This window comes from Xyrauchen texanus, chromosome 37 (assembly GCF_025860055.1).
Source record: "Xyrauchen texanus isolate HMW12.3.18 chromosome 37, RBS_HiC_50CHRs, whole genome shotgun sequence".
NCBI classification, from domain to species: domain Eukaryota; kingdom Metazoa; phylum Chordata; class Actinopteri; order Cypriniformes; family Catostomidae; genus Xyrauchen; species Xyrauchen texanus.
Window position 1 is genome coordinate 22,419,594 of NC_068312.1, and position 72,089 is coordinate 22,491,682.

The 72,089-nt window shown below is 38.4% G+C and overlaps 1 protein-coding gene across 1 annotated transcript; it reads left to right on the forward strand.

Moving 5' to 3' along the window:
• Window positions 1-2,900: 2,900 nt before the first annotated feature.
• LOC127631256 (monocarboxylate transporter 1-like) lies at window positions 2,901-49,099 on the forward strand. Its single transcript, XM_052109328.1, has 5 exons — window positions 2,901-3,067; window positions 26,566-26,855; window positions 32,771-32,914; window positions 37,719-38,513; window positions 46,707-49,099. Exons 2-5 carry the CDS (start codon window positions 26,639-26,641, stop codon window positions 46,943-46,945), a joined length of 1,395 nt encoding a protein of 464 aa, XP_051965288.1. The 5' UTR covers window positions 2,901-3,067; window positions 26,566-26,638; the 3' UTR covers window positions 46,946-49,099.
• Window positions 49,100-72,089: the final 22,990 nt, after the last annotated feature.

Genomic DNA, 72,089 nt, shown 5'->3' on the forward strand with positions numbered 1-72,089 from the left:
CTCCCCTCCACCTTTCAGAATTCACGAGTTCACACATCAAATTAAATAGAGTAAAGATTATGCGAATTTGGCATGCTGTCCTGGGGAGGACTCCAGGCTCTGAATTTTGGCCAGATTTACACAGTATTACATTGGATTGCATTGTATTTTGGGTTGTGTTGTTTACATCCAATAAGAGATTATTAAAAATCAAAGTGAGGAGATGGGGGCGGTGGAGGGATGCTGATACTGTCAATGAACAGAGGTAAGTCGGCAGTATACCTCTTATCTCGTTGATTATCTGAATGTGCTCCTCCCAAACTTTGTTAATAAAACATCATTTAATAAAAAAGACTTGAAAACAAATATGATTCCTAACCATTTTATTTATACAAAACCTGTTATCAGTATTTTTATATTTTTACTTAAATGTGCATATTAATGTAACTTTAATTAAGGTAAACAAAACAAAAAATCATTTGAAAAGTCATCTTTTTTTTTTTTTAGCAGTCAGGAAGTTTTTTGCAGTAATTTGTTCAGTAATTTATTTATGGTAACACACTAACCCACTATTTGGGATAATGAACAGTTTTGTTTTTGATAGACTAAATATAGTCATATTAGGTATGTATTGTAGAGAAATACCTTATGATACACAAATCAGCTGCTAGTGGAAGTGAAAAGACAAGTTAATTTCGTCAACTGACGGTTCATTTAGAACGTATTTCTTTTTTCTAACAAAAGTCTGCATTGTAGCTACATACGCTCGGATTCAAAGTGTCAGAAGCGAATTCAGTCCATCAACGGTGCTCGCGCTCTTTTGAACTGGAAATAACCGTCAAATGATCTATCTCAAAATGACGCTGATCGTTAGAATCAGTTTATTTTTTACAATACATTACAATCACTCAAAAATAGATGATACCTGAATCACGAGCTGCACTTTCTTTGCGTGCCTGCTTAGCCTTACGCTTAGCAGCCCCTGAAGGATGAGTTCGTTTCGGCGCTATCAGATAAATTTGCAGAAATGTTGGATTTTATTCATCTACAATGTCTTCATTCATAAATTCAGAGGTTGGGAGTGACTTGCATGTAAATGGTGATATTAATTGGTTTAACTACAGGTGAATGACAATTGTTATATCCAATGGACAAACAGCATAGTATTTTGCTGCTCTTGATTGGTGGATAAGCATGTGTATGTTTTGGAGGCCCCGCCTCCAAGGCCGAGGCCCTAGGCAACTGCCTAGTTCGACTATAGGTAGCGCCGGCCCTGGTTGTATACAATTAGTAGTATAGAAGCTAGCACAGAATAAAGAGACAAGAAAAGTCTTTTTTAATTAAAAAAGAAATGCTTACCTGGTCTGCAGGTCACACAGACAGCTTTATTGAACTGCTTCATTGATTATAATATAAGCAAGCCTATATTACAGATCTTTCTCCTGAGGAAATAATTGTGAGCATCTAAACTACGATACAAGTTCATCGCCTCTCTCGTGTAGATGCTCCACGCCTGGATAAGACATTCAATGTAAACTTTTGATGTCCTTTGAAAAAATATGTTAACTCCAAGCCTTATTTAAGGGGATAGCTCACCCAAAAATGTTAATTCTCTCATCATTTATTCACCAACATGCCATCCCAGATGTGTATGACTTTCTTTCTTCAGCAGAACACAACCAAAGAATTTTTAGAAGAATATCTCAGTTCTGTATGTCCATATAATGCAATTGAATGGTGATCAGACATTTGTGGCTCCAGAAATCAAATAAGTGAAACATAAAAGTAATCCATTTGACTCCAGGGTTTAATCCATATCTTCAGAAGCAATATAACAGATGTCCTTTTTTACTCTGAATCTCCACTTTCACATCTGAAATAAACATTTTGGAGATTTTATCTGAATCCTGGTGTTTCCATCCCACAGTTATTATGCATTATCCCACAATGCATTTAAAAATATGTTGATAGAAACCTTAACTCAACTGAGATGCTGTGGCATGACCTGAAGAGGGCTGTAAAATCAAGACAACACAGAAATATTGATGAACTGAGACTGATTGGTAGGGAAGAATTGTCCAAAATTCATCCTCAATGTCGTGCAAGTCTTTAAGCAGCTACCAAAAACGTTTGTGGGTTGTTGCTGCTAAAGCAGAATATTAAAGTTATTAAATTCAAGGGTTCACTTACATTTTCCAGCCTGCACTATGAGTGTGTTGTCACTTTAGTGTGATTGTGTTCATCTATAATTGTGCCTTGAATTAATATCTGATCACATTTTATGAGTAGCCTACTCAATGCTGAAATCCAGGTAGGCCTAATTCCAAAGGGTTTACAAACTTTTTCTTGCAACCGAATGCTTGCATACTCTTGATTTATTGCTGTTGAATCCAACAGTGTGTTCTTTCAGATCAATCACTGAGATTGAAGGGACTTGTTCCCTTTTCTGTGACGAGCTGATGCTTATTAACAGAAACGTCTCTGCTGCTACAGCACAGCAATATCACATGCTGTGTCATGTCAACTGAAAAAATGGAGACCAAATATGGGAGAAAACACTGATTATTTAGTGGAGAAAAAGGTGCTCAGCTGTCTCTTTAAAATAATAGGCTACTTTTAGTCTTGGAAAAGTTCCCAGCAGTTTGTGAAACTTAACTTGAAAGGTTTTTAAACAGCGTCCGTTTTATATATATATATATATATTTATTATTATTATTATTATTATTATTATACTATGACTCATTATCAACTCAATAACAATGCAACAGTCATTTGTATTGCTTTAGCTTCAAAATCTCCCCTTTGAGGTCAGAACATTACGGTCAAATGAATGGAGAAACTTTTCGTGTATCCGGATTCTGTTGCACCACATACACAGCGCATGTTGGGCTGTTTAGTGGTACTGCGCATGCGCGATTTTCAAAGTCTTCCCTCTTACATTGAGCGGATGGAAACTTAAACACAACTTATACTATTCACGAGCCTACGGATCCATTTAGACCTCTCCATGCTGCTTACAGGACCGGGATCGCAAGTCACAGTAGGACAGCACACAAGAATAACCGGAGAAGGTGAATGAATCGCGCAGGTATGTGTTTAAAGGACGCATATAGTCATAATGTGTGGACAACATGGTCCTGTTGGAGAGAGGGGGTCCATTTAACTCTGCACCTTGGGCAGAGTTAAATGGAACAACACGCCGGCTACAATGAATTAACCCGATATCTTTTTTATTGTTTATCTCGCTGTTCAATGGTGCGGGTCAGTTATATCATTCGCAGTTGTCCTTGAACATATAGACCTGCTGTTCGAGAGATTGTGCCCATTTAACTCAAGCTGGTGGATGTTTGATTATGGTTTGTTTCCCACCACCATCGTAACAGAGCCCATTTCTTCATTGTAGCACGTTGTTCCATATTCTCTCTTTCGGCTGCATCGCTATGGCGCGCGTGTGTCACGCGCTCTTGAAACCTTCGTCTCACCACACAAAACGTTCCTTCTTTGTGATCGTTTTAATTGAAATCTTACTATAATTTAGTTTTAATTTGTGTTTGTGGCTGATTCTCAAAATCAAGTGAGCTGCCTACCTAGACAGCATTTTGCGGGTAGAAAAGTGTAGCATTGTCCTAAATATCTGTCTAGGTAGGCAATTTACAAGGTTTTAAACTCGCTTTATCTCATCCAGATCGAGCAGAAAAAATTGTTTAATATATCCCAATGTCAAAATGGAAGCTTGCAAAGAGACAATGAGTTTTACTACAAGTTTTATGTTGTCTGAATGTTGCACAATGAACTTATTCTATCCTCAGTGGTTAAAACCACAGTAATTTCCAATCTTTGTATTGAGATTAAATGCAGGTCACAAAGACACTTCAAACTGAATCAAACCATGCCTTACTAGTTTACATCTAGCAAGGAGAAGAACAATAGTTTGTTTGAGCGAGGTCAGTGACTTGTTTTATTAAGCGGCAATTTGGTGCCACTGAATATAAAAGATGCCAGAAACCTGACATGACTTTATTGTGTGGAAGGTGAATGCACAACATCTTGCTATATCATCTCTTCAGAGCCTAAAAGTCTGCAAGTCATGTCAGTAGAATTTCAAAAGCCATCTGTTGCAATTTTAGTGCACAAGTTCAACTTTAGCAATCATTTTAAGAGTGTGAAGATCTGAAATTGAGGCCATATTAAAGAAACCGTAGTCATTAACCATTTTCTGTCTTTTTCTACACTTCGATTAGCAGTTTGTTTAGTTCTTGTTGGCATGTTGTGATACCAAATTATATTAACTTTAAGTTTTGAATGTCTTTGCACAGTTTGAGGTCCAATTGAACGTACATGTGCTTTTTGTGGCAAGGTTCAGCGATCAGGACTGATTTGTAAAACTGATCAATGGTTCGGACAAAGGTTGTTGAAGAGAGGGGTAATACAAACATTCACTGATGAAGGGTCACACAAGGCCAATCAGGCTACACAGTTGTATACTTCCCATTCATACTCTTCTATGACAGAAATAGTAAGTAGTATGGTTGTATGACTTTCTGAACATGGCCAATTGAATTGATATGTGTAGGCAGGGAATGTACCCATTTAACGGGAAATTAAATTCTTAAAAATGTAAATTCTGTGACCATTCACATATAGTCATACTGTTCCAAACTTGTATGAATTAATTTCTTCTGTGGAGCACAAAAAGAGATGTTAGACCTCATTCACTTTCATTGAATGAGAAAAAAAAGTGATGCACAAAAAAGTAAAATGTAGACATTCTGCCTTAGATCTCTTTTTGTGTACTACATAAGCAAGTAAGTCACATGGGTTTGTAGCAACATGAGGAAGAGTAAATATTGAAAGAATAATTTTTTTTGTGGAAACTTATCACTTTGTCTGCCAAACTGGCTCCATCCTGTTTGTACACCATCATGGATATTAAGATTTATTTTATACACTACAGGGAGTGTATGGTGATCTGGTGCTAAAGCACTGTTGCTAAGACCAGCCACAAAGCAGTTAATTATAGTGTTATTCTGTAATAGTCGTCTGGCAGGTCTATGTCTATAGTTGTATGGGCACTGCTCAGTAGTCATGGCAAGACTGATTAGTATGTGAGGTGGCAACTGAATAAGTGAGAAAGGTCATTCTATTGTTGGCTCATAAATGCCAAAAGCTCACTGTTGCATGTCAGAGATTACGATTGCATCCATTCTTTGGGTATTTTTGTCAGTTCAAATGGTTGTGACGATCAATCTTGGCAGTTAGTCTATTGTATTGGGTAATTTAAAGACTATGTGTTTGTAATCTCTTTTTGAGCATTTCATCTTTACAGGCCAATCAAACCAAAGCTCTTTGAACTTCAAGACATGGCACCACTCATTAGGTAGAGAGTGAGGAGCATTGTGGAAGTAAAGGTTAAGAATGAAGGTAATGAGAATGGAGGACAAGGGGAGTTTTGTAGGTTTGGGGGCAGTGTGTCTGGCTATTGTGCTGTTCACTTGGCAGTAAAAGTTAGGTCTCTTCTCACTTTTAAGGAATATTCTGGGTTCAAGTTAAGCTCAATCAACCGCATCTGTGGCATAATATTGATTACCAAAAAAAAAAAAGTTTTCAACTCGCAGCTCAAAAGAAAGGAAAAAAGCAATAATTGAGGTTGCAGTGAGGCACTTACAACTATTTTTAGAGAGTTTAAAGGCAGAAATGTGAATCATATTTTATGAAAGCACATATTTATTCTTCTGTTTTAACTCTTGTATTATTATGTCATTTTGGGGTTTTCAACGTTACATAGCAACAATGTTGTTGTTTTTTTGTTTTGTTTATAACGACTTTGATTGCCAAGTCGTAATAAATTTTTGTGGTAATAAACATTATGCCACAAACATTGTCAATTGAGCTTAAGTTGTATTGAAACTGTAATACTCCTTAAACTTTTAGTGTGCTTTAGTGAAATTTTGCCCCATCAGAGATCTGAGGATACAGATAGGAATGAATTACAGGTATTAGGAAGAAACCAATGAACGGTGTGTTTAAACCCGCCTCTCACACCTCAAGGTTTTGTGTTGAGTAAGTATACCTGTGAGCATTTTCCTATTACTTTGTACATGCTCGTTTCATTATTTAATAATTTATTAGGTTCATAAGTACTTTCCTATGAATGAGTGTTTTGGGGCAATCTTTTTTTCGGTATGCTGTCCCAGTGAAGTATTGAGCTGAACTGTTTGCAGAAGCGAATAACTGCTGTGTGTTTACTTTATTCATTTGCATGAATAGGCCTACAGCATGCATTGGTACCAGTGGTTGAGTTAGACTTTCTCATTGTCCGTCATTTTGACAGACAGGTTCGTAAAAATTCCGTCATTTTATGAATAGCTTATATTTTCGTTCACGTTTTCATTTTTAATCGTGAATGTACAGGACGAACATATAGCAGATTATGCATTTATTTATGAAGAGAACAGATGAATAACAGAGACACCACATGAAGCGGATTAATGGTTTTTTTTTTAACCGTAGTGACAGCGGAGGCCACTAAAACACGACATGTGAACAACGCAATATTACAAATGTATGTATGATTAAAATATGAACAAAACGCATAAAAACTTATTCGACAACTCAGACCTTCTGCCTGTTCCGCATCGATATAAACTGGGTGCTCGCCTGTGCGTAATCAAACGCATCAAGGGCGACTGATGCTGAGGCAATTGTCATTAGATTTTGTGTCTTTGCCTCGGATAGACAACTACTTGTGCTAGTTTTAATTTTGTTCTGGAGGATGAACCCACAATCTGCTGCCACACTGGAGACTGGAATTACCAGTGCTACTTTAGCCAAAGTTTTGAAGTTGGGAAACATTTCTCCCAGGGAAGCGATCAAAAGTTTGCAGGACTCTCAGAATGTGGGATTTCCCGATCCCGCATGCACTCGCTAAACCGGGAGGAATTCCCGCAGCATGCGCTCCTTCTGCACAAGTGGCGTAGTGGTCACAGACATGCTCCAAAGCATTCAGCCCATAGCTCTTAAATGCGTCAGCACCCGGATAATGAGATGCATTGAGTATGGTGTTGAGGTTGGCGATGAGGCCCACATGCTCCAAAGGGAATCTTTTTCTTATAGATTTGGTGACCTCCGCAATGTATTCTGTGCGCAAAATTGAAAAGCTCTGCGCATCTGCCTGCGTGAGCATAATACCACAGAAATTGCCGTCTAGTAATCCTCATTGAATTTCGTCTCAGTCTCACTCACCCATTCATCAAGTCCTCTGGGCTAGCAAGGGTCATGTTCACGATAGGTTGGACGGAGGAGATGTTAACATCTTTTTAGAATGTGAGATTCATGCGGATCACCACGGACAAGACGTCAGTCAGCAGGTGAGTTAAGGCAGGGAATGTGTATTTTTTTGAAGGTGCTTTCTAATACCCTTAGCTACCTGGCAGTCTCTCACAGCTTCCTCCTCCAACACCATAGAAACTCAGTTGGCATGAATTTGGTACGAACCTTGCTTCTGTGTTAAAAGTGAGTGCAGAGGAATTGGGAAAAATGGGATTGCTGCAACAACTTTACCAGGATTTAATGCTTCATTGAATAATGGAACTTGTTGTTCACACAATTGAAAATGCCAGTAAAAACTTTTACACACTGAACATGCTGTGATTTCTGGTGACACATTATGCTGCAAGAAATTGATTCATGAGTTCAGTTGTTATCTGTCACAGATGTTGGCCGTTTTCTCAGATTTTGTAAGAACAGGAAATTAGTAAGGGTTTCTTATGAGTTGTTGCAAAATCTATAAAACAATTAAGCAGTGACATCACTAGGTCAAAGATGTTCTCTACCTTTTTTTATGAATTTTGAAAAGAAAAACCTCAAAGGAATTTAAAAAAGTATCACTCTTCAAAGCTTATAAATGCATATTGTGTTCTCACTTTCTCCATCTTTCTGACCATTAACACCTGAACGTTAACGCTTGTAAATGTTCTAGGCTGATCCATGTGATTTAAAAACTTTAGTTGCAGCTGAGATGCAGCCAATTGCCATGTGTCTATTGACTTTAGTGAAAGATATTTGACTGAGCACAAAGATCTAAATAATTCGATTTGGTCAGCAGATGTCTACAGTACGCAGAGCTCTAAAGCTGTAATTGGGCCCCATTTAAACACACAGTCATAGTAGCTAAGTGGATGACATATGGCTTATTGCGTCAATCATTTTCCCTTCTTGTTTTATTTGTCATTTCTAATTTTATACTGTCACTGCCTTTTCTGCTTAGGAGTTTAAATATTCCAGACCTTGAATATGTGTTGCGTTTACAGATGTTTTGATAGAGATTGGATTGAAGGTTTATTTAGAGTCATTAAAACAATTTATTAGACATTCTTGGAATTTTGGTGCTCTTTAAAGTATCTCAGAAATGCAAACTGATCATGGCCAGCACATATAAGCCTTCAGGTTTAATGGATTTATTCTGGGTTATATGTCCAGCCAGTGCCAAAATGGTTTGATGTTGACTTGAAGATCCAATTCTACAAACTTATGTGAACAAGATGATCAATTCGAGATGGAAGTTAGCCTGAATGTCATAGTAGATGAAGGTTATCGATCAGAGACTGTGTTGATGTTATTTATTTCAGACTGATTTAGCCTTATTAGCTTACATTCATGTTTTGTGTTAGATGCCAATTTAAAGGAGACTACATGGTGTTTGTGATAGTTACTTAAGTAAATGCCCTTTTAAAAATTAGTGAAATGCATCAAATGCTGTAACAAATAGAGTATCATAAGGATCAGGCACCACATTGTTGTTCAATTTAGATGTTTAGCATGCCTGTCTATATCATATTTGTATTCAGATGTTTAATAATTTTCTGGCATTTCTATATGCTGCTTTAGTAACAATGAAGGCATCAGCATGATGCAAAGTGACCTTTAAAGTGGTTTGTCCTCTACTGATGTGCTAAATTCAAGCTAAGTTGGATACAGCAGACGTAACGGAGGAGGATATCTGGGACTTGGCCATGTGGATTTTGGTGGAAAAGATGTGAGTGACGTCACATGTAGTTCTCATTACTTCTGATGGCAGCAGTGGCCTTGCCAGATGGTTTTTATGACTGTACTCTCAACAATATTTCCTACACACCACAGGTATTTCATATCAAAAACCTCTTGTGTCCTGAATAATAAAAAACACTTGAATTCTGATCAGACTTTGTTCAGACTACTGTTCAGTACTGAATGATTTGGACAATTATTTTTATTGCTATTATTTTGAAACAGTATGTAATTTGAACTGCAATATGATTATTAACAACAATAAATAGTGTTTAATTCTGACAAATTAAGGTAATGGGTAAACATGCTCTACTGCCAATAGAAATACTTTTCAAGAAAGGTTGTTCACTAGGAATGTCTTAAAATAGCCTATTAATACACCGATTATTGATCTGCACATTATTTTCTCTATATGCCTTTGAGGCTTCGATATATTAACATTAGCCGATATTTAAATTAGAAGGCTAATTTGTGTGCTTTCCAATTCACTATCAGTTTACCTTTTATTTTAATGTACCTTTAATAATAGTAGCATAATAGCTTTAGGAAACCACAAGGGGGTAATATATAATTGTAGATAAAGCCAGTTGCACACCCTATGAGAAGTGTCTTGGGTAGGACAGGGTAGGACAAGGTAGCACAGGTATTACACAAGAAACTTCAATGCGTTGCAGGTGGCAGTCCAAAGTTGTGAATCTAGTCACCATACACACCATTTACGAATGTTTTTATGCTTCAAGAATGAACAAGGGGACGTTGATGAGTTTGCAGTTTAGTTTGTGAAACTGTGGAAACTGTACTATTAGAAATGGTGATGTTTATTCTGCAATTTCTCTGTATGAAGCCTTGAATGGTTAATTAAAACTATGAAACCTCTAAAAGACATGCATGTAACTGGGAAAAAAAAGAAATGTAAACAATGTAGCTGAAAGATTCATACACAATATATCATCCAGTGATGGCTAGAGGATGTATATGTCCTTTTGAAAGTGATTTGGTGTGAATTTAATGGAAAACTATGCAATTTGCTTTGCACAAATTGCATAGTTTTGCAGAATTTTGAGCCCCCTGAGTCATAGCTGGCCATAGTCTGATGTGTTTCATTCACCCTCTCTCTCCTCAACAGTTCCCTGTAACTCTTAACTGTCTTTTCTAATGATAAAAAGGCAAATGTCAATAAAACTATATTAATATATCTTGTTTACATGGATGTAATAAACCAACCTCACACAACTTAAGCAGATCCAGCATCCTGTAGAATGCTCCTAAATCTTCCTCTTAAGCATGTATTCTAACAGACTCTCCTCAACCATTCCCTGTAACCTTTTTAGTGATAAAAGGCAAATATCAATAAAACGTATTTTATGTGCCATCTGCAAATATGCCGATATCTCGTTTAAAAAGATGTCATTCACAAACTTCACAAATCCACTATTTTCTTCCCGTCGAGCGCTCATCTGATATCTTACTCTGAAGCGCATATTGTACCAGCCAGAATCAAAACATCAGGATCAAATGTTCCTCTGATTCACAAATCTGTTTGTGAAAATCCAAGCAGGTGATCCAAGCTGTTTAAACTATCAGGAGATTGGTGCTCATGCTGGATCCTCACGAGCACGTGAATGCAACTTAAAAAGTAAAAGAGCTTCACGTGTGCCAGCAGTAAATGTCTTATTCGCTATGCACTCTGTGCAATTGGTTTGATTTCCTTCCTAATATATTAGGAATTTCTTTGTGCAATTAAATTACAAAATGTTTATGTCTAAACAGAAATCTGAAGAAACTGCTATCTACCATTTAAAATGCAATTGTCATTTTTTTTAATTCTTTTTTCAAAGTTAAAGTTTAGTGTGAATTGATTAAATATAGTGCTAAATAAGAGTTTATTAATTTAGCTATTTTATATTTATTTGCTATATTAAATTGTGTGAGATAGTGTTGTCACGGTACCAAAATTTCGGTAGTCAGTACTGATACCAGTGAAATATCACAGTTCTCTATACCAATTTCGGTACCACCAGCATAAATATGCTAATATGACAATGTGCTATTGAACACACCCACGTATCCTATTTAAAAAGATACATTAAAATGTAAATATTTTGAAATATGCTTTTATTATGTTTTGTTTTAGTTTTTTTTGCCAGTAACTTCACTGTCCAGATGAACAGTTTGTGACATATTTAGCTGAGTTGAGATTAAATCTCAAATGCTGTGATGTAATTATATAAATATATAGTTTACATGTGCAGCGTGGTTCACAGTACATTAGTACTCTGCTCTGTCATCTGATACAACATGTCGTGAATTATTCTCAATGTCTGTGGAGTTTCCAGTGTGTGAGGATTTATACAACCATTCAAAGTATGCATCTCTTCCAGTGTTGTCAAATGTATCGGTACTTCGGTACCAAGTTGGTACTAAAATAAAAATATGTTATGATACCACTGTTTCTGTAGTACCGGTAGTAGAGTACCAACCCTATCCAGTACACATGCACAGTATGACTGACACATGACAGCTTTAAAATGCTCACAAGCTTATTTGAGCATGTGCTCCATTACTGCTTTTGCGAAATGGAAAATTGATCACATTAATGTTCTGACATGTCCTATTGTGATTTATTAAACTGCTAAAGGCTGCAATCTTATTGTGGATGAGCTGCATACTTTGAATAAATCTGACCGCTCATCCACTAAAAACTCCACAAACATTAAGAATCATTCACGTTTGTGACTAGGAGGAAGGCATGGCCAGGTCATGCTGTGCACGGTGCTGAATCAGCTGATCAGTGGGAGAGCGAGATAAGGGGCTGCCGGAGATGCCAGTTCGGGAGAGAGAGATTCACGTGCCGGCGTTGCATGTGTGTACGTTTATGATTAAGTTCATTTATGCATTAATCTTGATTGTTTAGCTGGTTCCCACCTCCTTGACAATCCTTTATCTGTTACAACGTATCAGATAACAGAGCAGAGCACTAAGCTACTGTAAAGCACATGTTACATGTAGACTATATATTTAAATAATTAAATCATAGCATTTGCACTTTAATCTCAACTTTATTTAAATAACATTTAAAACGACGGAGTAGACCAAAGTGTTTCACATTAATAGCATTTAAAACATACCATTTAAAAAATACTATATACACAAAAACCAGTAATCTAAAATATAAACACTTCAAAACTGTCCTACATTTCAGTTGTCAGCCTCAAAGGTCAGTGTAAAGAGATGAGAATTCAGACATGACTTAAAAGTCTTCAATGATCACATTGGGCCCACAAACTGTTTATCCGGTAAAGTGAAGCTTCCGGCAAAAAAAAAAAAACACGTAAAAATAAAAGCACTATTCATAATAAAAGCTAGATGGCTTAAATTGAAGAAACGGTAACAAAAATATATTACAACTGTATAATAAAATTTTATATTCACTGTAGTAATAATAATAATAATAATAGTTTCACAAGCAAGACTGTTGTTAAAAGTTTGGCAAAAAAATGCAGTATCATACTGGAAGTTCTCTTTTTAATTGTTAAAAGTTAAGAATACCAGAAATCATCGGTGATCGGTACTACTGGTACTGCAGTAACACTGGTATGTTACATCTTTTTTTAATTTTAGTATGACTTTGTACCGAAGTACCGGTACTTTTGACAATACTAGTGTGACATCGGCATTGTATTGGCTTATCGGCCACCCTGCTCTCTGGATATCGGCATTGGCCATTAAAAAAATGTATAGGGACTGTGGGATTGGGAGGTTCTGTAGCCTGTGATTAGACAAAAATGTGATGTGTTGGAAACTCGGAAGCAAAGACCAGGAGACTTGGTTGTATATTCAGCAGGATTCTTTATTGAGAACACAAGCTGTCGGTAGCTGCAGTCATCAAGTCTAACTAAGGGAACTTTACATTGTAGTTTATATACATTTAGAGGGCAGTGCTTAGAAATGGAGACAAAGCACCTAGGTGTCGACCTTAAACCAGGCATGCAAATGAAGTATACAGGTTTAGGAACCCGCCCTAGACCCTAGAGTGTTACCAATCCTAATCCAATCAGCATAACTATTCAGATGCATAGATGCTTATCCAATCAGCCTAACTATTCAACGACTGGGGCTGAGATTCCAAGAACCATTAAAGACAAAGTGTGAGATTCTCAGTAATCTGACTCATTTAATTTACAATAGAGAGAACAGGAAAACTCTGTTTAACAGCTGATATAATCATCATCTATACCTCAAATGCTAAATGCAATCTACTTTCTCAGTTTATATACGATTGTATTGAACCTAGATTTAACATTTTATAAATTTGTAATACAACAGATGCACAAAGCAATTGAGAACGAAGCGGATTCCACAGCCACCATTAGTAAACAAACTAGCAGCTAGTCTGCTATTCAGAGGATTGTGCTAATTTTACAATTCCCTTAACAGACTTAACATGTAACAAAGTATTCAAAGAGAATCACCCATTTCGCGTGTGTGTTTGTACAGTTTGACAATACAGAAAATAAAGTGATTTCTGCATTACTACATAAAATTTGTCTTGGGATGATGGAATAAATAATCAGATGTTTATCGAGAGTGGGCAATTTAACTTTATTATTTATTTTCAACATGTTGTCCACTGCGTTCAGCGTATGCTCTGTGCCTGCACGCGTGGCTCTCAAGCCCAGTTTAAATTAACCTGAAGACACCGGCTGTATCTGAACTGGAAAATTTTGGAGGTTGTATAAGAATGGATGAAGGTAGGATGAAATAAGGTGTTATTTTTTAATGTTCAGAGAGTTCCGCTCATCCAAAACTGCTTCTGTTTATACAATTATCTGATTAGGCAGCTGCCTACGTTTACCGACGCAGCCAAAGTTTGTATAAAACAAACAAAAGTGTAACTCTGATGCCGGTATCCTCCGGTGTTGTTGATTTTGTTGTTGTTGCTAAGGAATCGTGCGTGCAAACAACTTCACAAGAAAAATTGTCGATGCTACATGACATACATATGGTGGTTACTTTGAGTGTGAATGCCAGAGATGAAAAGTCTCCACAGCTGTCCCATTCCCCTTAAGAGTCCTCATCTAGAAAGTTAATAAGGGAAAAGTACCAGGACAGTATGTGGGAAAGGGCCTAATGTATCTATTCACTGGGTACTTGTCTACTTCGTGATAGGGTCTCAGCCTGCTTTTTTAATAATTATTTGGAACCCAATAATAAGTTATGAAGTCAAGAAATTATGGAAATGCATTTTTGTATGATACAACAACATTATTATTATAAAACTACCATATTTATGTAATATTTTCTTAACATGCATGCGGCATAGCTATGTGGGCCTTTAATTGGAAGAAGCTTTTACAATGGCAGTACACTTAAGACATTTCTGTTTGTAGTAGAGTTGACAATAATTTTGTTATCATCATTTTTATTTCATACTACTTAAAACATGCCCTACATGCCCTACTTAAAAAAAAAAACACACACACACTTAAGGAATGTATACTTAATTGAGAAACACTTTGAAGGAAACATGCATTTCTTTTAATTTCTTATTTACATAATTGTTTTTACTTTAAACAAGCTAAAGGAGAATGTTCAATAGCATATTACCATATTGGCAAATTTTTGCTGTGGTATCAAATTAGGTATCGAAAACCATGACATTTTTCTGGTATCGAGTCAGCTTTACTGCTTACTGTTAGTGGTGATCTGAGGCTTGATTCAATACTTCATAAGGACAATCAGTTTCATCTTCTGATCGAGGGCTAGTCAGCATCCTGCAGCCCTCAGTTGGAAAATATTTGCCCATACCCTCTAAATGCTGAGAATCCGACTGATGCACTCTCATCTACATTGGAAAGCAGTTCAGGACATTCGCAGATTCTCATGAGACGGCCGAACCAGTAGCCAGCCCAACACTGCAGTCTCAGTAGAAAAGAGCACTTCAGGGTTTAATTGGGCCATACGAAAGCATGCCATTTAATTAGGCCATTCATTGGGGTTCAATTGACCCAATTGAAGGGCAGATATGGTGCTGTTTTTTAGCTGAAGGTGGAGGTCTGGCTATTCAGGGAAAGACAGTCATACTTTAAGTCAGGGGATAAGGCAGGGAAACCTCTGGCTGGATATATGGGGCGGAGAGTTTTTTTCTACCATTCCCTCAGTGAAATCTGCTGGTGATGAAAAGATAAGTTACACCGTTATCTCGCATTTGCTCTTTGTATGGACAAAAGTGTCCAGAGTGTTTAATTCGGACATTTGTTTGGATGTTGCCTCGAGCATATGGTTGTACCCAAAATTATGTATTAATAAGTCACCTTTTTGCTGGACGAAGTGGATTGTGAGGGAGGTTAATATGCTCTGTAATTGTTTGAGGGGATGGGTTATAATTTTATATCATTTGATTCCACATTTTCTGTTATATATATTTCAGTTGAAATCAATAAAAAGTTACAAATAAAAAAAACAATGTGTTAACGTTAACTCAATACAATGTGTTAACATAGTTTTAGTTGGTTAAAATGTAACAACCTTATCTGTGTAATATTCAATTTTACAATCTCGTTGTTATGATGTTATGCTTGTTAATCCCATAAATTTGATAAATGCCATTTCATCTCTAATATTACATTACAATAATGTTAACACATGTAATGTTTTTTTAATGAGCAAAGGATGTTGATGTGTTTTTCTTTGTTTGTTTTTTTGTGGTAATAAACATTGTCAAAAAAACTGTCAATGGAGCTTAAATTGTATCGAACCTGGAACATTGACTGATTTGCACATCCCTAGTTTCTAAACAACAAGGATGTGCTTAGAAATAATCTTAGTAACCAGATGCATTCATATTTGGTCATTTTGTTTTTGCAAGGTAGTCATACACTTTATCAATGATTTATAAATTAATGTACACCAGTTAAGCTACACTGCCTTTTGGGTACATATGCAAAGTCAGCGGAAAACAAAAATGCTTATTTAGGACATCTTGAGGTCATAACACACACATACCTCAGATTTTTCCCGTCTCAGATTTAAGTTTGATTAAATGCATGTGTATTAAAAGAGCAGCAGGGCATAATGCATGGGTCTAATGTCTTATGTAGGAGGTGATCTGGCTCTTGCTGATTTGGTATTCTGCTGGGGTTTTTGTCCCTACCCTCAGTGGCCTCATTGAGGGTGTTGAGAAACCAATCATTGCTTTGAAGTGCTCAGGAAAAACAGTGTATATTGCTTAACCCAGACTTTCTGTCAAAATGTGATGGTCTTCATTAGCACAGTGCATGTGAGCGACCATTCAGACATCCAAATGAAATAGCCTTATTTTCTTCATTATGAAGGCCATGGCAAAATGGCACAGATTTTTTTTTTTTTTTTGCTAGCCGGTTAGGCCAGTTGATCAGATTTGTACTTGCCCTGACAATATTTTTACAGTTCTGTGAACTTCTACAGTTCTGGCCCAAAACTCAACTGTTGAGCTCTGCAAAGTAACAACTTTTTGAAGCATGCTTCTGCTTTAATCGTGGTTCTGTTACACCTGCTGTGAGCTCTGCGGTATTTCTCACAGGAAACCGGTCAGTGTGTTGTGTAGTCAGAAAACCCCAAATCAGCAACCTCCTGTTTAGGTGATTGATATACTTGTGGACCAATTAGGCCTTAGGAGAGGAGTTAAGGCATCACCTCATTGACCAACCAAAAAGAGGTTAGACTTCAGTCATCAAGCAAGTTGGAGAGCCTTGTACAATGATAGCCATGATTCTCTGTCTGTTTTTAGAACAATCCAGCTAGTGTGTGTATGAGATTTATTGTGTGTATGCATTTGACTGTGAGCAGATGCTTGAACATTTAGGGGTATTAGTACAAGAGACTGACATCACATACTGGATTGAAATATTCCACACACACATCCATGTTTTGGCTTTTTTTGGACTAAGGATTTGGGAAGGTGGTTTGAGTAGTTCTGTTTATTTTGTGTTGTGTAAATATTAGCCCTATTCATACAGAGAGATATGCTATCTGCCTTTTAAAGGAATGTGAATATGTGACTCTTTCTGACGTCAAACTGTCTGTGGGTATTTGACTTGAACTGGGAGTGAGAGGTAGTCAGCATTTTATCCTATCCTGAAAGGTGCTTCTTTGAAAATTACATTTGTCTATATATTTGCTGATATACTCCATTTGTCTGTTGTACCAACTTAACACTTCATGTTGGATTGTAAGTTCCATTAGCTCAATACAATAAGTTAAGCAAACTCAAAAATGTTGACTTGCATTTTTAAGCACAGCTGTCCAGAATTTTCAATGTTCTTAAAAAAATAATATAAAAGATATACTTTATTAAGCAGATCTACATTTCTACACAAGATCATGTGTCAGCCCCACCAAGGTAATAAATAATTGGTCCAACTTGAAAAGATGTGAAAGTAACAAGTACTTCAAACTTTTAGATGTAATGTCAACTTTATAACTTAAGAAACTTAAAGTGAATAGTAATCATCCTGATGATGACTTTAAACTAAACACAACTTTTACAGCAAAACATAATTTAAAACATCTATTAATTCCAAAACGGATTAGTTTTAAAATATTTACATGTCCTCATAATTCAAGCTTTGAGTAAACACACTTTAAGCGCAATTGTTATAATTCTGCCCCAAATTGCCTACTCAGGACTGAGCATGCTAAAAAGCCTTTAAGTTCTACTTTCACAAGCAAACTTGACTTTTGTATGTGCTCACTTAAAAAAATACAATAAACTTAAGTGGCAAAAAAGTTTACATTTATTGAATTTGAGTTTTCTCAACAACAGTCTATGTTAGTTTTATCAACTTGTAAAAATTAAGATTATCTGACAAAACTGAAGTTGGATTTTTATTACACTGTATTTTTTCAAAAAGATTAATACATGACAAATGCATGTGGGGAACTTCTGATTCATTTGGAAGGGACATCTTGAACTGATTTGCTAAAATGAGTCCAACTTACCAGGACTCATACCATTATTGCTATAGAAGTATAAATGAGAAACACTACTACAACATCTATCTTAATACTCTAAAAGAAAACTTAAAGGCCAAATGAAAACCAACCTTCGCATTTGCTGGATTTCCATCCACTTATTTTTTTTCACATATTAGGATGCTGCATAAAGACTGCTGGATGGAAACCCCAAAATGAAATCTACAAAATGCACAAACTTTTTATGATTTAGAAGAAATGCGCATAAACCATGATGGTAACTTACCAAATAAACTCCTATTGAATCTATTAGGAACACAAAATGTGCAGGGGGCCTGGGTAGCTCAGCGAGTAAAGACGCTGATTACCACCCCTGGTGTCGTGAGTTCAAATCCAGGGTGTGCTGAGTGACTCCAGCCAGGTCTCCTAAGCTACCAAATTGCCCCGGTTGCTAGGGAGGGTAGAGTCACATGGGGTAGCCTCTTTGTGGTCACTATAATGTGGTTCTTGCTCTCGGTTGGGCGCGTGGTGAGTTGTGTGTGATTTGCCGCAGAGAAACACGCACTGTCTCCGTAGTAATGCGCTCAACAAGCCATGTGGTAAGATGTGCGGATTGACTGTCTCAGATGCGGAGGCTAGTATGTCTTGCACACTGTGCATGTGAACTAAATTTTGTCATCAACACAGTAGCCTAGGTTTTCAAGACATGCGGCCAGTCCTCGTCTTTCCGCATTGTATGTGCATGCCGTTGACTTTGCTAAAAGAGCAAAGTCAACAAAGCAGTTGTAGTGTGCATGCATTGAACGCATCTGTCTGGACTTGTGGTCAAAAGTATATATACTTTGAAAGCCTGGGTACTGAACTGTATGGTATATGGGACATTTTTAATTGAATGGCAGGAGAGTTTAGTCCACCATATTTTCATTTGGTTCTGACATGCGTCAGCAGAAATTTGATACTGTAAATGGCTGTAATCCTGCTAATACCAATGACATTATCCAAAACTGGTTTTATAGCATAGAATAAAAAAACACCACAAACAACCCTCACCCTCCATTTAACCTACAGCTAAAACAGCTAAGCAGTCTCATTCTATAGTACACACATTCTCCCACATATGACTTCGAATAGATGCTTCATAACAGTTATTTGAGTGCTCATGTAAGCAGCTCTCTGACTGAGCAAACAGAGAGAGACTTAACAGGAACTGATTAATTCCCCCCCCCTCTATCCTTTCTGATATATGATTCTTGTATCTCTGAAGACCATGGGACGGTGATTTTGCCTCGACCACCCCAACCACACGTAACCAGTCTGGGACTATGACTTTCACGCTCAAATTAATGTATTCTGTGCTCCGCTGCCTGAGGGACTCTGCCCACTTTAGTTTTTGTGTGTGTAGGCGTCTGAGCCCACATCTCTGTTCTCCAAGTTGATTGCAGTTTAACTTATGTCAGATTGTGGCTGTGTTTGAGTGGAGTATTATCAGTCTGAAAGTATTGTATGTTTGTCTGTTTTGACATAAGCTTGGTTAAAGTGTAACAGACTGCGTAACTGATATGCTCAAACTACACACTGTTTGTGTGCAAGTGTGTGTGTGTTCGTTCACACTTGGCAGAAATTTGATACTGTAAATGGCTGTGATCCTGCTCATACCAATGACATTGTCCAAAACTGGTTTTATTTAGCATAGAATAAAAAAACATTCTAAACAACCCTCACCCTCCAATTACCCTACAGCTAAAACAGCTAAGCAGTCTCATTCTAGAGTACACATGTTCTCCCACATATGACTTAGAATAGATGCTTCATAACAGTTATTTGAGTGCTCATGTAAGCAGCTCTCTGCCTGAGCCAACAGAGAGAGACTTAATTAAAATGGAACTGATTACCCCCCTCTCTCTTTATCCTTTCTGATATATGACCCCTGTATCTCTGAAGACCCTGGGAGAGTGATTTAGCCTTGACCACCCCAAACACACATAACCAGTCTGGGACTATGACTTTCACGCTCAAATGAACGTATTCTGTGCTCTGCTGCCTGAGGGACTCTGCCCACAGAGTGTGTGTGTGTGTGTGTGTGTGTGTATCTGAGTCCACATCTCTTCTCCAAGTTGACTGCAGTTTGATCATATGTTAGATTGTGGCTTTGTTTGAGTGGAGTATTATCAACCTTAAAGTCTTGTATGTTTGTCTGTTTTGACATAAGCTCAATCAAATGTTGATTTTGTGTCAGTAAAGTGATCTAATGTATTCATCTTTCTCACATGAGTCTATGGCTCTGTTCCATAGCTTAGTGAGCTCCTTAGGAAGGCAGCATTTTAAGGCATCAGGCATTTAAGATGCCCACAACGTGGGCACTGTTCCAAAAGTAGGCAGCATTATTTTGCTGTTTGTTTTATTATTCTAGATGTATGTTAGTAAAGCTGGCTCTACACTCACAGACTCCGAACAACTCGAATTGGGTGGGGGGTGTCACTCATTGACTGTTCACTAATCTTGCCCTCCTAGTCATTGAGCCTGTTACATTTACCATTTAAAAACTGAGGGAAGGTGTCACCCTTAATGACTGCCTTTGACTTTTCTCAATGCTTCACTGTCAAGCCCCATTTTCACAGCCAATCATCCTGAAGCTTACAGAAATAAAGAGCAAGAGCACAGCCTCCACACGAAACGTGAACATACATGAATAGCAAGCAGTGTTTCATGGCAGTGGCAACAGTTTCTGTTTTATTATTTCTGGTTACATGCAGAAAGAATAGAAACCGGCGAAAACGTTGGGCAAGACCACACTTACGCGGCTGCGGACAATTTGGCTTGAGTTCTTCTGTGGGAATTGGAGGTAAGAATGCGACCATACCAGTCTCGATTTCTAAATGTGAACATTTATAAATCAATATTAATAGACAATAGGCAATGTATTGTCACCTTGTATGGTTTTATTTTGCACAAATATATAGAAACAAAGATTAAATCAATTGGTCATTATAAAAACTTGGTGACAAACATGTTCCTTTAATTTTCAGTCACCAAAATGATTTTCAAATAGCCAAAAAAAAAAAAAACATTTAAAATGCATCACTCTATAACCTAACCTTTTGTTGATTAAAACAAAATAGTTTGGCTATATATATATATATATATATATATATATATATATATATATATATATATATATATATATATATATAAAAAAAGTGAAACTCATTTACTATTTTTTTTTTCTCAGATCAAGCATTAGTGCAAGGCCTAACAAGTGTGTGAAAAAGCAAAACAAAAATAAAGTGCTTTTTCTGCAGAAAAAAAACTGCTTCAGTCTTGCTACATGAACTGGTGATTGGTCACTGCCTTGGTGGTGTGTTCCTGCCCCACCCATAGCCAGTGATAATTTCAAGCAAGCCAGATGTGTATTTTCAGTGTTTCAAGGCATTAACTCAGCTGAGAGTTCAGAGAGCCAAGTGATTAACACCTTTTGCTGAGAGGTGCTAATGGGTGCGCTGTCTCCCTCTGCCTGGCCAGTGATTATGTTGACTTGTTGATACGCACCCCCTTTTTGAGCACAAACCATGAAAATGACATAAATGAACTAGGGCAGCACAATTTGGCTAAAATGTCATATTGCGATTATTGAGGCTAATATTGCGATTTCGATATAATAAACAAATGGTAACATGAGTCAACTTGCTTGGTTATCAAGGAAAATGCACATAGATAACTGATAATGCTGAAATGTGTATTTCTCAACTCAAACATACAAACTAGCAACCACAGCAACTATAAATGCAGTGTTTTCAAATTAATATAATATTTTTACAAAATTTAATAACATCTTTGCATTACTGCAAACTTGTTATTTTCTCAATATTACACCTAAATAAAATGGAACAATAAATAAGAACATGCACATTTTCAAGAAAATAAGATTGTTCAAACAAACCAGGGACATTTAATCAGGATGTAACATGTATATTGTTCACTCAAACCACTAAAACTGTTGTTTTTTTTTGTTTTTTTTTAATGACCAACTGGTATTTCCAAATCCTCTTTCTAAAAAGTTCTACTTATCGCTGGTACCTCTTGTTCAGTGTGTGGATCATTATTTTTCTGAAATCCCACTTTGCTAACGTTGCATCGTGTCTCTTTATATCTCTGTGAAGACTTGTCATATGGCGTGACACTCGCAAACACATCTGTAATTGTGCTTTGTTTTGTTTACTGGGCTTTTTAATGTAGTTTTAGTCAATGAAAACTGTTGACATGTTAGTCATATTTTAGTAACATTTAGTCATATTGATATTTTAGCCACTGAACACAGTAAACATTTTAGCCAAAAGTGTATTATTGATAAGCACTTGAAAATCTTGTCTATCTAAAACCTAATAAATATATATATATATACATACACACACACACACACTTTATTGTTGTTGTCATTTTAGTGTTATTTTTCACATAAGATTGATCTTATAATGATGATCTCATCAATGATGCTACACGTTGCAAGCTGCAGACAGCGGGGGTGAGAGACGAGCGTCTCCGTGTTAGAATGCAAATCACCCGGCAGAACTTTATCTCTCCCGGTCTCGACTCCTGCTCAGATTGTGTCTTCCGCGACTGGTTGAAGCGGCTCTGACCGCACCGAGAATGACAGTTTTGGAGTTTGTGTTTATTTACATGGTACAATCCCATATTATAGGAACTTTAAGGATGAAATAAAGATACAGTCAGGTCCATAAATATTGGGACATCGACACAATTCTAATCTTTTTGACTCTATACACCACCACAATGGATTTGAAGTTAAACGAACAAGATGTGCTTTAACTGCAGACTATCAGCTTTAATTTGAGGGTATTTACATCCAAATCAGGTGAACAGTGTAGGAATTACAACAGTTTGTATATGTGCCTCCCACTTTTTAAGGGACCAAAAGTAATGGGACAGATTAACAATCATAAATCAAACTTTCACTTTTTAATACTTGGTTGCAAATCCTTTGCAGTCAATTACAGCCTGAAGTCTGGAATGCATAGACATCACCAGACGCTGGGTTTCATCCCTGGTGATGCTCTGCCAGGCCTCTACTGCAACTGTCTTCTGTTCCTGCTTGTTCTTGGGGTATTTTCCCTTCAGTTTTGTCTTCAGCAAGTGAAATGCATGCTCAATCGGATTCAGGTCAGGTGATTGACTTGGCCATTGCATAACATTCCACTTCTTTCCCTTAAACTCTTTGGTTGCTTTCACAGTATGCTTCGGGTCATTGTCCATCTGTACTGTGAAGCGCCGTCCAATGAGTTCTGAAGCATTTGGCTGAATATGAGCAGATAATATTGCCCGAAACACTTCAGAATTCATCCTGCTGCTTTTGTCAGCAGTCACATCATCAATAAATACAAGAGAACCAGTTCCATTGGCAACCATACATGTCCACGCCATGACACTACCACCACCATGCTTCACTGATGAGGTGGTATGCTTTGGATCATGAACATTTCCTTTCCTTCTCCATACTCTTCTCACTCTGGTACAAGTTGATCTTTGTCTCATCTGTCCATAGGATGTTGTTCCAGAACTGTGAAGGCTTTTTTTAGATGTTGTTTGGCAAACTCTAATCTGGCCTTCCTGTTTCTGAGGCTCACCAATGGTTTACATCTTGTGGTGAACCCTCTGTATTCACTCTGGTGAAGTCTTCTCTTGATTGTTGACTTTGACACACATACACCTACCTCCTGGAGAGTGTTCTTGATCTGGTTAACTGTTGTGAAGGGTGTTTTCTTCACCAGGGAAAGAATTCTTCGGTCATCCACCACAGTTGTTTTCCATGGTCTTCCGGGTCATTTGGTGTTGCTGAGCTCACTGGTGCGTTCTTTCTTTTTAAGAATGTTCCAAACAGTTGATTTGGCCACACCTAATGTTTTTGCTATCTCTCTGATGGGTTTGTTTTGATTTTTCAGCCTAATGATGGCTTGCTTCACTGATAGTGACAGCTCTTTAGATCTCGTATTGAGAGTTGACAGCAACAGATTCCAAATGCAAATAGCACACTTGAAATGAACTCTGGACCTTTTATCTGCTCCTTGTAAATGGGATAATGAGGGAATAACACACACCTGGCCATGGAACAGCTGAGCAGCCAATTGTCCCATTACTTTTGGTCCCTTAAAAAGTGGGAGGCACATATACAAACTGTTGTAATTTCTACACCGTTCACCTGATTTGGATGTAAATACCCTCAAATTAAAGCTGAAAGTCTGCAGTTAAAGCACATCTTGTTCGTTTAATTTCAAATCCATTGTGGTGGTGTATAGAGTCAAAAAGATTAGAATTGTGTCTGTCCCAATATTTATGGACCTGACTGTATATCGCCAAGCTATGATCTGTGTTATTTTTTCTGGCCACCAGTTCAGTGTCTGTCTGCTCGGCGTCCATTTTCACCTGATTTCCAAGCTGAACACTAGAAACTCACATGACCACATGTGCCACTCCCTAAACTGAGACTGACTGGTCATCTTTATTAGCGTTGTAGAAAATGGGCAAACAGCTCTCAGAGAGAATGGGCTGTTACGTCCACACATGCACTTATTTAATATAATTGCAGCATTTTGCCATCATATAATCGCACGGGCTGACATCGCTATTGTGATATGATTTATCGTGCAGCACTAACCTAAACTTAAATGGTTGTATTTACTGGACTGTATGGACACAGTTGTAGTATCTTTTGAAAGACACGTTGGGCTTCATTACCCAAGTTTCAGAATTAATATATGCTGTTATTTTTAATGTTAGAGAAGTTGAAGTTTATAGTAATGGATATATTTTGTGCTGAACATGTTTTTATAATCTAAAAAAGCAATAATAAAAGTGCCAAGACAACCCAGAAAGACAATGTTCTCAAAGCCACAAGTCTAAAGAAGTTATGTTTCAAATTTGAAGATGATCTAACAAAAAATTAGGTTCCTGTACCATACCATTTTTTTTTTTCTGTAAAATCGCTGGAATTATTCAAGACGACACAAAATCTGACTGCACTGATTGGCTTTTATGAATAAAACTATGCCACATTTTTTAAAACAGACTTTGGAGACATGCTCATTTTGTTTATGGGACTCTAATATATAAGAGAATATACAGTTTTACAACATGAATGCTGCTCAGATTGCATAGTTTGTTGAAGAACGATGTTGATGGGTAATTCTTTCATGAGAGATTTCATGCAAACAATGGAGAATATATCAATATTTCTCAGATTTATCACTTTTATGGACCTAAAGTGCTAATGGATGTTTTTCAATGAATGCTTGCCATGGACAATTGACCCAAGTGTGGCAAACTGGATTCATCTGGTGATCGCGTTTTTATAACAAAGGTATGATGTCCCGTTTTGATATTGCATGTTTTCATTTGTTGTACTGGCACAAATAACTAAATTGCTGTTTCTGGAGCATTGCTATCGTGAAACCGAGATCGGATATCAATGTTGAACCCTTAGACCTTTGAAAAGATGTATAATTTGTTAACATTCTTTACATTTATAGATGGTAAAGTATATATTAAACATAAGCAGAGTGATGTCACCACCGCATGTGGGGTAATGCTTATCAACAGGCATTCAGTAGTTCTCTATCTAGCGTTAGTAATGCTGCTCTTCGTGTACTTTCAAGTAACGATATGACTGTGGTGTTAGATGCTGTACTGCCATCTATGGATGTGGATAAGCATGATGTCTTATTATAGCTGTGATAACAAATAAAATAAAATTACACTGAAAACTGTCCATTACTAACATACGTTGACTACACACATCATTTTAAAATGTTTGAGGGAAACTTGTATGGGTTTTCTGTAAATTCCACTGATACTATTTTAGGGAATGGTCTAAACAATTAATAATGTCTTACCTGTCCAACAAAAAAGAAGGAACATCAGCATCACTAATGTTTTGGGGGGATTAATACAAAATTGATTATTGTACACAATATTTTTTATATTTATTCTTTATTGAAGTATCAAATGTTGCTATTAGCTTAGCAAAATGCTAATGTCAAACTCCGGATTTAAATAAATTGTAACTGAGTTGAGTCCCCTGTTCGGAGCACAATTTGAGTTGCTGATAATGTAGTGTTCTAAATCGTTCACTTATGAGGTTCCATGATTATTAATATGCTGCCTTCGTAAAGAGCAAGGAAGGTTATTGGCTTTAGAACAAAACTTGGACCTGTTTACACATGGTATAAAGATCAGTATAAAATGGGACAAAGACCGGTGTAAATGGGGTCAAAAACATTTTAAGATTTGTCCATTTCAACCACATTTGGACTCGTAGATGGTCCAATATTTTAAATGCATATTACCAGATGGTACTTGTAGTTAACAAAGGAATTGTCACCTTGCAATTTTATCATTCAATAATATACTAATGTAATCATTGATTTACAATATGTTGTCATGAAATCAGAGACTTTCCTTGAAATCTAAACAACTAGTCAAAATAGATATTATGACCAGGTGTAAAGAAGGCCGGAGCTTTTTTTTTTATGTCTTTGTGTGATTTCTTATATCTTTATTTCTCTCTTTCTCTGGCCACAGACTGATCCAGTGTGCTTGAAGTTCATCTGATCCTTCTCTTCATCATCATTCCCATCTTCGTGTTTGTAAGGAGATGCCGCCTGCGACAGGAGGGCCAGTGGGATACACCCCTCCGGAGGGTGGCTGGGGCTGGGCAGTGGTTGTAGGGGCTTTCATCAGCATTGGTTTCTCCTATGCTTTCCCCAAGTCCATCACAGTGTTCTTCAAAGAGATCGAGGTCATCTTTAATGCCACGAGCAGCCAAGTGTCATGGATCTCATCAATCATGCTGGCTGTCATGTATGCAGGAGGTCAGTCTCATTTACAAATGTCTTTTGTACAGAGCGGCAGCTCACAAGGTTTTGAATAGAGTTTGTTTTTGCTGTGGTTATGCTCTGGTAGAGTAAAATAATCGTAGATTTAAAACACAGCTGTGTGTTTAAATTCTGGCCTGCTGTTTGCTTCTGCTGCGCTACTAATGCACAAAGGGAGACTGAACATCTGCATGTGTTTGCATGAATCCTCACAAGTTTTCATACACTTGTTAAAGGAATAGTTCACCCAAAAAGAAAAATTATCTTATCATTTACTCACCCTCATGCCATCCCAGATGTGTATGACGACTTCTGCAGAACACAAATTAAGAGTTTTAAGAGTATTTCAGCTCTGTAGGTCCATACAATGCAATTGAATGGATGCCAAAATGTACACTCAAAGGCAGCATAAAAGTAATACATATGACTGCAGTATTTTAATCCATATCTTCAGAAGGATATGATAGGTGTGGGTGAGAAACAGATCAATATGTTAGTAATATGCTAGAAATTATTCTCTCTGCTCAGTAGGGGGTGTATGCATTAAGAATGTGAATTAACAAAAACAGGAGAAGAAAGTAAACGTGAAAGTTAGAGTAGAGATTGACTGAGCATGGAGGACAATTTACAAAATTTTCTTTGTTTTGATACAGATATTGATCTGTTTCTCACACACATCAGATCGCTTCTGGGTACATTGTTTTAACCACTGGAGTTTTATGAATTATTTTATGCTGATTTAAGTCTTTTTTGATCTTTTAAAATTTTGCATTGTATGGATCTACAGAGCTGAGATATTCTTCTAAAAAAATCTTAATTTGTGTTTGCTGAAGGAAGTAAGTCATCCTCATCTAGAATGGCATGAGGGTGAGTAAATGATGAGAGAATTTTAATTTTTTGGTGAACTAATCCTTTACGGTGATAAGGGACGTAATGGGTGTCAACTATTTTTATAAGTTGAAATGTCTGAAGGGAGTGAAGAGCCAAACTTTTTTGGAGTGCACCCAGAATGCAATGTCATCACAGCATTAAACTAGTCAGTCACAGTTTGCAAAGCAAGGCAAAATAAAAGGTATGAAAGAAATGTACGCAAGTAATAAGTATTCAGTTTATTTGGCAGATAGTCCGAACTCAATCCAGTCAAATTAGTTTAAGTCTGCTAAATAAGGGTGGAATTTTTGCTTCAAGGGCAACAGAGTTGCTTAGTCACATGATATCATACTAGAATGGATTCAGCAGTGCAAATATTAGTCATACAGAAATGTGTTCAGACAAGTACCACGTTGACGTGTGGGTGAGGGCTGTGTCAGATGACGTCACTTCCTGGAGTATAACTGTCTGTGGTTTCTCACACACACACAAATATGTAAATATACAACGACTACATATTGAACATGCACTTCAGCACGTAGCCTGAGCTCAACAAAGAGGCTCTTCCATAAATACTGTCACCTATAACCTGAGAGGCCAAGAAGAGGGAGAACTTATTTCTTGTGAACTGTTTTTCTATTGAATTTCATACCTAGTAAACACCTAGTTGGTGTGTGATTGAATTTTTTTTTTTTAGTTTTTTTTGTTTGAAAAAGTGTTGATTTGCGAGTATGTCCTGTCAACCATTTTGATGAGTTTGTATGAATGAAAGTTTGATACTTGTTTGAGTGTGTTGGGGTGGTCACCTTTTGATTTTAAGTATAAATGATAATTTCATGACCTGGGTAAAAATATAAATTTTTCTGAAAACCACAGACACTGTGGCTAGTAGTTTTCCAAGGTCAATAGCCACTCAGCATTTTCACTAGCCAAAATCCCCCACCTTGAAATCAGTGATGAAGGTAACTGGAGACTTTAACTGAATGCATTTGTTTGGATATTTTATTTAAACAAGACTGAGTTCAGCAGGCCTAATGATTTAAGTTACCTATAAAATATTGAAAGGCAGGCGCCAATTATAATAGGAATAGGATAGAACAGGAGAAAAACATTTCAATATTTTTTTTTCCATGGTGCATGTAATTTTCAAACTTTTCAAATTGTACTTGTCAATGAAAGTTTACCATTGTTCTACTATGACAGAGCTATTAGGTAAGACCATGGGTGGCTTCATATTACTGTGGTTAGTTTAATGTTGATAGTCTTTTCTAAAAAAAAAAATAAACTGTAGTGTTTTTATGAAAAAGCTAATAGCCTGGAGTGACTATGCGAGGGCAAGCAGCCTAGTGGCGAGCTCCGCTACACTTTGCTGCTAATATCCTATCATTCAATAAATATTACTTAAGTGAGAACTGATTTGGTATCCCGGTGAATTTCATTCCAGTGAAGGATGTTAAAGAATTCAAATCGTCGGCCTGTGGGGATATTAAAATGCATTTACAGTCACACGGATCTGACGCCTCTCAAGGGCAAGTAGGCGGGGGTCCGGTTGGGATTGACTGAACATGTCAGTATAGGTCAAGATAATGCAATCATTTATGCAGCGCTAACAAAAAAATGGTGTCGTGGAAATTCTTATGAGTGTGCATGGACCTTTTGGATTTCCAGGGGGTGGACGCCAGTTGAGACTTATGTGCTAAGTTGAAGTGCACCTCGCACATTAGCTTCCACTCAGCTGACAAGCTATGAAAATAGCTACGTGGTTGGCTAGTTAGCTATAAGCTTGTTGTCATGGAGAGTAAAAGATGGATGTTGTTTATTTACTTTCCAGCATTGCGCAACACCATTTGGTAACAACGTAGCATGAAATCGACACTCAACAGACACAATCCACCACAGCATTGTTGTCTGCTGAGCTGCAAAAATATACTCTGATGCTTACCTTTCAATCTGCTACGTTACTGACTGCACTGACAAACTATAGCTGGCTAACATGGCAAACAGATGTGATAAACATGAGTCACATGCTTGTTAGGGACAGGGTTAATGTTATATTAGTTAAATTATGGGGTCATTGTTTATTAACTTTCCAGTATGTATTTCACTAACTAGTTACTTACTGTGAAGACACCACTGTAAAGCGGGTTAAGGGAAAGGATGAGGCGAGAACCGGCTTGGCAATATAAATAATAGTTTAATGATAAACTGAACGGAAAACATAAACACAAGAGCAGCTGCATGTCATTCTCTCTCTCTCTCTCTCTCTCTCTCTCTCTCTCTCTCTCTCTCTCTCTCTCTCTCGAACCATCGTCACCGGCCCCCTATATCCCTCACGTGCCCCCACCTCCTCCGCTCTACACTCCTCTCAGCGTTGCCTCAGGCCAGGGATACCCCGCCATGACTTACACCCCCCTCCTCTCCGTATTTATGCGTGCCTTGTATCCCCGCCTTGCTCGACCTGGGAGGAGGCAGGGGGGTAAAAACAACAACAAAACAATATAGGCAAAGGATAATGGCCAACACGAAGTGATAGAGAGAGAAAAAAACTCACTCACCAGTTCTCTGATGCGCTATCATGTGGTCCCCGATCACTCCTCCACTCTCTCAGGCAGACGGCAGCCACTCCTCCCGGAGTGAGGAGTCAGACCGACCCCCAGCGGACAGAACGCCCCTCCGTATTCTCGCCGACCCGTTGGGACTCTCCTCCGCCCCTGGCAGCGGCCCTACCGCTCCAGGCAGTCAGGGAGTCTCTTCCCTCCTCCCGTCGCAGATGGCAGCGGCGCTCCCCTTGGTGGACGGCAGTGTCAAGGACTCCGATGGGCATCCCTCCTCCTTCCCGGGTTTCGGCACCAATGAAAAGTGGGTTAAGGGAAAGGAGGTAGTGAGAACCGGCTTGGCAATATAAATAATAGTTTAATCATAAACTGAACGGAAATCACACAAACATAAACACAGAACAGCTGCATGTCTTTCTCTCTCTCTCGAACTGTCATCACCGGCCGCCTTTATCCCTCGCGCGCCCCCAATCTGATTGGGGACTGGCCCGGCCCTGCCCTCCTCCACTCTACAACCACTTAAGTCACTAACTGCAGAACCACCGCCCGCTCAGCTCTATAAATAATGGAGTCGGAGCATGCTCTGCTGGACAAACTACGTTATTACACCTATTCTAAAGTATTGTTTTCTGCATTATATGTTCTGAAAAAAAGTTTTCATAACGGTACACATATACGCTGATACCATTATATCAAGGATAATATCGTCCGACTGATAAATACTCTACACTACTCTTGACTCATGTTAGCACAGATTTGAAGTAATGCTAGATATACCTCTTTGACCTGTGCCCACATCTGTTATATTTTCTATTCAGTGTTTGTTGGGAGTCATACCGCTGCTCCTGATCCTGAATAGATTCTGTCTATTAAAATACACAAAACTTCTATCTAAAACCTGTTCTCTTGCATCTCCCCATCTCTGATCCAGTTTATGTAAAATTGTTTGTGCCTCACTGGTGCCTTTGTCTCTTTTTTAGGGTTGAAAGGATGGCCTGTTTGTTGCTACACAAAGCCTGTCAAAATAAATTAATTTGAGGGGTGTGACACAGGGATGGGATCTTGACTTTTGCTACATGAAGCTTGTGGGAAAATGCTGCCTCTTGATCTCCAAGATGAAGTGGCAAAAACTAAAGTTTAGATAACAAATATTTTAGAATTTTGGTGTAAAGGGAAGAATTTATAGCTTTTTAGAGCCATTCCATATTAATATTACACAAAGTGGGCTTATTTATAAACATTTTAAAGCTAATTTTACTTGCCATAGTTGCTTTCGTTTGGATAATTTTTGTATATACTTTTGCTATGGCATTCAGTTTTGCTCTAGATTCTTGTGCATCAAATGTCTCAATCATCCCATAGTACTGTGATGGATTTGGCTAATGTATGTTAACTTGGTATAGAAACCATTCCAAATTTTACTCCATTCTTTCTATGTATATCATGAAAATTCTTAGTTGCCATGTTGACCAAACAACCTATTTTAAAAGGCATTGGTGTTGTGTAAGTGTAGTTACAAAGTTATGAACTTATGGCCAAGATTTAAGTGTGATGCTGCTCCAAGCCTTTCACAAGCACAGCACTGACAAGGCAGTTTATTTATTCACTTACAGCCTTTGGATACTTGAGCCTCTAGTGTGTGTGTGTGTGTGTGTGTGTGTGTGTGTGTGTGTGTGTGTGCGTGCTGAGGACATTTTTATTTTTAAGTTACAAACTGGTAATTAGAAAGCTAATATGCTATAAATGTGGTTTATTAGGACATTTCTAGTGTCCCTATAACTCAAATCGCTTAAACATACTAAAAAATGCAGACCATTTTTTGTGAGGGTCAGAGGATAGAATCTGTAGTTCTTACAGTATAAAAAATCATTATGTCTGTGGAGAGTCCTCATAAGGATAGCCTCACCAACGTGTGTGAGTTAATGCACCTTTGACCTACATTGAACTGTCTTCTGTGATGCACAATACGACCCATAAATCTTTTTTTTTTTGTCATTTTGTTATAGCTTGCTATATCAATGTTGTGATACTGCCAAATATTGTTATACTTTTTGGAGAAATCAACCTACAGATGGCTTGCTTATAGTTGTCTCTGCATATTAAGCTGGGATAGGATAAAGTGTTTTAATATTTGGTGAAATTACACACTTTAGCTTTAACTGAAAGACCGAACACGCACAGAAAGAGGCAGTTCCTGTTCCAAGCACACCAGGTCAGCCTTAGTTCTGCTGATTAAGGTTTTTTCCTTTACACCACCTCAGTTGACTCATCACTTCAGGCTTTATCACGTCACAGTTTCCTTCATCTGACTCCTCTCTGGTGTCCTTTTGACACTGTCAGTGGTATGAATGACTGCTTTGATAATGCCATCTAATGGTGGGTCAATGCGATTGTAACAGGGCTTTTGCCTCTGTATTTGTTAAATGATTTTGTTTAATGTATTCTTTTTATTTATTACTTTTTAACCCATATATTATCTCTCAACAGGACCAGTCAGCAGTATTTTGGTGAATAAGTTTGGGAGTCGTCCGATCATGATTGCAGGGGGTTGTCTGTCTGGAACAGGATTGGTTGCCGCATCATTCTGTAACACAGTGGAGGGTCTTTACTTCTGTGTGGGAGTTATAGGTGGTAAGCATATTGAATGACACTGGTCATCCCAAGTCTTAATAAGACCCAAATCTTATTTATGAATGGTATTAACACCTGTTTCAGGTGATTTGATCACAAGTGGACAGCACTAAATCAGGGTTTTTTCAGGGTCCAAAAAGTTTGGTGATCCCATCACTCAAAGTACATTCAAGTCAAAAATGCATGTGACCAAAATGATAATGGTATGGAAGCCTGTATTGTCCTTGGATTAAAACTTTTTTTTCTGTCTTGTTTTCTCAAGATAACATTAATAATGTTAATTAACGGTTATTAATTTACTGACATTTTTGTTTCTTAACAGAACACAATGACTTAACACATATGTGAAACCTTTGAGCGTTCCCTTGGCTATTGCTTATTTATACTTTAGTTAAAGGAGCAATCATTAAATTTTCCTTATTAAAAATGTTTAACTCCTAAAGACATGGATTGTAATGTTGCAATATATCTAGGAAATCATGGCCACTCACATTAAAATTATGACTCTAGTTATATCAGTAACCTTATAAAAGCCATTTTATTCTACATGTAGATGGTCCGCACATGGGGTCTGCCATGTTAGAATCACATGACGATACTCGCTTAATCTCAGTAACCATCCTGTTATTTGGCACTTTCACTCATTAAAGTAATCATGGCTGACTGAGAATACTAAAGAGAATACAAAAATTCTACAATGGAATCTGTAACTGAAAACTATTGATTTTAAGTAATGCTGCATCCAAGCCATGTAAATGTAAGTCCATCATGACACAAAGACAAAATAATAAAATCCGAAAATGAAATAATGCCGCTTTGATAAATTTGAACGAACCAAATTTCAATTAGTTTGTATTTAAAGTCTCATTGCTTCAGAAAGCTATATTTTCCCATCATTACTCCATGGATGGCAAATGATGACTGAAGACTTTCTCTTATCTAGATAAAACTGAGATAAAATCCTTCTCATTGACCTAGAGTAGCCTACTGTTGTGATAAACTGAGAATGAACATGCTATGCCTGTGAGATTATGTGGTGCTGCAAGGGTTTTTTTGTGAGAACTGTGTTGAATTCACGAGAACATGGGAGAAAAAAGCGACTTACAGTGCACTTATTACAGGGACAATTCCCCTGGAGCAACCTGGAGTTAAGTGCTTTGCTCATGGAGTTAAGTGCTTTGCTCAAGGAGGTGTCCATTGGCTCGAACCAGCGACCTACTGATTATCAGTTGTGTGCTTTAGCCCACTACGCCACCACCACAGAAAACACCATAGTTGTGATCAAGAGATAACAAGACATAAGTAATAAACCAAGGACAAAAGGGGCTTCCTTACAATGCTGCACATAGCCTATGTATTTCCGGTAAAATCTGGGGGTGCTAATGAGCTTCCGGTATCGTATTCAGCCATAGCTAAAATGTCAAGAAAGTTGCTCCTCTTTCTAAAATAATTGATTGATCACATCAAATGTGATCTTATTTATTAAAAGTATAAAATAATCTCAGTAATGAGCTCCAACAAGATTAAATACTTGTGATATGAAGCTCGCAGAACGTCCCATCATTGCTGTCCAATTGTGTGAGGCTTCCTCTGTGTGCAAAGTGTTTCAGATATAGTAAACCATCCATGTTACAGCGATATAAAGTGAGGACTTTTTTGCAGTTATTCTTTTGGAGGAGACAACAAACACCAGAAGATGAAGTTAGAGAGAATGTATATTGCTTAGCTGAGGTTTTAAAGCCTTCCACAGGGTGACAAAACATCAATGAGAAAACAATACTTACGGTACTGTTTTATTTGGAAATTATTATTATTTCCCTTAGTCACACATGAGGAAAACCCCATATTCATCTGAAGAAAAAGAAACTTACAGTTGAGGATTGATTAATTTGTTTTTATTTGTGCAAACTGTAATATCACACCACAATATTTAAATGAATAATTATACAAAAGTTATGATAAAATACACTTTTTAATTATGATTTATTGGTATTGGTATCACTTTTTGCTTTTTTGCAAATAAATGAAAAAAGTCAAGAGTAAAAAATACTCATCCATCATAAGGGCTCTTTTCCATTCATTAAAAAGTTATATTTTGCATAAATACAATAAAATTAACTAATATTGATCACTAATAGACAGATGGTATGGTTTAAGTAAGGGTCACTGTGTTTGAATGTACATGTATGTATGTATTGGGCTGGGCGGTATGTCAATATTTTTTATAATATTTTTATCGCCTATTGACAATATTCGTGATATATCTGGATAAGTATGTATTTGCTCTAAAATGGCTCAAATTTTTTTTTTTTTGCTTTTTAATCAGAGGAACCATAATTTTATCCAAACAACTATTGTAGCCAAGAAGATTCAATATTTTAAAGACATTCAATAAAAATATATTTTAAAATAATTAAAGGGAGAATGAAATTCAATAATTTTTATTGATATGCACTTTATATTATATTTCATTTAAAATGATACATAGTAGCTTAAGAAATAGCATTATTTAAAATGTTAATGATTTAAATTGTCCTTCAAATGTTTTTACGAATACAAAAGTGCAAAGCTACTTCACTGAATAATTTTTTAAAACATTACTGTGGGACACTTCAGGTTTTATTATAATATAATGCTGAATTATTATATTCTGATTTTTAAATTGGCATAATTAATATACTGTATATTTATCCTGTTTACTTCACCTCCACCTGGAGCTTTTATTTTGACACAGAAAAGAAATGTGTATTTAAGTGTAGGGATGGACGATACCACTTATTTTCTTTTTGATTAAAAAAAAAAGCAATAATTTCAAGTCCAATATCCTTCAAAACCGATACTTCTATAAAACAATGTTGAGGGTAATTTAAAATGTATTTTTAGTCATTCATTTATTATTATTTTTTTTACATTTGTGTGCCCAAACAGAAAATTATTAGACTTCGGTTTTGTTTACCCTAACTACAATATTAATTTAGTAAAACCTTGGTTAACTATTTTATTTTATCAATTATTTACAACAGTTACCCACAAACTCATAATAAATGTCACCTTTAGATATGTTATTTTAGTGTGGATTTACTCCAGAAGCTGTTTCTCTGAATTTCAGTCATTACCTCTACAAGGCACTGATCCCTATTGTTTGAACGAACTTTGTGACGGCGCAACACTTGTCTGCTTGAGTCTTTCAGCATGCATGTTAGTATGGGTGGAGGAAGAAATAGTTGCACAATTATTTGCTTATATAGCCTAATTCTTTTTATTTCGCTTCGAATCTTATGATTATTTGTCATGTTCATGGTAACCAAAAAATAATAACCCTAGTTTAAAAAAAAAGAACAGCAATGTTAGAATCTATATTTTTGTGTGAGAATCGATATTTTTGATACAATACCAGTACCAGAAGTATTAATAAGTACTGAAATGCCGTAATCGTCCCCTTTTCTATTATACGATGCCACGTTTGTAGATTTGTATAATATCTTGTTGTGGTTACTAATGTCTGGAATTGCGCGAATGCTTGAACCTGCATTACTTTGATTTCACAATGCACATGAATTGATCTCACAATGCACATGAATTGATCTGAGAGCACTGCCATGCGCAATGCATACAGTTCAGCGTGTCACCGGTTTGTTCTGAAACAAACAAAGACCATGTTTATCTGTCTTTAAATCACTGCCTTTTGTGGAATAATAATCACAGATGACCATCTCACCATTTTGGTGTTATTTTGATTAATTGTGCAGCCCTGAAGGATCATTGAATTAGTCTACTGATGTGCTCTTTATGAAACGTAATGGCAAAATTAAAGCACATTAAAATCATAGAGAGATTCACGATATTGGTACATTTTTGCATCGTCAGGAAAATTATCTCTATTATATCATTAATATTCAATATATCGCCCAGCCCTATGTATGCATGTATTTGTATATTATGTATGTATGTGATGCCTACATTGGCGCCCCCTAAACACATTCTGGAGTAGGGGTGTCATTTGATCATTTTCGCCTTCCGAGAAGGAGGGGTGTTGCACCCTTTTAGTGTGCCATCCTATCCATTGCATATACAGTATGGTTTTGCACCTCTGACTTCAGGTCAAATTAGGGAGTGAACTATAATCAGAGTATCATCATTTGTCTATTATAGTGGTACACTTTATCTCGCAAGATTAATTAAAATAATTATATGAATAAGTAAATATAGTCAGAAAAGTGGGCCTTGCGAAGCCAGAGCTGGGTTGATATGGCTTGTAAATATGCACCCTCATAGTTGTTGATATTACTTCAAATACACATTAAACCTCCTTTTTACTGGATGAAGCAACAGCTCCGTGTCTCAATGAGTGATCGATGTTGTTCAACATCATCTGCAGAATCCCCTGTAAACTAACATGTATAAAAAGTAATCTCCCTCCCCCGAGTCACCTTGACAGCAAGTTTCAGTGTAGAAATAAATTGTTTCCGGTGCTAATCCTTCTTACAAAATGCGGTACTGACTGTGCATAGAGTCTATTGTAGTGTCAATGCTGCTGCTAAGTATTTTAATCTTTGACAGTTATGTGCATCAAATACTTAAAGGAAAAAAAATCAGATGAAAAAATTTGGTCGATGCAGATCCGCTCCTATTCACTGTAACTCCGCCTTGGCACACGTTTCAAGCACCGTAACTTCCCACTTCCATTCCTTGCAAAGCTTTTATTTCTTAAACATCTGCAGAGACATTAAATTAATAACATTTTTCACAGGTAAATTTAGTGTCTGAATGTTTACAAGTTTTCTCTTATTTCTTCCTTTTCTAGGCCTGGGTTTGGCTTTCAATCTTAACCCAGCATTGACCATGATTGGTAAATACTTTTACAAGCGTCGGCCGATAGCTAATGGCATCGCAATGGCAGGCAGTCCAGTGTTCCTGTCCACACTGGCCCCACTGAACAGCTGGCTGTTCGATCAGTATGGGTGGAGGGGCAGTTTCCTCATCCTGGGTGGAGCTTTGCTGAACTGCTGCGTTGCAGGATCGCTAATGCGGCCCATTGGACCAAAACCACAGCCTGCCAGACCGAAAGAGGAAGAAGAACCAAAACGGCAAGAGAAGAAAACTGTCTTCCAGACCATAAACGGCTTCCTGGATCTGACCCTCTTCACCCACCGTGGCTTCTTGCTGTACCTGCTTGGAAATGTCATCATGTTTTTTGGCCTCTTCACACCCCTTGTCTTCCTCAGTAACTATGCAAAAAGTAAAGGCATTTCCAAAGATAAGGCTGCCTTCCTGTTGTCCATATTGGCCTTCACTGACATGATCGCTCGGCCATCCATGGGTCTGGTGGCCAACACACGCTGGGTCCGTCCACGTATACAGTACTTCTTTGCCGCATCTGTGCTATATAATGGTGTCTGCCACCTGATGGCGCCATTCTCCACAGATTACATGGGCTTTGCTATTTATGCCATGTTTTTTGGTGTGGCATTCGGCTGGCTCAGTTCCATACTGTTTGAGACTCTTATGGACCTGGTGGGTGCACAGAGATTCTCCAGTGCAGTCGGCCTGGTCACCATCGTAGAGTGCGCTCCTGTTCTGTTGGGGCCTCCATTATTAGGTAAGGAGGGTTAAACCCTATTTTACTCATGACAACTCTCTGAATAAATTGAAGGTGTTATAATGTATATATAGTTTTTTTTGGCGGACTAGATCTGCATATGCTGCTGCACTTAATTGGTAGAGCAAGGTGCTATTATTATGCCACCATATTAATTTATTTCATTACAAAACTAAAATGTAATTAAAAATAAAAGTTTTTTAAATGGATTACTTGGACCAACTAATAAAGCAGCCAATACATGCCCAACATAGATGGGAACTCCTTCAATACTGTTTAAAAGTCATCCCAGGGTGATACCTCAAGAAATTGGTTGAGAAAATGTCAAGAGTACATGTCTGCAAACTTTAGGCAAAGGGTGACTAATTTAAAAATGCTAAAATATAACACAGTTTTGTTTAGTCACAGCAGTGTGTGTGTGTGTGGCTGCCAAAAGTTTGTACAGATTTTGCTGTTTCGGAAGGAAATTTGTTACTTTAATTTAAGTGGCATTCCACTGATCACAAAGTGTAGTCAGGACATTACTGATGTAAAAAAAAAAATGGCACCATCACCATTTTAAAAAAGTCATTTTTGATCAAATCTAGACCGGCCCCATTTCCAGCAGCCATCGCTCCAACACCTTATCCTTGAGTAATCATGCTAAATTGCTAATTTAGTACTAGGAAATCACTTGCCATTATATCAAACACAGCTAAAAGCAATTTGGTTCATTAAATGAAGCTTAAAGGGGCTATATTAGATCGACAAGCATTTGAAATAGGTGCTGCAGTCCAAAATCAAAATATTGGAGAGTTTCGGTCTGCCCCGCCCCAGACACTAAGCTCATGCGGGTTGCCAGAATGAGGACACGCAACTGGAACGATCCAAACTAAAAATGTCAAGCGACGAGCTTTACACTGTAAGTTGATCAGCTAATATTTATCAGTGTTTTACTACACCTCTGGTCATGGTGGTTTTTAGATTGATGGCGAGGCTTTTTAGGTCGGGTGGAATCTGTTATCTCTGTGCCCGTTCGTTTGCTGGCTTACATTTATGCATTTGGCTTTCATGGCTGCAGCATGCAGTGTTGTTTGCCTGCAAACGTAGGTGTCGAAATACTATTGGTGAGTAGGCAGTGGGCGGGATCACACAGGCTAAAAACATAAACCAAAATTATGGCCAGGAATGGAAACTTCAAAGAAGAATATACTGGCTGTAGCGTTGTTATCGGAGAAGCCGGTATTATAACTTGGCATATTTCCTAATTCTCTAATGACATATTATGGTCATTTTATGATTTAGTACAGTAAAATATTACATATAGGACCTTTAACATTGTCTTTTGTGTTTGTTTTTGAGTTGCCACAGTATGTAATAGACTGGCATGTCTTAAGGTCAATATTAGATAAAAAATGGCAAAAAATAAACGGCTTTCTCTAGAAACTTGTCAGTCATTGTTTTGAGGAATGAAGGCTATACAATGCTTCAAATTGTCAAAAAAGATTTCATACAAAGGTGTACACTACAGTCTTCAAAGACAAAGGGCAACTGGCTCTAACAAGGACAGAAAGAGATGTGGAAGGCCAGATGTACAAATATACAAGATGATAAGTACATCAGAGTCTCTAGTTTGAGAAATACACCACTCACATGTCCTCAGCTGAAAGTTTCATTGAATTCTACGTGCTCAACACCAGTTTCTTGTACAACAGTAAAGAGAAGACTCAGGGGTGCAGGCCTTATGGGAAGAATTGCAAAGAAAAAGCCACTTTTGAAACACTTTTTTCTTTTCGAAAAAGAAAATGTTAGAGTGGGCAAAGAAACACGGACATTAGACAACAGATAATTGGAAAAGGGTGTTGTGGATCTTAACCCCATTGACCTTTTGCCAAGGATCTGCAAAGCTGTCATTGCTGCACGTGGAGGATTGTTTTGATGAGAGAACTCTTTGAGATAGTTTAAGAAGTTCCTAACATTTTAATTTTTTTCAAAATGTATCAGTAATTTTTCACGTTATTAATGTCCTGACTAATAACATTGTGATCAGTTGAATGCCAATTGATGAAAAGTACCAATTTCTTTCCATAAGAGCAAAATCTGTACATTATTCCAAACTTGTGTGTGTGTGTGTGTGTGTGTGTGTGTGTGTGTGTGTGTGTGTGTGTGTGTGTGTGTGTGTACACACAGTAAATATATATAACATTAACAAATAAAAAAGTAATTAAATATGATTTATTAAAAATCTACAACACATTTTGGTGAATATGTAACCACTTAAGTCTCATTTGCCTCAAGTGCACATATTTAGTTTAGTAGACTCAAACTTTTTAGCCATCCTGTTGTGCCCAAACAAACTTCCCTGAAGAATCGTTTTAGGAAAGCCTTTTGGCTGACGTGTTTTGTGCTTGTCAGATAAAATGTAGTCTCGATACAGTCAATATTTTCAGTTAAAAATAATACAGTAAGCATGAGTCTGATAAAGCAGGTGTGCTATTCGCACAGTGCTCACAGAGTGCAAGTGAGTGAGCAAGAGAGAGAATAATCAGATAAGGACATGTGAAAACTGATGTGCAGTATGTAATACACAGACAATATAATAGTCCTAACTATAGAAAGCATTAAGGATGGGTGATACCACTTATGTTCTTTTCGATCTGATACCAATACTTCTATTAATATTTTTTTTTGCGATTTCTTGGGATTTAATGGTTAAATTGAAATATTATTATTTGCACATCCCTAGTACAGTACGCACGGTTCAAAAAATTAAGCTGAACACATACAGTGTTCATGTTTTAAGTCATTATATATATATATATATATATATATATATATATATATAGATAGATATATATATATATATATATATATATATATATATATATATATATATATATATATATATATATATAGATATAGATATATATAGATATAGATATAGATATAGATATATATAGATATGTGTAAGATGTTATTATTATTATTATTATTATTTTTAATTTACATTTGTGAGCCTAAACAGAAAATTATTAGGCTTCTGTTTTGTTTACCCTTACAAAAATTAACCATGGTTACTACTACAATATTACAATTTACTCCAGAAGCTGTTTCTCTGATTTTTAATCATTATCTGTACAAGGCACTGATCCTTCTCAACTAGCCTTGTGACGGCACAAGCGCTTGTCTGCTTTTTGTCTTTCAGCATGCATATTAAGATGAGTGGTGGAGGAAATGCAGAAGTATTTGCTAATATAGCCTAATAATTTATATCTCACTTTGAAGCCGATTATTGTTCATGTTCACCAAATAATGATATACCTAGTTGAAAAAAATAGTTTTTAATAATTTGTGTGTGAGGATCGATATTTTTGATACAATGACTTAAGGATCGATCCGCCCATCTCTAGAAAGCACAGCGATATACAGACAAATCCTAAAAATATTTTAGCCAGCTTTGGGGTCCAAAAAAGAGGATATGTCTGTGAAAAGAGGATGTTTGGTCACCCTAAATATCACAACAAAATATTTATTTTGCTGTGGTGCTGTGGACAAAGGCAGATGCTGAGCGCGCTAGTGAAAATAGGTTTAGGATAGGATAATTTAATAGGTTTAGTTATTGGCGCAGTTATAGCCAACAGTAATGACACCTGATATTGTATTTCGCGAAAACAGCAGACCCATTGGAAGTATCAGTCCCGTTTAGAGACGAGAGTCAAGAAACATCACAAAGCTGCTTTGATGTAACGGCGAGACGTTATTTACTAGGACTATACGGACATATCTTACAAAGCAATGCGTTTACACGTATTTGAAAATGAAATCATTTTAGTTAAGTTGGATGGGCAAAATAAGTGACTCGAGTAGCTGTACAGCGCATCAAAAATAGAAACGGAGCAGCCGTCACCTGAACGCGCCTGGCACCAAAGGATGCTTCCAGTAGCCTACAGACAGCTCCGTAGATCATGATGGAAGCAATCTAGTTTTGTTAAGTGTGTTATAAACCATGAGGAATACATTTAGCTAATCTTTTAAGAGAATTACGGGAAGACCAAACCAAAATGTAGAAAGTAAAAATCAATTTGCAGGCCGGGTTTGAGGATAAACTATTAACACTAATGCGGGCCATATGAAACTTTCTCGCGGGCCAAGGTGGTTTTGAAACTCCTGCTCTAGCCTTTCAAACTATACTCCATTTTACTGCCTGCATACACAAGCAGTTGACACGTGTACTCAGTGACTGCTAAGAGATACTGAACTATTTCTCTTCAGCAGTTTAGACATATTAAGGTGTCTTTATAGTCTTTTAGACTCGAGTTATACAAATGCAGGTATCTACTGAGCTCTTCACATACACACTCTTGATGTGCACATCCACTGTTTTTGTTTTTATCTTCATCTACTGTTGTTTATCAGCATTCATCATCTTCTTGCACTTTGTGACATCAACGGCCAAACAGTGAGTTACCACATTGTGGACCTACTAATTAGGGCAAATAATTCCAGGATCATGCACAGACTATGCATACAGAGTAGGGATGTGCGAAACAAGTCAACTAAACTGTTCTGATGCTACTAGTCGACACTGGAATTGTCTGTTAATATTTTCCCCCATTTAACTGCTCATAATTTTTTACACATTTACGTTTGGCTTTATATTTTTATGAAAAAAATATGAAATTGTCATATTAATGTAACACATTTTAAATATTATTAATAATACAAATATTATTGAAAAAAGAGGATCTGGAGGAGATACAAAGTTTAATTTCACCTCAGTTTGCGTGTGCTTCTTCCCTCTCTCACTCAGTGCGTGCTGGAAAATGTTCTCTTGCTAGACAAGAAAACTCAGCAAAGTAGTTATAAATCACTTCGGTGGTGGTGCAGGAAGCAAATGGCTTGAACATCAGATGTTTTCACATTTGAATCTTTAAATCTGTGTGTAATGGGAGCCAGCTGATAGATAGCTGTGCAATGTGTGTAAACCTCACTCTCCCGACTTCAAGAGGTGGATAGCGACTGACGCTAGGGGCTGTAGCCTTTAGCCTCCTTGTTAGCACAGTGTTTCCCAACCACTGTGCCGTGGCTCACTAGTGTGCCATGAAAGATTGTTAGGTCTGCCGTGGAAAATTATCAAATTCCACCAAATAAATAAATGCGTGAAAAAAATATATATTTCAGGGATCCAAACTCCTCACCTTTCAGAGAAATTTGTGATTGCGAAGAGCAATTATTAATGTGCAAAAGTGACTGATATTTATACGCGTTAAGAATATTTCACATGACTCGCGTCAGCGCTGCAGAATACATTGAAGTCTATGAAGAACACTTTACACTAAAGTGTTTTTCACACACGTTTTTGCTTCAACAATAATGTCTTTGAGAGTACTAAGCAACAAGAAATATTTAAAAACTGTCCAAATAAATGAAGAGACATCGAATGTCTCAATTTCTTTTAATTAAATATTTCCTTATCGTTTACGAATATCAGACACCCCAGTAATTTAACTAATTTAAATTCCCCAAGAAAATGCTTCGACGTAAACATAAACAATTCCTTTTATTACTTTTTGCTATCAAAGCAATTGCAAGCTTTTTTTCTCTCTTCCAAATACATGTTTTCAATTTTTATTGTGCACACCTCCCACTTTTTTATGTGGCAAACTCGTAAAATCGGGCCTCTGTGACGCTTTCTTAAACTCTTGTCATGTGGAGGGCAATGCGGCACTTGACACTGGCATTGAGCGGAGCATTGACGCCTCGACACATCTTGTGTGAAATGCGCTTTACAATGACGAAAGAACATTATTGGAATTCAAAATTATTATTATTTGTCTAATATTGTGGTCTTTTCTGATAAAAGCCATGCTCAGCAGTTTAAATAGGCTAACTGTAGGAAAATTAAACCATAGATCTGGTTTGTTTATAATTCTTATACTGAAGTCAGTAGATTTGTAGACTTGCCATGCAAGTTTTAATAAAGGAGAAGGTAAGGACGTTATTGAAACTCACTATTATTGTTGTCTTTTTTTATGAAAAATAATGCTCAGACTGAAGGTAGATTATAGACTACTCCAAAAGTTTAGTTTAAACGTCAGTGAAATTAGTCGAAGCTGAACACATACAGTGTTCAAGCACTCTGCTGATGGTGAAATGTACACATATGCTATGGTTCGTGTCAAAGTATACTTTGGGCTTTAGACATACAGTGAGGAAAATAAGTATTTGAACACCCTGCTATTTTGCAAGTTCTCCCACTTAGAAATCATGGAGGGGTCTGAAATTGTCATCGTAGGTGCATGTCCACTGTGAGAGACATAATCTAAAAAAAAAATCCAGAAATCACAATGTATGATTTTTTAACTATTTATTTGTATGATACAGCTGCAAATAAGTATTTGAACACCTGAGAAAATCAATGTTAATATTTGGTACAGTAGCCTTTGTTTGCAATTACAGAGGTCATACGTTTCCTGTAGTTTTTCACCAGGTTTGCACACACTGCAGGAGGGATTTTGGCCCACTCCTCCACACAGATCTTCTCTAGATCAATCAGGTTTCTGGGCTGTCGCTGAGAAACACGGAGTTTGAGCTCCCTCCAAACATTCTCTATTGGGTTTAGGTCTGGAGACTGGCTAGGCCACGCCAGAACCTTGATATGCTTCTTACAGAGCCACTCCTTGGTTATCCTGGCTGTGTGCTTCGGGTCATTGTCATGTTGGAAGACCCAGCCTCGACCCATCTTCAATGCTCTAACTGAGGGAAGGAGATTGTTCCCCAAAATCTCGCAATACATGGCCCCGGTCATCCTCTCCTTAATACAGTGCAGTCAGCCCTGTCCCATGTGCAGAAAAACACCCCCAAAGCATGATGCTACCACCCCCATGCTTCACAGTAGGGATGGTGTTCTTGGGATGGTACTCATCATTCTTCTTCCTCCAAACACGGTTAGTGGAATTATGACCAAAAAGTTCTATTTTGGTCTCATCTGACCACATGACTTTCTCCCATGACTCCTCTGGATCATCCAAATGGTCATTGGCAAACTTAAGACGGGCCTTGACATGTGCTGGTTTAAGCAGGGGTACCTTCCGTGCCATGCATGATTTCAAACCATGACGTCTTAGTGTATTACCAACAGTAACCTTGGAAACGGTGGTCCCAGCTCTTTTCAGGTCATTGACCAGCTCCTCCCGTGTAGTTCTGGGCTGATTTCTCACCTTTCTTAGGATCATTGAGACCCCACGAGGTGAGATCTTGCATGGAGCCCCAGTTCGAGGGAGATTGACAGTCATGTTTAGCTTCTTCCATTTTCTAATGATTGCTCCAACAGTGGACCTTTTTTCACCAAGCTGCTTGGCAATTTCCCCGTAGCACTTTCCAGCCTTGTGGAGGTGTACAATTCTGTCTCTAGTGTCTTTGGACAGCTCTTTGGTCTTGGCCATGTTAGTAGTTGGATTCTTACTGATTGTATGGGGTGGACAGGTGTCTTTATGCAGCTAACGACCTCAAACAGGTGCATCTAATTTAGGATAATTAATGGAGTGGAGGTGGACATTTTAAAGGCAGAATAACAGGTCTTTGAGGGTCAGAATTCTAGCTGATAGACAGGTGTTCAAATACTTATTTGCAGCTGTATCATACAAATAAATAGTTAAAAAATCATACATTGTGATTTCTGGATTTTTTTTTTAGATTATGTCTCTCACAGTGGACATGCACCTACGATGACAATTTCAGACCCCTCCATGATTTCCAAGTGGGAGAACTTGCAAAATAGCAGGGTGTTCAAATACTTATTTTCCTCACTGTACATAAGACTTGACGCATTAAGCATGTAGGACATGGTGCACAAGTAGACAAGCACACAATACCTGGGAAGCAGATCTAGACATGTGGCACTTTGAAGGAGGGTTTCAGAGAGAAAACTCGTGCTGCAGTGAAACCAGCTTACCTACAAACAACCTGGACAATTTAAATGTCAGACAAAGAGAGAGTACTCAAGTTGATTGACTAACAGATTACGTGTCAAAGAACCTATCGGCTTGGGCCATGTAGAGTTTCATGACTGAACTTAGGATCATTAACTAAATTGTCCACAAAATGTCTTATAGCATGATAGGGTTGTCACAATACCAAAATTGATACATGTCCTGGTCCAGTCATTTTGTAATTGCGATATAATGAGCTGTTTCTCCATTTCTCTCTCTGCAGGAAGGCTCAATGACATCTACCATGATTATAAATACACATATCAGAGTTGTGGAGTCATTCTGGTGGTGGCCAGTGTATTCCTGTTTGTCGGAATGGGAATCAACTATCGGCTGGTGGACAAAGAGAAGAGGGAGGAGGAGAAAAGAGCCAGGCAGGAAGGGAAAGATGAAGAGACAAATATAGACAATGCCCTGAATGAGAAGTCAAAGGAGGAAGAGGGAGACACATCAGAGGCATGAGCAGTCTTCGCTAAAACGGAGGACGCTATATAATGCGTGCGCGCCCACACACACACACACTAACAATCCACGTCTTCCAATTCTGACCAACCAAAATAATAAACAATTTAATTTTCCACAATGAATTTAGTTAATGTTTAGAAAAGCACAAAAGACTTTGGTGACAAGAAATTATCTTCTACACACACAAGCCAACCCTTATTCAGTCCCATATACACCTGAGAAATTCATTTCATTGTATCATTAAATTATGATGTTGTATTATTTCCCATATGGGAGTGTCTTTTAAACTCAATGTCATAATTTGTCAGTTTTGGACAAAGAAAGAAGACCCTTTCACTCTGTTTTCCGCTGTAGGAATCGGGTGTGTATTGGACTAAAATTCATTATATTATATGGAGGATACACCATGCTTGATTTGTACAAATCTGCTGGATTTGTATTTTTATTTTTATTTTATTTTTTGCTTTTATTTCTTAATGATGAATGTGCTTTACCCTACATTGAGAGAGGGAATTCTTTTAAAATTGTCTATTCATCTGCATCCTTGACCACATTATTTTGATGTCTAGATACTGTTTTTAATTATGGTTACAAACTGCTTTTTGATTGGGTGCCTATCTACAGTACATTTTGTATTTTAAAGTAAATTAATGTAACACAACTCCTAAACACTCCTTTCCAATGCCAAGAGGATGTTTATTGATTAATTTAATAACTTTATATTTTTTGTGTCATGCCTGTTCAGTTTGTAGTACTAAAACCTGGAGGAGAATTAGCCATGAGTTAAAATTTTTTGTTTTTGTTTTTTAGAGTAGCGGTTTTCAATTTTTGAGTAAAATAACATTTATGGTTTGCAATATTTGAAGTAACTTACCTGGATTGTTGCAAGTCATACCTCAAACGTTAATTGTATCTGTTGTGTGCTTAAAATCGTTAGTTGTAGCAAGTTGCTACATAAGGACTACAATGGTTATCTAATAAATCATGCATCATTCATCAAGCACAAATGTGAGTTTCAAAAACATGACAAGAAATGTAACATTTCGATCAAAACTAAAAGTCTTTTTAAAGGAATAGTTCACCCAAAAATAAAAAAAATTATCTCATTTACTCACCCTCATGCCATCCCAGATGTGTATGGTCTGCTTTCTTTTACAGAACACAAAGATTTTTAGAAGAATATTTCAGCTCTATAGGTCCTTTACAATGCAAATGAATGGGTGCTAAAATTTGAGCTCAAGGTTTTTTTGCTAGAAATTCTTCTCCCTGCCCAGTAGGGGGCATATTTATGGACAATGTGAATCACCAAAAACACAAGAAGAAGAAATGTAAAGTTAAAGTGGCTATTGACTGAGCAAGGAGGAGAATATATAATTGATGGGACTTAAAAATTAAACAGTTTCTCACCACATCTATTATATTGCTTCTGGATACATTGATTTAACCACTGGAGAGATATGGATTACTATTATGCCGACTTGTGATTTTTAGGAGCTTCACAATTTTGGCACCCATTCTCTTGCATTGTATGGACCGAAAACGCAGAGAAATTCTAAAAATCTTTGTGTTCTGCTGAAGAAAGGAAGTCAAACACATCTGGGATGGCACAAGGACGAGTAAATGAGAAAATTAAAATTTTTGGGTGAATTATTCATTTATTGTTCACCACAGACTGTATATTTAACTCTAAAAACAGCTATTCTTTAAACCTGAATGGTGAATTAGCCTTCCCGGTTGACCTATACATTGATGTTGTGACTGATAATAAGAGCCTCATTTCAACTGGGGCAACATCCAATGTAACAACCCTAATAGCACACGTACATCACCCAGACGTCTTTTTGATGTGTGCGTTTACTTCTGTAAGACATAATTCTTAGTGTTTTCTTATCTGCATTAAGCTTATAACAGGTTTTCTCTCTGATGCGAAATGGAAATTCAGCAGGTGTCTTTGAGACTTTTATGATTTAGAGAAGAGGTGCCCAAACAGGGTACGTGGCAACTGACAAAAGGTGAAAAAATAATCATAATTTAAAAAGCTTTTCATTGCATTTATTTAGAAGATTGTGTAGTCATGTTTATTATATATATATATATACACACACAAACATACACATACAGTTTTGGGGAGTAACGGAATACAACAGGATTACGTATTTAAAATACAAAACATAAGTAACTGTATTCCACTAAAGTTACAATTTAAATCATTGGTAATTAGAATATAGTTCCATTCAAAAAGTATTTTGATTACTGAAGAGATTACTTTGCATTTTGTTGTAATTTGTTTCATTTAATATTTAGTCCTTTCAGATGGAAAACATTTATCCATATAAATGATGCGATCCAAAGTGCATTTGAACAGCTCATTTCAAGTCCTGATATTGTTTTAAAGCTGTAGACCTAAACATATTTAATTTGTAATAAATATGCATGTATTTTTATTTAGGTATACTGGTAAGAATTGCTGACATTGCAAGAACATTCTTGATGTTTTCCCAAGCAAATTGTATTCTTTATTTCAGTTCACATTTGCCTTGTGAACTGAAACGGATCTTGGGGAAACGAATATACAGTACATGACAAGGTAAAAATGATTAAATGATTGAAGTTAGTGGATGTCCAACAGTCAACAGTTAGTGACCGCATTGCTACTCTAGTGTGCTAAAGCGCACCCCCCGATGGCCGCGGTAGTGCCACTGCAATCCAGTATCAAATGTAAACGGTTGTCTCTGCTCTTTCTTTATATCATTTTTGGGAAAGTTCAGTTCGTAAAACTGGTGATGTGTTCTGCTCATTTTAAATTAAGGTAAAAATAATTTATATTCTCGAGTTATGCACAAGTATAATGGAATGTGCGGCCATTTTGCTTTTTCCTCGATAGAAATGGATCAATGTTGAGCGTTATGTGATTGTGTGGCCTACTGCTAACTCTGGTATGACAGAGTGGGTGATGTAATCTCTGTGCATGGCGGTATGATAGCAGCTGTGAGTCAAAAGGCAGAAAAAGATTTAGTGATGTACTAGTTTCTCAGATAAGATCAGGATCAGGTCTCTGGCTGATCTCCAGTTTACAGGATCAGATCTGTTTAAACTCCACTCTACGGGGTGTACAGGGTGGATTTATTCTCAGTTTTGTTCATTTGATAATTATGTGAACGAAAATATTGCTGTATAGAGATAATGGACCACCCTGAGAAAATGCAGTGAAAGGGTAAATAATGAAAAGCCTTTCAAACTCTCATCTTCTCATTTTCTCATCCCGAATGTTTTGTCTGTAGACGTAACAAAAGTAACACTAACCAGGATGCCAGACAGTGGTGGCAAAGAGAGACTGTGGGAGTGTTTGAGACTGACTGTATTTGTGCTCAGAAATTCCATGCTAACTTATTTCATTATTAATTTAGGACAGGGGGTAGACTCTGGTCTGCCCTTATAAGGTTTAATGTTCTAGTATCCCAGTAGACAGTAAAAAAATAATGGTGTTCTTTTTTTTTTTTTTTTTTTTTTTTTAATATTGTAAACAATATATTGTGTGACATTTTTTTATGTTTTGATGGTTTTTGTCTGAATAAAAATAATAATACATATTTGTTTTAAAGGGTAACTAAACCCTAAACCAACTTTTTTTAGTTAATGATCTGTAAGCATGGGGCTTTATTAGTACTGGTCATTGATTCAAGTAATTTTTTTGACATTTGTGTATAAAGTGTTTTAATTCTACAATATATGGTGTAAAAACGTCTGAGTGCTGCCCCTCTTCAGGTTGAACGGTGGCTACTGCAGTTGAATTGTCCTATTGGCTGTTGCGGTACTTCGTGACGTAAGCGGTGACAGCTGACGTAAGCAGGTTCCAGCTCACCACGCAAGATTCATGTACATGTCGTCTTGCGACCGTGTGAGGATTGAGGAATAATAATAACATAGAGTCTGACAGCAGCTGTCAATTAATCCGTCACTACGAGTCTCAGGTGCCCCCACCCCGCTCAGCCCCGCACTCGGTTCGGTCCCTCTATCCCCGCTGGTGTCTGCCCACTTTTCCTGCATTTTCAAATATTTCTAGTGGGTTGAGTCAGACTCTGAGCAGGTGTTTAGTTACCCTTTAAATATAAATCTGTTGGAACGGATGTTGGATGTTAGAGGTGTCTCAAGGAGGGAAAATATATATAACTCACGCGAGGAGACACATGAGACAAACAGGTGTTAGCATATCAACCTGTATTTAATAAAATGTCCAAAAAAGAGTGATACCTCCTCCACATACATGAAGGCGAGTGGGGAAGCGTATAACAACCAACTCAGTCACACAAAATAAAAGGAAAACAAAAAGAAATACAAGTGGAGAGCAACTATCTCCTCACATCCTCCATTTTACACACAATTCTCTTACGCTGTCGGTGTCTCAGAGCCATATATATATATATATATATTTACAGGATCAGATCTGTTTAAACTCCAATCTACGGGGTGTACAGGGTGGATTTTTTTCTGCGGTGTCTGAGCTCTCTCTGTGCAGCTGTATCACGCCCCATAATTACCGTAATCCCTGTAAGTGACCGTTACACTGTTCTTTATATAAAATTATATAAATTGTACTAACTGTTGCATAGCCTATATATTTTATATTGTAAAGGTCACATTAGGTGTTTTAAATTACCTGTTTGTAAACTAAAATTTGGTGGTAAAGTTTTACCAGCGAGCACTTGTATGAAAATGAATAGGAAAAACTGGAACGCCACATTTGGCAAATGTAGAATCGGAAGTCCCGCCTTACTGGTAAAAGAGTCAAAGTCAATTGTGAATGCGCATGCGCATTAGGTGGACCAGACGTGAAAGAATTTTTTTTTTTTTTTTTTTTTTTGCGTGATCTGAGGTAAAGAAGCACAATTTATGATACCATTCTTGTCATGATTTTAAATATGTGATTTATTTGCAAAGTTGAACAACCGTTTTTGAGATTTCGGTCTTTGCCCATTCAAGTTGATAGGAGCTGCATATATATGCCACTGCCTGGGAGCGTTCCAAAGATTGCTGGCGAGTGGACTGACTTGCCTTGAAAAACTTTGGTTTAATTGTGAGAGAAACTAAATTGTTTCACCAGCAGGTGGCGACAAACCTGTAAATTGCGTTTAATTTTAAAAACAGATTGAAAACATAGTTGAAATAGAAGTTTGAGAAAGTCAGTATAAGCATTAAAATATAAAGATAAACAAATTTTAAAACATAAAATAAGTATCATTGTGGAAAAATAAAATTGTAAATCACAGGGGCAGTCTGTGCCAAACAACATGGCTTCGCTTCCATGTAACCAATTCTGAAACAAAGAAAGAATTCTACCCCGATACAAAAACACTAATAGTTTTCACTCAGCGATTTAAGATAAAATATTTACTGTTGTGCGAGTTGGTTATTTATGAACAACAATAGAAACAGTTTGTTTGTGTTCAGAAAAAAGAATGAATCATTAAAATAAAATTATTTTGATTATTTTTTAACGTATTGTATTGACTTAAACTGATAATGTAAAATAGAATTGATTACTTTAAAATTTCAAATTCATTTGGGATATCGGCGACCATCAACCCACTCGGAAATCCTGAGTCTGGAGCCTTTGGATTATTCAGTTATGGGTTTTTTGTCTTTAGATTAGCCTAAGCACTTTAAATAAGTGCCGGGAAAATACTGACAAAACTGCAGCTTCATAAGAATAAATGAGCATCGGGTAATTGCACGTATAGACACCAGGTGGCACTATAAGCACACATGTTCATGTACACAGTGTTACTGCGGAGATGGAAGGTTGAACGAGTTCAACCAGCTGGAGGAGAAATTATGTGCAGAGGGAAGAGAGTAGCCAGACGTGCGTGCTTAAAACCAACCTGGAAAGAAAGAAATATGACAGGAAAAATGTATGCGTTTTGTGTGCATTCACCAAGGTTTCACTTGCTATTTTAAAGACGCCACAATACTCACCATATATATTCACAGTCTCAATTTCAACATGTAAATTATAGTCTGTCAGGGTTTTTTTTCCTCTCTTGAGAAACAAACTGTTCTCTGAAGGGCAGGTCTTAAAAGAAGCACCCATTCCAATTCCCAATGCCAAACCTTTAGTGCAGCACAGCAATCATACTGGAAACAAGATCACCCCCACAACTAAAAGCATTTTAATCGGGCTGTCCATGCAAGTAGTTCAGATTTTTACTTGCCCTACCAACATTTTCTCTGGCACCATAATCAATCAGTCAATCAATCGATCAGTCAGTATTATTTTTAGCTAAGTGTTTTAAATGTGCCAGAAATATATATATATATATATATATATATATATATATATATATATATATATATATATATATATATACACACACAGGTGAAACTCGAAAAATTAGAATATCGTGCAAAAGTTCATTAATTTCAGTAATTCAACTTAAAAGGTGAAACTAATATATTATATAGACTCATTACAAGCAAAGTAAGATATTTCAAGCCTTTATTTGATATAATTTTGATGATTATGGCTTACAGCTTATGAAAACCCCAAATTCAGAATCTCAGAAAATTAGAATATTACATGAAATCAATAAAAAAAAAGGATTTTAAATACAGAAATGTCGGCCCTCTGAAAAGTATAATCATGCATATGTACTCAGTACTTGGTTTGGGCCCCTTTTGCATTAATTACTGCCTCAATGCGGCGTGGCATGGATGCTATCAGCCTGTGGCACTGCTGAGGTGTTATGGAAGACCAAGATGCTTCAATAGCGGCCTTCAGCTCTTCTGCATTGTTTGGTCTCATGTCTCTCATCTTTCTCTTGGCAATGCCCCATAGATTCTCTATGGGGTTCAGGTCAGGCGAGTTTGCTGGCCAATCAAGCACAGTAATACCATGGTCATTGAACCAGGTTTTGGTACTTTTGGCAGTGTGGGCATGTGCCAAGTCCTGCTGGAAAATGAAGTCAGCATCTCCATAAAGCTTGTCTGCTGAAGGAAGCATGAAGTGCTCTAAAATGTCCCGGTAGACGGCTGCGTTGACTCTGGACTTAATAAAGCACAGTGGACCAACACCAGCCGATGACATGGCTCCCCAAACCAACACAGACTGTGGAAACTTCACACTGGACTTCAAGCATCTTGGATTGTGTGCCTCTCCATTCTTCCTCCAGACTCTGGGACCTTGGTTTCCAAATGAGATGCAAAATTTGCTCTCATCAGAAAAGAGGACTTTGGACCACTGAGCAACAGACCAGTTCTTTATTTTCTTTAGCCCAGGTAACACGTTTGACATTTGAAGCCCATGTCCAGGACCCGTCTGTGTGTGGTGGCTCTTGATGCAGTAACTCCAGCCTCAGTCCACTCCTTGTGAAGCTCCCCCACACATTTGAATGGCCTTTTCCTGACAATCCTCTCCAGGCTACGGTCATCCCTGCTGCTTGTGCACCTTTTTCTTCCACACTTTTCCCTTCCACTTAACTTTCTATTAATGTGCTTTAATACAGCACTTTGAGAACATCCAACTTCTTTTGCAATTACCTTTTGAGGCTTTCCCTCCTTGTGGAGGGTATCAATGATGGTTTTCTGCACAACTGTCAGGTCAGCAGTCTTCCCCATGATTGTGAATTCAACTGAACCAGACTGAGAGACCATTTAAAGGCTCAGGAACCCTTTGCAGGTGTTTTGGATTAATTAGCTGATTAGAGTGTGACACTTTGAGCCTACAATACTGAACCTTTTCACAATATTCTAATTTTCTGAGATTCTGAATTTGGGGTTTTCATAAGCTGTAAGCCATAATCATCAAAATTATATCAAATAAAGGCTTGAAATATCTTACTTTGCTTGTAATGAGTCTATATAAAATATTAGTTTCACCTTTTAAGTTGAATTACTGAAATTAATGAACTTTTGCTCGATATTCTAATTTTTCGAGTTTCACCTGTATATATATATATATATATATATATATATATATATATATATATAGATAGTATAGATAGATAGATAGATAGATAGATAGATAGATAGATAGATAGATATTATTTTCAGAAAATGATTTATTGTATGATATTTCATTCAATTATAGTGACCCTGACCACCAGCAGGCCTACTGGGCCAGTTTTCATGAAAAAGTGTGTCCACTACTGGTGTATATATACACACCTGCACCGTTTCACATTTTGCAGGCTGACCGAGACCACCACCACACAGAGACACTGAAGAAAATCGTTTCGTATAAAACTCTTGCACATTAAATGGCATGAATGTGAAAGTTAAAAGTTCAGGTGTCTGAGTAGTGTCGTTTTCCAAGATGATGTTTCAAAATGTCTTACCAGCCGCTCTCCTCTACCTTCGCTGGGCCTTGCGGCTTTAAGGGTCTTCTGCTGTTCAACTGGTACCAGCTTTTCCATGGCTAGCTTAAGCTAAGATAGGTAAGACATACACAAACACAAAAGCTAACCCAGGGAGACTTACACACACATTTCAAGAAGATATTGGGAGTTATTTATTGGCTTTGAACTGGGTAAACACAGACAAGCAAATGTTTATGGGACTGTTTTGTTCTCATCACTCTGAGAGAACAATGGGGGAGGCCATACTAAATTTAAAGAATCCAGAATCCATTAGATACAGAGCCACAAGTACAATTCACAGTTCGCTTCACTTTCTGAACCTCTACGGAGGCTGACAGGTAACAACTTCCACTTCAGGACAGAACAGAAACAAATGTTTGCTAAAATCGAGGCTGGCATCAAGCCCTGTTTACTTCCTGCGGGAAGGTCCATTGGTGAGCTCAAGGGTGGCGCTTGGACATGAATGGAGGGGAGAAACACTTTGTTATGTAATTCAGGATGTGACAGACTGTTAGAGCAGGTGTGTACAGTCTGAGCAAAAAGCTCTGCAATGAAAATTTAATTATTTGCAATTTTATGACTACGCTAAGGTAGATATACCAGTTTCAGTATTGTAAGATCTCGCAAGAGAAGCAAGCTATCTGGTCTGGGAAACAAGCTCAAAATAAGGGATATGATTCACCTTAAATAAGCACTTACATTGTTTCCCTTGCTGAGGAATTATCATCTTAAATATCATGACAAGCAAAGTATAATGTAGCTGTATAAAATAATGTATTCTTATTAAATATCAAAAATGTTGTAAAGATATTTCAAAGATACATGTGGCCATCTAAAATCAATTACTAGCCTAAATCTCCCACATGCTGCACACACTGCATAGGCATGTTTGGACCAAGTTCTTCAAGGAGCTAATAAAGTCCTGAATCATCTTTATACTGATTCAATAACCAACAGTGGGGTAAAACAGAAGGGAACACACACTCATTGCTCTTGGCTCTTTAGCTGCAATAGTAACAAAGTAAGGCCTAAAAATTAAATAAATAAAAAACTGTATGGATAATTATCAATCATAACCCATCAACATTCAAACTTTATCAATGATCATATCTAATAATAATTAGAAACGTCTAGGTAACGGATGTAACCTCAATTCCCTGATGGAGGGAACGAGACGTTGTGTCGAAGAAGTGACACTAGGGGTCTCTCTTGAGTGCCGAATATGCCTCTGATCTATGAAAAAAGGCCAATGGGAATTGGACAGACAGTATATGCATACCCCGCCCCTGGAAATACGGGTATAAAAGCGGGCAAATACGTTGAGTTCATTCAGGAATTTTCTGAGGAGCCGGAAATGGCCGGCCACTACAGTGGCTCGGCTCAGCGACGTGGCCAGGAAGACACAACGTCTCGTTCCCTCCATCAGGGAACGGAGGTTACATCCGTAACCTAGACATTCCCTGTCTGTCGCTCACTTCGACGTTGTGTCAAAGAAGCGACACTAGGGGTCCAATTCAAATCACGCCATGCGCTGAGCCGTGTATGTGTACTGCTGACAAAAGAACGGGCAAGTATATTTACATGCAAAGGTGACCAGTTGTGTCAGACTGAACGTACCCTTCACCAATGCCCCATAAAAAGACATCGGAACCCTTTTGGTTACCCTAAGCAGGGGAACAAGGCGACACTTGCCAATCTGGGAACGGGCCGTGCCTAGCTGGGCTTCTTATCTCTTTATGTTTCCCGCATAGAGCCAAAGCGGCTGGGGCCCTTACACGCATCGTGGGAAGGGGGTCTTACACAGTTTCCTATTCTTTCAGAGGGAAAAGACATTGCGGAGACCACACCTGCCCAGGAACAGGGAGGTAAAGTGGCGAAATACATCACATGGGCCCCTCAGGTCACATGTGGAAAAAATGGCGCGGTGGTAGATCAAGCCTCAAGGAGGGGGGAGTTGCTACAGCACGGCGACCGGAGGGCAGCTGGAACTGCCTAAGGGAGACGCTGGTCCACTCACAAGGGAAAATACACAAAGGATGAGTCCACGCAGGAGTCCGGACCTGTGGAGCACCTATTCCAGTACAGGTAGATTTAGTACCCATAGTGGATTGGGTCAGCACATTCCTCCGCCGAATTGCGGACACAAGGGCTAGGGAGGAGTCGTCCAGGGACCTGAATATATGGAATCTCCTGGGAGAGAAAGCGCATGAATTTACCTCGACCGAGGCAAAGGGCGCTAGGTGCAAGCGATCCACCCGGTCAGTTCATCAGCGTGTTACTGAGTTCAAACGGCTCGGACCTGAGAAGACACGGAACGATACTGACTCAACCCTGAGATTGTAAAATCTCGCAAAGGTATTAGGTGTTGCCCAACCCGCTGCTCTACATATGTCAGCCAGGGAGGTGCCCCTGGCCAGTGCCCACGAGGACGCAACACTCCTTGCTGAGTGTGCTCAGACCCGCAAGGGGGGAGAGGGGCATGGCCTGGGTGTGATAGGCCAATGAAATGGCATCCACTACCCAGTGGGAGAGCCTCTGTTTGGAGACAGCGTTCCCTTTCCGCTGTCCACCAAAGCAGACAGAGCTGCTCAGAACGTCTAAAGCTCTGCATGCGGTCCAAGTAGGTATGCAAAGTACGTACCAGACACAGCAATAAAGGGGCTGGGTCTGCCTCCTCCCAGGGCAGTGCTTGCAGGTTCACTACCTGGTCTTTGAAGGGCATGGTAGGAACCTTGGGCACGTAGCCTGGTCGTGGTCTAAGGATCACATGGTGTCTGCCGGACCGAACTCCAGGCAAGTGTCGCTAACAGAGAATGCTTGCAGGTCCCCGACCCTCTTGATGGAGGCGAGCGCGATCAGCAGGGCAGTTTTTAGAATGAGGGCCCTGAGTCCAACTGATTCTAGTGGCTCGAAGAGGGGTCTCTGAAGGCCCGTGATGACCACTGAGAGATCCCAGGAGGGGAACAGGCTTGGCCAGGAAGGATTTAACCTCCGGGCGCCTCTTAGGAACCTGATGATTAAGTCGTGCTTACCCAAAGACTTGTCGTCTACTGCGTCGTGGTGGGCCACGATAGCAGCAACATACACCTTCAAGGTGGATGGGGACAGCCTCCCCTCTAGCCTTTCCTGCAGGAATAGGAGCAATGACCTAACCTCTGTGGGTCTTCAGTCCGGGAAGAACACCAATTCACGAACAAGCGCCAGACTTGGCTGATTGTGTCTACGACGGCAGGTGGTAGACCAGCGAGATCTTCCGTGTCCCGTCCAGGGGCCAGACGTGGAGGTTCCAGAGGTCTGGGTGCATGTGCCAGAGCGTGCCCCGTCCCTGAGAAAGAAGGTCCTTCCTCAGGGGAATTCTCCAGGTAGGGGCTGTTGCGAGGAGTACGAGGTCCAAGAACCAGGCCCGGGTGGGCCAGTAAGGAGCCACTAGGGTGACTTGTTCCTCGTCCTCCCTGACCTTGCACAGCACCTGTCCAAGAAGGCTCACTGGGGGAAATGAGTACTTGTGCAGCCCCGAGGGCCAGCTGTGTGCCAGCGCGTCTGCCCCAAGGAGAGCCTCTGTTCGGGCATACCAGAGCGGGCAGTGGGAGGTCTCTTGGGAGGCAAACAGGTCTACCTGGGCCTTGCCGAATCCTTCCCAAATCAGCTGAACCGACTGGGGGTGAAGCCTTCACTCTCCATCGGGCATATGTTGTCATGACAGCGCATCTGCCATCGCATTGAGGTCGCCGGGGATGTGAGTGGTGCGCACCGACTTGAGTCGCGGCTGGCTCCAAAGGAGGAGACGACGGGCGAGTCGCGACATGTGGCGCGAGCGTACGCCGCCTTTGGCGATTTATGTATGCTACTGCAGTGGTGCTGTCTGACCTGACTAGGACATGTTTGTCTCGAACTAACGGGAGAAACGTCCGCAGGGCAAAGAATACAGTCAGCAACTCTAGGCAGTTGATGTGCCAGCGCAGCTGAAAATACAAATAACATGTATTTTCTGAGAAATGTACTTGTTACCTCTCATACTTTTTCTTGTATCAGGATTTACCATGCATGTCTACGCCGTAATTATATACAGTTTGTAAAAAGGTCTTCAGTATGTTATCCATAACATAAAATTAGGATAGAAACATGTGATGGAGTGGTTTCCTTCAGGATAAACACATGCTTATGTCTACTAAAAAGAGAGAAGTCTCATTTGTTCAGGCAACAGGAAGTGGTGTAATTCGAAACTTCCTGGGAATCTGGGGTAAACACTTTGGTCTTTGGTTTTGTTAAAATAATATCAAAATGGAATTAACCAGTTACCAGCATTTAAAAATAAAATTTTCACTCCAGAACAAATTAAATGGACTTTTTATAATAACAGCAAAAGCATATATGGGTTTAATGAAACAAAGCAAAATTTATGTTACCCACCTATCGAGAAGAAAAAGAGCAACTTCTACATCCTTCAAGACTTTTAACTCTCAGAGGTCTCTCCACTGCTGAAAAGCCTTGCCGATGTTGACGTGGCTCCTAGCCCTTGACTTATCATAATCCTTCTTTTTTAGTTCATTTTCTCTGACCTCTTGGTCTGTTTCTCAGCCATTTGTCCTTTTTGGAGTTTAGATCAGCCATCAGCCAGATTTGCCATCGCTCTTCTAATGAACTTCCCTCACGTTCTGCCACCACTCCCCATCCTGTGCACGCGCAAGAACCACCCCCTGTTGCTGATTGGCTGGAGTAGTTTTGTGTGGATCAGTCCGATCCACTTTGGTTTTGTCCCATTTACAGAGCCAAGGCTGTGTACTAATACTAGATTTTTTTTCAGCCCACCCACAGAACGGACAGCTAGCAGACTGTGAGGAGATATTTGCAGAATTTGACAAAAAGTGTATTGGATTAGAATGACTGAGTTCACCTTTAAATAAATTTGAGGAACATCTATTATGTTATTTAGATATTTATATTTACATTTATGCATTTGGTAGACACTTTTATCCAAAGCGACTTACAGTGCACTTATTACAGGGACAATCGCCCCAGAGCAACCCGGACTTAAGTGTCTTGCTCAAGGACACAATGGTGGTGGTAGTTATATACCATGTTTATAAGTGTATTTACTTCACTATGTTTTTTAATATGGGGAATAAGTGTAAAATATAGTTATATTGGTCCTTATGATCTTTCACATGTCAGGCCAATTAAAGACATTAAATTAGTAGTCTGAGTAAGGGTTACTTTAAAATGTATTCCACTACATATTACAGAATACATGCTGGAAAAGTTTATTTTATAACGTATTCTATCAGTTTACACAAGGTCAGTTACGTAATCTAAATACTTTGGATTACTTCTTGCACACTGGCAGACTTTTTAATTTGTTTTGACTGTAAACAAGTGAATAAAAGAACAAAAATCAATCAGTACAGTCAGAAAAAATACACGTAGACACTCTGAGTGGGCATTGCCCACCTCATGCTGAGTTTACACTACAGGATTTTAGGCCCAATTTTTACTTGCCGACAGTTTCGTGGAGATCGCCAACAAAAGCCCGAAATCATAGGCAAATCGGAGCTCGCTCCCATGAGCAACGAACGCAATGTATGAAATATCAAAGACGCAATCTGAGAGAAGCGCCAATGTGGCGCTGATGTCAGTGAGATACCTAGCATATTAAATATCTGGACCTGTCTGTGATTCCAAATTGGGCAATGTGAAATAAGTTTTGACTGAATACAACTGCAGGGTTGACCCACAGCCAATGAGAGAGCAAGAAACCGGGCACGGGAAGTTTCAGTCGGAGGAGTCCTGAGGTACCTGCAACAACATCAACTAGCATGGCTGCGATATCAATAAAGTCTCACAGGATCAAAGAAATGGAGGAAATAATTGTGGAACATTTGATCTAAACTGTACCACAACCAGGTGGAGAAAGAGAAGAGTTGGAGAGAAATTGCCAATTCTCTTGAACAGTCAGGTAAGTAAATTGGTACATTTTTCAGTAGGATTTACTTATTCATATTGTAACCAATAAAACATATGATGCCTTAAGGCAATTAAAAACATACACATCTTATTCTGAAATGCGTAACGTATGATCATGCATTTGTTTTCATATCTCGTATATCACTTCTCCTGTGTACTCTGTTGTGACACTTAATTTGGAGTCCAGGCCGAGTCATCAATAGTGAAATGCTTTGTAATGTGTTCACCCGTCACCGATTCCTCCTGTAATTTGAAAACTCTACGACTTCCATGACAAGACAGACAGTTGTGTAATATGAACAGTACCATAATCCGACGTCTTTGAAAGTTGTGTAGTGTGTAGGAGGCACACTACACAACTACACAGTTTTGCTCCCTCATATACGGAGTGGTGGTGGCGTAGTGGTCTAAGCACATAACTGGTAATCTGGTAATCAGAAGGACACTGGTTCGAACCCCACAGCCACCACCATTGTGTCCTTGAGCAAGGCACTTAACTCCAGGTTGCTCCAGGGGGATTGTCCCTGTAATAAGGGCTCTGTAAGTTGCTTTGGATAAAAGCGTCTGCCAAATGTGTAAATGTAAATGTCTTATGCACTAAACATTAAAATTAGGACAAGGAAGTTTCAAGAAGATTTAAACTTAACGCTGAAGGTTAAAGTCTCAGCCTTAGACTTTATGCACATGGAATACCCACACACCATTTATCATATACATGATGCATTTTGCAGCACTATAGCAAGAGCTGGCAAAAAGTCCATTCTGATTGGTTTGCTGCAAGGAATATCTTGTGAGACAGGAGAGCACAGGTTTTTATCAGTTCATCAGATTACAAAGTTTTGTTTTAAATGAACCAAGCTTGCAGTTTATGGCATTGAATCTTTGAAGGAAATTTGTCGATGTATTGACATTAGGGGTCTTGGGAGCCCCAAACACCTCTGATCTTTGAGAAAAGGCCAATAAGAATTGGTGAGTGGAATTTGCATGCCACTCCCACGGGCATACAGGAATAAAAGGAGCTGACTCACAACTCATTCAGATTTTGTGCTGAGGAGCCAAGACAGGGTCCCAGACATTTCAGCGGGTAGTACAGCATTGTGGCAAGAGTCCTATATCAACATAACCTGAAAGGCTGCTCAGCAAGGAAGAAGCCACTGCTCCAAACCCGCCATAGAAAATCCAGAGTACAGTTTGCAAGTACACATGGTGCAAAGGTCTTACTTTCTGGAGAAATGTCCTCTGGTCTGATTAAACAAAAATGTAACTGTTTGTCCAATAATTGGACAATTGTTGTTTGGAGGAAAAAGGGTGAAGCTTGAAAGCTGAAGAACACCATCCCAACCGTGAAGCATGTAGGTGGCAGCATCATGTTGTGCAGGTGATTTGCTGCAGGAGGGACTGGTGCACTTCACAAAATAGATGGAATCAAGAGGAAGGAAAATTATGTTGATATATTGAAGCAACATCTCGGTCACAATTGGGTCTTCCAAATGGACAATGACCCCAAGTATCCCTCCAAAGTTGTAGCAAAATGGCTTAAGGACAACAAAGTCAAGGTATTGGAGTAGCCATCAAAAAGTCCTGACCTCAATCTGAAGATTTGTGGGCAGAACTGAAAAAGAGTGGAGGCCTACAAACCTGACTCAGTTACATTAGTTCTGTCTGGAGGAATGGGCCAAAATTCCAGCAACTTATTGTGATAAGCCTGTGGAAGGCTACCCAAAACTTTTGACCCAATTTAACAATTTAAAGGCAATGCTAACAAATACAAACAAAGTTTATGTAAACTTCTGGCCCAATGGGAATGTGATGAAAGAAATAAAAGCTGAAATAAATAATTCTCTCTACTATTATTCTGACATTTCACATTCTTAAAATAAAGTAGTGATCCTAACTGATCTAAGACAGGGAATGTATTTTATGATTAAATGTCTGGAATTGTGGAAAAACTGGAGCTCTGGAATTGTGGAGTTTAAATATATTTGGCTAAGTATTATGTAAACTTCTGACATAAACTGTATTGATTATGTCTTTTTTATTTGATCAGGTTCAGAAAAAGAACTTCATACTTTTCATCATTTGTTAATGGTATCAACAATAATTTGAAACTGAGCTTGGAATACTCATTGACTGAGAAATATTGTCTTGATTTGAAAATAATCAGAAATACTAATGGTGATTTACAAACCTTGACTTTCAGAAAAAACCAATGGACCGTGATACTGTCCTCAAGAGCCAACAGCTTTTATACACCAGATTCCAATATACGCCAGATTCTTTTATACGCCAGAACTCAATTACAGCCTATAGTTGTGAAGCAGTACAAATAAAACAATAAATAAAATCTAACTGGAATATTGTCAACAGTGATAGTGCTCTTTGTGCTGTCTTTCAAGAAATGCCATCTGTTAGTTATAGACGTGCTCCAACGTTTAGGGATACGGTTGTTTGTAGCTATCTCCCTGCTCCTGAAAGAGAACATGGTTGAGGCCCTCAGCAGGCAATCATAGTTGTGGGGATTGCAATCACTGCATTTAAAACAAAACAAAAACTTTTACTGATGTTTTCTCAAACAAAATACACCCAATAAAGTATTTTATCAATTGTAATTCTTACTATGTTGTCTTACATTGGTCGAACAAAAAGGAAGCTCAAAATGAGAGTGGCCGAACACAGTTCAAATAATATTCTAACGCAATTTGAATACTGTCTGAATGAACAACCGAAGTCACAACCGTATTCTAATAGCTATAACCATAGAGGCAGTGACTAAAAGATGGCGTCATCCATAACACCATCATGTCTTACACAACTGCTGCAGCATTATTAAATAAATGAGTCCACTCAAGGCCCGAGTTCATCCATCAGATCATAATTAACCGACAGTGGCTTTGAATGTTTTTTAACCGCGTGCAGAGTGCAGCTTTTGTGTCACATGGCTCGCGCCCATAAATATATGCCTATATATGTATATACAACAGTTAGTTCCGGTCCTCGAATCTGATTGGACGAGAGATGTTCCATGAGTACTGATGGTCTCACACCATCAGCACTTGGACGATTCACTGTGGCTGTGTCTCGATTAGAAGGCTATGTTCTCCGGAGGTCGCATTTGTCAGCCGCATATGTCATCAAGGCTGTCTCATTTCAGAAACGTGAGTAGGATACTCTAAATGCAGCCTTCGAATGCAACCTTCTTTTAGGGTAATTCGGAGGATGCATGAGGTGCATCCTCAGTGGGCACTCACAACCCACAATTCTTTGCTTCAACAGAAATTAATATAATTTGTCTAAAATTACATCCATCCATCCATCCATCGTCAACCGCTTATCCTGTGTACAGGGTCGCGGGGGGCTGGAGCCTATCCCAGCTAACATTGGGCGAAAGGCGGGGGACACCCTGGACAGGTCGCCAGTCCATCGCAGGGTCTAAAATTACATAAATTTGCTAAAAAATACGATGTTCAAATGCAAGTAATGTTAATTCCCAAGACCTATATAATATGTAAAATTATAGTAATGTATAATTAAAATAAATTATTATGGACTAAAAGTACACCAGTATAATCTACTTTCTTTTCTCTCTACATCATTAGAATCAGAATGAGAATCAGTTTTATTGCCAAGTATGCTTGCACATACAAGGAATTTGTCTTGGTGACAGGAGTTTCCAGTGCACAACAATACAAAAACAATACAAAAACAGCAGCAAGACATAGATAATTAAAAAAAAAAAAAGATGTGTAAAGTCCTTGAAGGGAGGGCAGTGGGCAACCAATAATCCTCTCAGCAGTCCAAACTGTACTCTGTAGTCTTATGACGTCCGATTTCGTAGCTGCACCAAAACAGACAGTTATTGAAGTGAAGAGGACAGACTCAATGACTGCTGAGTAGAACTGTATCAGCAGCACCTGTGGCAGGTTGAACTTCCTCAGCTGGCGAAGGAAGTACAACCTCTGCTGGGCCTTTTTCACAATGGAGTCAATGTGTGTCTCCCACTTCAGGTCCTGTGAGATGGTAGTGCCCAGGAACCTGAATGACTCCACTGCTGCCACACTGCTGTTCAGAATGGTGAGGGGGGACAATGTTGTGGTGTTCCTAAAGTCCACAATCATCTCCAACGTTTTGAGCGTGTTCAGCTCCAGATTGTCAAGATTGTACCACACAGCCAGCCGTTCAACCTACTTTCTGTATGCAGACTCATCATCATCTCGGATGAGGCAGATGACAGCGGTGTCATCTGCAAACTTCAGGAGCTTGACAGAAGGATCCTTGGTGGTGCAGTCATGGGTGTAGAGGGAGAAGAGTAGTGGGGAGAGCACGCATCCCTGGGGGGCACCAGTGCTGATGGTACAGGTGCTGGTAGGGAATTTTCCCTGTCTTACAAGCTGCTGCCTGTCCATCAGAAAGCTGGTAATCCACTGACAGATAGACATGGGAACAGGGAGTTGGTTTAACTTAGTCCGGAGTATAGCTGGGATGATGGTGTTGAAAGCCAAGCTGAAGTCTACAAAAAGGATACTTGCGTATGTCCCCTGCCTGTCCAGATGTTGCAGGACATGATGCAATCCCATGTTGACTGCATCATCTACAGACCTCGATAAGCAAATTGAAGGGGATCTAGAAAGGGTCCAGTGATGTCCTTCAGGTGGGCCAACACCAGTCTCTCAAATTACTTCTTCACCACAGATGTCAGGGCGACAGTTCTGTAGTCATTAAGTCATGTGATTTTTGGTTTCTTAGGGACAGGGATAATAATTGGGTGTTTGAAGCAGCATGGGACTTCACACTGCTCCAGTGATCTATTGAAGATCTGTGTGTAGATGGGGGCCAGATGTTTAGCACAGGGTCGAAGGCACGCTGGTGAGATGTCATCTGGGCCTGAAGTCTTCCTTGACCTTTGCTTTCGAAAGACACGGCACACATCGTATTCACAGATCTTGAGTGCAGGTTGAGTAGCAGGAGGGTGGAGGAGGGGGGTTGCAGGAGGTTTGTGAACATTAGTGAAGTGAACATCAGAGTGCTTGTGGGGTGTGAGATTGGGCATTTCGAATCTGCAGTACAACACATTCAGGTCGTCAGCTAGTCGTTGATCCACCACAGGGTTGGGGGTAGGAGTCCTGTAATTGGTAAGTTGTTTTAGGCCACTCCACACTGATGCAGGGTCGTTAGCTGAAAACTTGTTTTTCAGCTTCTCAGAGTAACTTCTTTTAGCTACTCTGATTTTCTTATTCAGTCTGTTCCTGGCCTGATTGTACAAGGCTTTATCCCCACCTGTAAGCATCCTCTTTGGCATGATGAATCTGTCTGAGTTTTCCTGTAAACATGGTTAAATGATAAAAATGTCCTAGTAAGGATGCACATGTCCTCACAGAAACTGATGTATGATGTAACAGTATCTGTGAGCTCGTCCAGGTCTGTAGCTGCAGCTTCAAAAACACTCCAATCAGTGCAGTCGAAGCAGGCTTGTAGTTCCAGCTCTGCTTCATTGGTCCAACTCTTAACAGTCCTTACTACTGGCTTTGTTGATTTTAATTTCTGCTTTAGGTCGGAAGAAGATGAACCAGACATTGATCAGAGACTCCCAAAGCTGCACGTGGGACAGAGCGATATGCATCCTTTATTGTTGTGTAGCAGTGATCCAGAATATTCCTTTCTCTAGTGGGGCATGTAATGTGCTGTTTGTATTATAACTCTCTTATATTTGTACCTCACAAATTCCCTTCCAAAGGGACTTCTCACTCAGAGCCTCACGCTTATTAAAGAGTGGTGTGCTGTCTAGGCATCCATGAAAAATTCTGTTTCTGTTTGTCCTGCTATGGCCGTCTCGTTTAAACGAAACCTGTTTAAAGGAGGATGCCTGGTATACCGCTGCCTTCAAAGGACCTACCTAGCGCACAGACTTCGAAATGAGACACAGCTTGTGTGTATCACTCCGCTAAATTGCAGGCCCTGAACTTTTGAATACTCTCCTAGGGGATTCATGTGACTGGCACCAAACTTATACATTATTCCAAGACATTGAAGATGCTAAATTATGAACAAATTTTTGATATATTGAATATTGTTGCCATGGTGATGCAATAAACTAATGTCTAAAATTGGGGAAAAGGAGATATAGGTATGCATTCATTGTGTGATTTAGATCAAAATGTATCTGTATCTGTATGTTTGGACTTGTGGGCTGATAACATGGATGTGGCTATTGTTGGTCACAGTCATAGCGCCACCAACTGGCGGAAGGAAGTATAGCACTTAAAACAGGCTTTGAAATAGCCCTCTTGTTTTTACCTGAATTGCTCCAAAATTGTTTAGACTAATGTCAAGACACTGCACATGTAAAATTAAGACATTTTTGATATCTCAAATAGTGTTACCATGGCAACATATTAAATATTATTATTCCTTCATATATTTGGGTGTTTTGAGGCACTTGGCATGCTTACATTTTCATGACATTTGGCACAAACATCAAAGTTGTTGGCTATTAGGCCTGGGCAAAAGTTAACACATGGGTGTGGCTGAGGGCACTGTAGTGCCACCTTTTGACTATAGTGGTGGGGTCAGTTTCGCCTACAGACACCAAACTTGGCACATACAGTACATTGTTCTCATCAAGACAAAATCAAAAATCAAAATTATAGTCATTAGCTCTGCCCAACAGGAAGATTTTTTTAAAATGCAGGCTGAAATTTAAAATACTCCTCCTAGAGGATTAATGTGATTGGCACCAAATGTGGGGAAAATTATGCCAAGACATTGAAGATGCTAAATTGCAAACTTATTTTTAATATATTGAACAGTGTTGCCATGGTGAAGCATTGAATTAATGGCAAAAATAGGGAAACAGGAAGTTTCTCAAATGTTCTGCGTGGATTGTGTGATTTAGATGAAAACTGTGCTGCATGTTTGATAATGGGAGCTGATCACAGGGATGTGGCTATTGTGGGTCACAGTGATAGCACCACCAACTGGCAGCAGGGAGTGTGGCACTTAAAATAGACTTTGAAATAATCCTCTTACATTTACCCAAATTACTTCAAACATTTTTAAAATACTGTCAAATGACAAATGCATTTGTTCACCTTGCATAGTTTTCCGAAAGCCAGTGGGGGGAAATGAACCCATGGTGCTTTGGCCCATCATCAATGCTTGGAGCTATATTTAGGGCCCAAGCTCTGAAAGTGCGGGGGCCATATTGTTCGTCTAGGCAGTGGTTCCAATCCTGTTCCTAGAGGCCCCCCAACACCACACATTTTGGATATATCCCAAATCAAACACACCTGATTCAACTCATCAGTTCGTTAGTGGAGTCTCCAAGACCTGATTTGGGTCTGTCAGAAAAGGGAGATATACAAAATATGCAGTGTTCGGGGCCTCCAGGAAAAGGATTGGGAACCACTGTTCTAGGGATTTTTCTTTATTCTTTTCAAGGTTTTCTGTAATTTTGGGGTACTTAACATGCTTGAAAACTCTTGAAAGTTTGCTGTGTAGCGCCACCTAGATGATGGGCATTTTTGGGAGGCTCTGTAGCACATCCTTTTTGAGCTATCATAACCAAACTTTGTACACATATAGATCTCATCAATCTAGACAACATTCACTCTGATAGTCATAACCTCCATGTTAGAGGATTTTACAGTTAAGACCTTAGTACCAGATATGATGAATGAAGACCAGGAGTCAGATATGCAATCAATTTATGAAGATTTTGCTGAACAATAGTTTGCCGTTTCATCAGTATAAGTCAGCTTCACACTCAGGATTTCGTAGGCAGCCCTCCTCACAATCTCTTAACAGCAGCAATTATACTCTCACACAAGTCACTAATGGGGCTTTTCCACTGCACGGTACAGCTCGACTCAACTCGCTTTTTGGGTGTTTTCCACTGTGGATAGTACCTGGTACCTGGTACTTTTTTAGTATCACCTCAGTCGAGTTTCCAAGCGAGCCGAGCCGTTACTAAATGTGAACTCAAAACCCTGCAGATCACTGATTGGTCAGAGAGAGAATCATCACTGCCAGCGTCACTGGATTTGCGACATGGGACATCAACCTGCAAAGCAATAAACGAGGTGCAGACGTTCCTCTCGTTAGCGACGAAAGAAACAATGCGAAATGAAAGTCTTTCAGGAAGTGACTTAGCTGTTGGTTGCACACGGCTACCACCGGACCTACCAACAGTGTAGGGAAAATTAAAAAAAACTTAAAAGTGACTATAGAACCATCAAATACCACAACAGACAGATTTATTAAAACAGAAGAAAGTGGAAATGGTTCGACCAAATGGACGCTATCTATGGCAATAGACCGGCGAGCAATGGGAGGGAGAGTGGATGGCCAATGGAGGATGGCACGTTTTGTTATGTTAACTCTATATTCTGCTTGAAAGCTTCACTTTATTTAGAAAATTTGCTTCTAAAACAACCAGGCCAATTTAACTGTTACACTTGTGTAAAATCACCATGCAACAACTGCTTTATGCAGCACAATGAGCTAGTAGCTAACAGCTAGCGGTCATTGCTAACGTATTGTTTTGGTCAGTTTGTGTCGTGTTTAAGAAGATGTCACGGCAGTACAGGCAGTGTAACTATGACAATTAGACTATAATACCACCCATGTCAGGCGGCACTAATTTGCAGTGGAAAAGAAAGCTCAGAAAAGTAAAGCGAGTAGAGTCGCGTCGAACCGTAACGTGCTGTGGAAAAGTGCCTTAAGCTACATTATCCTGTCAGGTTGAATGATTCTGATTGGTTAAGACACAGATAAACTTTAAAAATGTCCACATAATCTTCTGGCTAACAGCCCATATCTCCACTGATTATCAGGCCTTCAGTAAAATCCTGAGGTCACCAATCTAAGGTACTAGATGCCAGTTTGTCCCGTCAGATGGTCATCTCACCTCCCCTGCATGCCAGCTGTTCACCTCAGATTCTGTGACAAAAATATAACAGAGGCACACACACACACACACAGATACACAGCTAAATATAAGAGGCAGCAGAAAGTGTGGCACTTAAAACATACTTTGAAATAGCCCTCTTACATTTACCCAAATTGCTTCAAAATTGTTAAGAATAATGTCAAGACACTGCTGATGGAAAATTGTGAAGGGATGCAAAATGCTTAGCCATGTTATCAATATAACTGTGTACACTGTCAGTATTTCCTAATGTAAACTATGGCTACTGTTTTGATGACCACGATTAAAAATTCACAAGGCTGCACTTTTTCTGTATGGCATATATAAATCACAAGAGTACAAAGTTACACATTGCTGTTTGTGAGATATTGATTGCAAGAGATTGGACAGGATTCACATTTAAGCTTTTACTGTTGGTCTGTCAACAAATTACAGTACAATGTCATTGTGATACAGAAAATAAAAATGTGATGCATTCATGAGATGCACCTCTGAGCTATTTTAGAGAATCAGTTGATCATTGGTTGATCTAACGCTTCACACATTCCCCTTCATTAGTGATTCACATGAGAGCAATTCATCAGTTCAGGACACATTTACAAAAAAAGTATAATAGAAATGTGTAGAAAATATGCTTGACATATTATGACAACTGGTTCAACCATTTTGCATTTAATGACATGTGCAGTGAATTAATACCTAGATGTTTTGGGGGGTAAGACTATTCAACAGAGAACCAGTGTAATATATTTTGATCAATATGACATAAGCAATTGATAATGTAGGAAAAAGCAGACAATTGTACATAATCATTTACATGAATGTACCAAAGCATTGACAATTTGTTCAAAATAATGAGAAATTGCTTTTATGATGTGACTAGTCACCATATTAGCTGGGATATGTGAAAAAAATGTGTTTTGCTGTATATGTTCAAAATGTATGTGTGCCAAAAAAAATTAAGAAAGAATATGATGTGGAGGTTGAACAAGCAGTTTTGAGAATTTCAATTGTGATCTGAGAAATGTATCAAAGCGACTGAGAAAAACTGTAATGGTAGTGGTAATGGAGAAAAATTGTCATGGCAACAGATTAAATTACATGGTGTTTTAATTTATGTAAACTTTGTACATGGTGGACAAAGTTTACATGAATGTTGAGTTGTGGTGTCCATCATGCATCATTTTCCAAAAGCCAACAGGTGGAAATGGTCCCATGGTGCTTGGGACCATCATTGCTGCTTGCAGCTATATTTATTATTATTATTTCAAGGTTTTTGGTACATTTGGGATACATAACATGTGAAAACTCTTGAAATTGTGCACATCAGAGTCATCGGCTATTAGGGCTGGGCAAAGTTGGGCTCTGTAGCACCCCCTTGAAAATGGGTCTCTATAGCACCCTCATTTCACCTAATCACATGTGATGTTTGTGATGAACTGATGGCCAAGACAATATTGTGCCTTTTTGGACTGGGAAATTGTACCCTGATGAAGGCCTTCTAAGCTGAAACATGTTAGCCATTTTAGATGTTGTAGCCTGGTTGAATAAATACTTTTTCATTTATACCACGTGAGTGCCTTGGATTTTTATCTTTTTTCCATGAATTTTAGTTACCCCTTTTTCCATTGTGAACCAATGGCTATGCTTTTGTAAAACCTTTGAAGCACAATTTGTTTTTCTCTTTTTTCCCCCTATTTTTTACTTAATGTATTTGTTTATATTAACATTAACCAAAATGAATCCATGCTGTAAAAGTATTGCTCAATGTTAGTTAATGTTAATTAATGTAGTTAACTAATGTTTATGTGACGAGACAGGCAAGGAATGAGGATCTATACGCAGCTTTATTAAAGTAAACAAAAAGCACTGAATAAATCAAAACACAGAGAACCCAGCACAGAGC

What these genes read in the sequence shown, in the direction of transcription:
- LOC127631256 (XM_052109328.1), top strand. Translation starts at nt 26,639, where the DNA reads ATGCCGCCTGCGACAGGAGGGCCAGTGGGATACACCCCTCCGGAGGGT. An exon ending in GGCTGTCATGTATGCAGGAG is followed by an intron (nt 26,856 to 32,770) that starts GTCAGTCTCATT and finishes ATCTCTCAACAG; the next exon opens with GACCAGTCAGCAGTATTTTG. An exon ending in GTTGGGGCCTCCATTATTAG is followed by an intron (nt 38,514 to 46,706) that starts GTAAGGAGGGTT and finishes CTCTCTCTGCAG; the next exon opens with GAAGGCTCAATGACATCTAC.